The 71,003-nt window shown below is 51.3% G+C and overlaps 2 protein-coding genes across 3 annotated transcripts; both read left to right on the top strand.

Moving 5' to 3' along the window:
- The first annotated feature begins 13,059 nt into the window (after positions 1-13,059).
- SPINK4 (serine peptidase inhibitor Kazal type 4) lies at positions 13,060-27,606 on the top strand. Its single transcript, XM_054031605.1, has 4 exons — positions 13,060-13,160; positions 25,129-25,163; positions 25,700-25,812; positions 27,422-27,606. The coding sequence occupies exons 1-4, from the start codon at positions 13,079-13,081 to the stop codon at positions 27,465-27,467; spliced, it is 276 nt and encodes a 91-aa protein (XP_053887580.1). The 5' UTR covers positions 13,060-13,078; the 3' UTR covers positions 27,468-27,606.
- A 15,198-nt stretch (positions 27,607-42,804) lies between these two features.
- Positions 42,805-51,010, top strand: HEMGN (hemogen). 2 transcript variants are annotated; one of them, XM_054033153.1, is made up of 4 exons: positions 42,805-43,090; positions 46,901-46,991; positions 49,336-49,589; positions 50,798-51,010. In XM_054033153.1, exons 1-4 carry the CDS (start codon positions 43,009-43,011, stop codon positions 50,905-50,907), a joined length of 537 nt encoding a protein of 178 aa, XP_053889128.1. In that variant the 5' UTR covers positions 42,805-43,008; the 3' UTR covers positions 50,908-51,010. The 2 variants fall into 2 exon arrangements, with proteins under 2 accessions (XP_053889128.1, XP_053889129.1); XM_054033154.1 differs by having other exon boundaries at positions 42,808-43,090; positions 46,901-46,979.
- The last annotated feature ends 19,993 nt before the right edge of the window (positions 51,011-71,003 follow it).

Genomic DNA, 71,003 nt, shown 5'->3' with positions numbered 1-71,003 from the left:
CAATCTTCTTTCTGAGCCCTGGTCTACACTATGAGTTTAGGTCAAATTTACCAGCGTTAGATCAATTTAACCCTGCACCCGTCCACACAACGAAGCCATTTTTGTCGACTTAAAGGGCTCTTAAAATCGATTTCTGTACTCCTCCCCGACAAGGGGATTAGCGCTGAAATCGACATTGCCGAGTCAAATTTGGGGTAGCGCAGACGCAATTTGATGGTATTGGCCTCTGGGAGCTATCCCAGAGTGCTCCATTGTGACCGCTCTGGGCAGCACTTTCAACTCCGATGCACTAGCCAGGTACACAGCAAAAGCCCCAGGAATTTTTGAATTTAATTTCCTGTTTGGCCAGCCTGGCGAGCTCATCAGCACAGGTGACCATGCAGTCCCAGAATAGCAAAAAAGCTCCAGCATGGACTGAATGGGAGGTATTGGATCTGATCGCTGTTTGGGGAGACGAATCCAGGCTATCAGAACTCTGTTCCAAAAGACAAAATGTCAAAATATTTGAAAAAATCTCCAAGGACATGATGGACAGAGGCCACAACAGGGACCCGCAGCAGTGCCGTGTGAAACTTAAGGAGCTCAGGAAAGCCTACTGAGAAACAAAAGAGGCAAACGGCCGCTCTGGGTCAGAGCCCCAGACATGCCGCTTCTATGATGAGCTGCATGCAATTCTAGGGGGGGTGCCTACCGCTACCCCACCCCTATCTGTGGACACCTACAAGGGGGGAGTCTCATGCAACAGGGATGAGGATTTTGGGGACGAGGAAGAGGAGGAGGAGGAGGAGCAGGAGGAGGATAGCGCACAGCATGCAAGCAGAGAAACCATTCTCCCTGACAGCCAGGAACTGTTTATCACCCTGGAGTCAATACCCTACCAAGGCAGGCTCCATGAAGCCGGAGAAGGCACCTCTGGTGAGCGTACCTTTGTAAATATAATGCATGCTTTAAAAACAAGCATGTTTAATGATTAATTTGCCCTGAAGACTTGGGATGCATTCATGGCCAGTACAGCCCCTCCTTTTAAATGGCCAACCCAACAGTGCTTGGTATGGGAAAGGAGGGCGCTGCTGTTTGAAACCATTCCCACATGTTATGAAGGTTGAAGAAGCCAAAAGACTGTGGCTTACCATGGCTACCTGCAAGCCGAATGCTGTTGCCCGGCCCGGAGTGTGTGATCTCTCACATCAAACCAGCAGGCCCTCAAAATAAGAGGCAAAATGAGACCTTGTATCGAAAGCGCACATGCTATGTAATGTTAACAGCTTGGTTCACTGTGAAAGAGTCTAACCGTTGTTCTCTAAAATGTGTCTTTTTAAATACTACTCTTCCTTTTTTTCCTCCCACAGCTGCAAATGTTTCAACGCTCCCCCTATCATCTCCGTCCCAGAGGCTAGTGCAGATAAGAATGTGAAAAAAATGTACTTGCGATGAAATGTTCTCTGAACTCATGGAGTCCTCCTGCACTGAAAGAGCTCAGCAGAATCCATGGAGGCAAACAATGTCAGAGTGCAGGAAAGCAAAAAATGAATGTGAGGACAGGAGGGACGAATGAGATGAGAGATGGCAGGAGCAAGAGGAGAGGTGGTGGCAGTGCAATGAGAGGAAGCAGGATGCAATGCTGAGGCTACCAGGGATCAAACTGATATGCTACGGCGTCTGGTGGAGCTGCAGGAAAGGCAGCAGGAGCACAGACCACCACTGCATCCCCTGTATAACCACCTGCCCTCCTCCCCAAGTGCCATAGCCTCCTCACCCAGATGCCCAAGAATGCCGGGGGCTCTGGGCACCCAATCACTCCACCCCAGAGGACTGCCCAAGCAACAGAAGGCTGGCATTCAATAAGTTTTGAAGTGCAGTGTGGCCTTGTCCTTCCCTCCTCCCCTCATCCATCACCCCATCCGGTGCTTCCCTCCTCTCCCACCCCTCCCAGGCTACTTTGGCAGTTATCCCCCTATTTGTGTGATTGAATTAATAAAGAATGCATGATTTTGAAACAGTAATGACTTTATTACCTCTGCAAGTGGTGATCGAAGGGGGGAGGGCAGTTGGCTTACAGGGAAGTAGTGAACCAAGGGGGCGGGTTTTCATCAAGGAGAAACAAACAGAACTGTCACACCATAGCCTGGCCAGTCATGAAACTGGTTTTCAAAGCTTCTCTGATGCGCAGCGCTTCCTGGTGTGCTCTTCTAATCACCCTGATGTCTGGCTGCATGTGGGAATGGTTTCAAACAGCAGCGCCCTCCTTTCCCATACCAATGGGAATATTGGTTTGGCTGAGGTCTGAGCGAGTCAGTAATGTGCACCAGTGACCCTTTAAACGTCCAAATGCACATTCTACCACCATTCTGCACGTGCTCAGCCTATAGTTGAACAGCTCCTTACTACTGTCCAGGGTGCCTGTGTATGGCTTCGTGAGCCATGGCATTAAGGGGTAGGCTGGGTCCCCAAGGATAACTATAGGCATTTCAACCTCCTCAACAGTTATTTTCTGGTCCGGGAAGTAAGTCCCTTCCTGCAGCTGTTCAAACAGACCAGAGTTCCTGAAGACCATGTACCTTTCCTGGCCAACCCACATTGATGTCAGTGAAATGTCCCTTGTGATCCACCAGTGCTTTCAGCACCATTGAAAAGTACCCCTTGCGGTTTATGTACTGGCTGCCAAAGTGGTCCAGTCCCAAGATAGGGATATGTGTTTCCGTCTATTGCCCCACCACAGTTAGGGAATCCCATTGCAGCAAAGCCATCCACTATGACCTGCACATTTCCCAGAGTCACTACCCTTCTTAGCAGAAGGGTATTGATTGCCCTGGCTACTTGGATCACAGCAGCCCCCACAGTAGATTTACCCACTCCAAATTGATGCCTGACTGACCGGTAGCTGTCTGGCATTGCAAGCGTCCAGAGGGCTATCGCCACTTGCGTCTCAATTGTGGGGGCTGCTCTCATCTTGCTATTCTTGCGCTTCAGGGCAGGGGAAAGCAACTCACAAAGTTCCATGAAAGTGCCCTTATGCATGTGAAAGTTTTGCAGCCACTGGGACTCATCCCAGACCCGCAACACTATGCGGTCCCACCAGTCTGTGCTTGTTTCCCGGGCCCAGAATCAGCGTTCCATGGCATGAACCTGCCCCATTACCACCATGATGTCCAAATTGCCAGGGCTCATGCTTTGAGAGAAGTCTGTGTCCATGTCCTCATCACTATTGTGATCACGCTGTCGTCACCTCCTCACCTGCTTTTGCAGGTTCTGGTTCCGCACATACTGCAGGATAATGCGCAAGGTATTTACAATGCTCACAACAGCAGTGGTGAGCTGAGCGGGCTCCATGCTTGCCATAGTATGGTGTCTGCAGGAGAGCAGAGTTGCAGCGGAAGCGGAGGATGACGACGGATGCCACGAGAATAGATATTTATACCGAACGACGAGAGGACCTGTGAGGTGGATTCATGGCACCAGGAGAGCAGAGTTGCAGTGGAGGATGATGGTTAGCACAGCGCATATTTCCTGAGGAAGAACACACATTCCTGGGAGCCCAACATGGACAGACAACATGGAGAAATTCGCTATTGAAACACGAGCAGGAGAGCAGAGGTGCATGAAGCGGTGGATGATGACGGGATGCCACGAGAATAGATATTTATACCGAACAATGAGAGGACCTGCGAGGTGGATTCATGGCACCAGGAGAGCAGAGTTGTTTCGTGGTTGGATGACGATGGTTACCAGTCCTACTGCACTGTCTGCTGAAAGCAGTATGGCGTCTGCCTGGAAAAAAGGCATGAAACGATTGTCTGCCGTTGCTTTCACAGAGGGAGAGGCGACTGACAACATGTACCCAAAACCACCCGCGACAATGTTTTTGCCCCATCAGGCATTGGGAGCTCAATCCAGAATTCCAATTGGCAGCGGAGACTGCAGGAACTGTGGGATAGCTACCCACAGTGCACTGCTCCAAAAGTCGATGCTAGCCATGGTACTGTGGACACACTCCGCCGACTTAATGCACTTAGTGGGGACGCACACAATCGACTGTATAAAATCACTTCCTAAAAATCGACTTCTATAAATTCAACTTAATTTCGTAGTATAAACATACCCTGACAAACTAAACAGACTGAACTCTTTAAGCCTGTCCCTGTGAGCCACTTTCCATAATCCTTGAATCAATTTTGTCTCTCTTCTGTGCCCTCTCCAATTTAGAATGCGGACACCAGAACTGCACACAGTATTCTAGTATTTGTCTCACCAATGCCATCTATAGAAGCAGAATCACCTCCCTTTTCCTACTCCTAGTTCCCTCCACTTACACATCCAAGGATTACATTAGCCCTTTTGCCACAGCATCACACTGGGAACTCAAATTCAGCTGCTTGCCCACTGTGACCGCCCCCCGATCCTGTTCAGTCACTGCTTTGTAGGATCCAGCCCCCCCTTCGGTAGGTCTGGCCTGCATTGTTTCTAGATGCATGTCCCTGCATTTTATTTAATCCCCCACCCCAAAGGGAAAAAAAGTCAAACCAGAAAGTGAAGGAATAGGAAGGGAGGGAAAGGAAAAGAAGGCAGGGAAGGGAAAGGAGAATATCTTGCTTTCCATCCACTAGGAGTTTAACGAAAAGTTTCTAAAATGTTCAACCAAATATTTTCAGATTTGTCTGTGGTCCCTCTTCTCAGAAATGTTACCTGCTCTTTAGCGGCCAAGACCTTGCATTTTAAAAATCAGGCTCCCAGCTTGGTGTGTCTGTTTTAACCAATGAAATATAATACTGCTATAAGAAGAGCTGCTGGCTTGTTGCACGTTTCAGGGTATGTCTGCATTGCAATGGAGGTGTGATTGCAGCTGGGAGAGACGTACCCATGAGAGCTTTAATCTAGTCAGTGCAGCTATCCAAAGTAGTGTAGGCATGGTGGCATGGGCTGCACATGCCTTCCCAGAACTCTGGGTCTGTACTTATGTTCGTAGCGTGTGCTGGGTTCTGTGCTATCACATCTTCACTGCTATTTTTAGACATGCTAGCTAGGTCAAAGCTATTATGGGTAAGCCTACCCAAGCTGCAGTCACACCACGGACTGCAGTTTAGACGTACCCTTGGATTGCAGGTTAAATGCTGCTGGACACATTTTTAAGATACTTATTTGTTTTTCTGCATATGAACAGCAGGCAGGTTTGAATTGTTCCATTATAATAGATTGCATTACAATAGCATTTAGCAGTCCCACCGGAGACAGGCATTGTCCGTACTCATTGTTAGAGACAGAATGTGCAAATCTGAATGGAGAAGTCAAACAAAGGAAGAATTATTTCCCCCGTTTACAGATTGGAAACTGAAGCACAGAGATAACTGAGCTGCTCATGAGTCTGGTGCAGCAGGGACTAGAGCTCCTTCATGCCAGTCCAAGGCTGCCACCACACAGCCTTCCTCCATGGTGCCCTGCTCCTATTTCTGGAAAACTGGTAACACGTATTTAACCGTATGAATTGAAAAAAAATACAACTCCAATCTTAGTAAATAGCAATAGTGAGCAATGTATAACACCAAGGATCTGTGGCTTTGTAAGGCTGCAGAAAGTCTCTGTCCCCCCCACATCTGAGTAACTATCTACTTGTTTGGACTGGAATCAGGTGAGCAGGGTGGTCCCATAATGCTTTCAAAGCCCGGAAAACAGTGCTTTTTATCTTGACAATACATCTTAGTCTTTGTAGACTTTGTGAAGGAGGAGTACAAAGTGTGAATGGCCCTTCTCTTCCAGAGCAGGACTTTGCTTCTTCTCAGAGCTGTCTCTATATTCAGGAGACAGAGTTTGGGACATGTCATGACTTAGGACCAGATTCACTGGTTTGCTGTGGTTGCTTTGGGCTGCTTCAGACCCATGAAGCAGTCACAGCACTGGCCTAAGTGGCTGGCTAAACTGGGTTTTCAGCTGGTTTGTGTCATGAGAATGGCTAAGAACACAGCATCACAATGGCGAATCTGGCCCTTGTTGGGATCCTGACACAGAACGACAGTTGAATGTGCTTTCATTAGATCGAAGGGACACTGGCGTTGTTGACTCAACAGATTGGATCTCAGTGAGAAAAACATCCCAATGGTTAGAACTGCCTGCTGTGCCCTGCATAATATCTATGGGGCAAAGCAGGAATTCACCGGGGTGGAGGGCAGAGGTGGAGCAGCTGTCTGCTGAGGTTGAACAGCCAGCCACAAGCTATTAGAAGTGCTCAGGATGGAGCTATGTAGCTGAGGGAGGTCCCTTGAAAGATCATTTTAACAGTGAGTCACAGCAATGTGGTGTGGGCTGGGCTCTGCCTGGTCCTGCAGTTTTGAGGGCTATTAGGAATTGTGTGGTGCTTGGTGCAAGCACATCTATGAATATAACTGTGTCTGTCAATATACCTATTAATGTTGTGATGCTTCCTGTACATTTATAATTCTTGCATTGTGTTGGTCACTGTTCTCCGAGTTCTCTTGCCCTGCACAGTAACAAGTAGAGGGTACTTTCAGTAGCACTAGGCACTCTGCAGCACATGTTGTGAAGTCATAAAGATTATTTTCATTTTAAATTATTTCCCCCAAAATAGATTTTTATTGCATACTTAAACCAGTGCACAAAACCAATGTGCAATTAAAAAACAAATAACATAAAAACTCCTGATATAAATTAATGGAACTGAACTTTACCAGGGGAAAGAACATTTGTGTCCATTTCAGTTCATTTTGGCTACACATACACTGACCTGTGAGAGCCACGGCTGCTGTACGTGAAGCTGTGATTGTGCATGGGGTGGAGTGATCGGGGTAGGGATGCTGCCATGATGCTATGTGAAACCATGGGGCCCATGCCCAGGGGCCTCGGCCAATTTGGGGACCCCTGCAGGAGTGCTGGAACTCTGGCCCTGCCCCCTCCTCCTCCTCTTTCCCCATAGGCCCTAGCCAGGCTGGAAGACAGAGCCTGTGGTAGTGTGAGCATATTCCCCCTGCCCTCCCCTGTGCAGAGCTGGCCAAGTTGCTCGCCAGAGCCCCCTCTCTCTTCCCCCCTGACCCATGTGCAGAGCTGGTCCAAGTCCCTCTCCCTTTCCCCACCCCCCGCAGCATGGAGCTATCCCACACCCCTCTCCCTCCCCCCCCCAATATGCGGAGCTGGCCCGAATCACTTGCCCAAGCCCCCCTCCTCCCCCATGCAGGGCTGGCCCCAGCCCCATTGCTCACACCCCCGAGCCCCTTTTTAGCAAAACTGGGCATTTGTCCTGTTTGCTTTTACCAACTGGATCTTGTTGGCAAGAGCAAATGGGACAAATGCCCAGTTATGCCAGAAAAGTTGGGATGTCCAGGACCAAAGTGAGACATATGGTTACCCTAGACCAGGGGGCCCCAAACCTTTTTTTGGGTCACACCACTCCTTATCTGGTCCACCCCACACACACACCCAGGATCCGGGCCAGGAGCTGGGCCTGTGATGGGGCTGGAAGTGGGGCTGTGGCCGGGAGTGAGGCTGGAGCTGGGGCTGGGGCCGTGGCCAGAAGCAGGGGGCAGGGCTGTGTCAGGGCCAGAGTGGAGTAGGGCTGGGTGGTGCTGACCTGGGCCCTGCTGCACTCCCCTTCCCCCACTCCCCGAAGGTTCCTCTGTGCTCCCCTAGGGGGATGCACCCCAGAGTTTGGGGACCACTGCCCTAGGCCAGGGCCGTAGCAACAAAGAACGTGGCCCCCTCCAAACATATGTCCGGGCGGGGCCCCTTACAATGCAGAAACTGGAATGCGGTATTTATTTTATACAATCTACAGAGTTCATATTATGTATACCTAGGCCTACAGTGTACATGTATTCCGTATTTACGGAAAGCGCTTCTTTCGAGCCTTGTTCTCCGCAAATTGGTTAATCAATGCATCATAGTCCAGAGATCTGGCAATCTTGTTTTCGACTGAGATAACTGCAAGTGCAGAAAGCCTGTCATCTGTCATGGTTGAGCGCAGGATATTCTTGATCAGTTTCATTCTGCTGAAGCTCCTTTCAGCACCAGCGACAGTAACTGTTGGGAATTGGTCCTGCTTTGAGCAGGGGGTTGGACTAGATGATCTCCTGAGGTCCCTTCCAACCCCGATATTCTATGATTCTATGATTCTATGAACTGGTGTGGTCAGAAGAATTCTGATGCAAATGCAAAGATTCGGATATATCTCCTGAAGGCTGTTCTTGTATATGTACGTTAAAAAATTGTTTGCCGTGACAAGTCCTCTCTCTTTCTCGATGACATAAATAAAACGATTCAATTCCATTATGAGTTCATTGGCATCAATGTCTCCCATTTTTCTTTCAAAATTTTTGCTGTGATTCTCCAGTTCATTTTCTCTGTGACACTGCTTCAGGCTGTTAGCGTTGTACAGAAATCCAAACAACTTATACCACTCCATGAGTTGGTCAAATCGCAACAAAACAGAAGATATGGCCTGATCAGTGAGAACAAGAAAGAACTGCGATTTGAATTTTTCTTCAGCAGAAAGACGACTCGAATCATCAGCACATTCGTAATCAAACATTCTCTTCTTACGTCGCTCCCTGGTTTCTGGAAACACCTGCTCAATACCCATATGCTCTGCTATTTCACGTGCATTTGTGACCACAGAGATATATCCTGTATTTCAATAGTCTTCCAAAAACATCCTTGTAGCACCGACTTCTGCCTGCAGTATGTCAATTGACACATCTAGTGACTGAATTAATTTGCTGGTTTTATTGATGTGAAATAGTATATCGTACCACGTGTACACAGTCAGAACAAAAGGCCACGTACTAACATGGTCTAAAAGCACACCGGCTTCTGTTGCTGTATTGCCATCTTTCTTTTTGAGCACATATTCTCGCAAAGATGACAAAGCATTGCACAATTCTTCAAGGTGATAACGCAATGGCTTCACAGCATCAATTCTCGACTCCCAACGAGTGTCCGATAACCCTTTGACAGATATTGGCATATGTTCTTGAAGTATATCCCAACATGAAGGTGAAGAAGAAAAGATAACGTATATTCTGTTAATCAGACCAAAAAAGTCAACGGCATATTTCGAAGACTTTGCCGCGTCTGAGATCACAAGATTCCAAGTGTGAGCTCCACATGGTACATACAAGGCACGGTCATTTATTTCTAGCATGCGGGCTTGAACTCCTTTATTCTTTCTTCTCATATTTGCGCCGTTATCATAAGCTTGGCCTCTCATGTCAGCAATGTCTATTCCTAAGTTGTTTGCCTTTTCAAGAAATGCTTCCAATAAGCCCTCGCCAGTTGTATCATGAACATTAAGAAAACCAACAAACGCTTCACGAATATTGACACTATCTTCACCGTTGCATTCAACAAAGCGTAACACCACAGACATCTGTTCTTCATGTGACACATCGGGAGTACAGTCCAAAATAACTGAATAATAGTTTGCTTTTTTAAGCTGCGCTATGTTGGCCTCTTGAATGTTACTGGCAACAAGTTGAATCAGCTCGTTTTGGATCTGTGGACTGAGGTACTGAACATGTGTCCCTGCCTTCTTAATCCTCTGTAAAAGTTCGCTGAGGACAGTATCATACTTTGCAAGCAATTCAAACAGTCCCAAAAAGTTGCCATTCGAAGGATCGCCGAGCTTTTCATTACTTCCTCGAAATGCCAAGTTTCTTTCGGACAAGAAAATAACGACATCAACCATGCGTTTGACAACATTTCTCCAGAAATTTCTTTCTTTCAGAAAAGCCTGCAATTCGAGTTGGTCAATAGATGTACAGTTTACTATGACTGACCGAAGGTCAAACCATTTCACCATACAGTCTTGATGACCTTTGCCTGTTTCATGCTGCTGAAGTCTTTTTGACAGTGCTTTCCAAGCAGATGTTCCACAACGTAGTGGTATGTCGCCAGTGCCAAATAATTTACAACAAAAACAAAAAATGGCATCTTTCTGAACTGAATACATTAACCATGAACGTCTTATTTTCTCACCATTTGCCATGGTTCGATAGAAATGAGTACTTGTGAACCTCTGTCTTTCCTCGTTAAATGGAAATTCGTAACTTTCATTCTGCTGTGGTGGGCCACGTGCAACAATGTCACACACTTGCCTGTCCGATATTATAGACGGCCAATCTCCTGGATCATCAGTCAGTGGTTCAGATTCAGATACTTCTTTCCCGGCAGCAGCTGGAATATCTGTCACAGTTTGTTTGGTAGAACAACTGGATTCACCTTCGATCTCACTTGAAGCACTTCTGGATACTTCTGGATACGATTCGTCGCTGCTAGCGCTGTCCGTTTCATGTGCCTGTACCTGTACGTTGGATTGCAGCGCAAAATACGTTGACAACTTTGCTCAGGAGGGAGGAGTTTCCCAGACCAGCTCCTCTGGGGGGCTGGATGCTCCAGACTCAAGGTTCTCAGTTTACAGGGTGGGCACAGGGCTGTCCCTGTGGAGCAAGTCTCTTGTTCCCCTGGAGGTGGATGGGAGGAAGGTCAATGGATACTGGGACATGGGCGCGGAGGTGACAGTGGCCCCACCCGAGGTGGTGGCCCCAGATTGGGTGGTGCCCGATACCTACCTAACTCTGATGGGTGTGGGTGGGACCCCATTCAAGGTGCCCATGGTGAGGGTACATCTGAAATGGGAGCCAAGGAGGGCCCCAAGGACATGGGGGTGCACTATCATTTGCCCACAGAGGTGTTGGGGGAGACCTAGAGGATTGGCAAAGCAACCCCCAGAATGCCCTACTCATGACCCTGAGCCGGCGAGGGGCACTATGGCCTGACATTGGGGAGGGTATCTCACCGCAGCCGCAGAACCCTACCCTAGTGGGGAGGGAGTGCCCAGGGACAAGGCTCAGAGGGGCGGTGGCTTCAGACCCAGCTGGCAACCAGGAACAGGTCCCCATCCCTTCCCCAGCGGCTGAGTTCCAGGCCGAGTTGTAGAAAGATCCCTCCTTGCAGAAGCTAAGGGACCTGGCCGACCTCAGTGCGGCACAGACCATGGGGAGAGGCTGCCAGGAGAGGTTCCTGTGGGAGAAGGGATTCCTGTACCGAGAATGGGCTCCTCCAGAGGAAATGGAGTCATGGGGGATCTGGAGGCAGCTGGTGGTCCCCCAGAAGTATCGCCGCAAGCTACTGTACCTGGCCCATGACATCCCTCTCTCAGGACACCAGGGAATCCGGCGTACCCGGCAGATGCTGCTACAGAACTTTTACTGGCCTGGAGTCTTTAGTACTGTCCAACAGTATTGCAGATCCTGTGACCCCTGTCAAAGGGTGGGGAGGCCCAGGACAAGGGGAAAGCAGCTTTGAGACCTTTGCCCATCATAGAGGAGCCTTTCCAGAAGGTGGCTGTGGACATAGTGGGGTCTCTCAGCAAGACAACCCAGTCGACAATATTACCCCAGGGCAGTGGCCTCGTCTTCTATCAAAGCAGACACAGTGGCAGATGCACTGCTGACCATTTTCAGCTGAGTGGGGTTCCCCAAGGAAGTCTTGACAGACCAAGGATCCAACTTCATGTCAGCCCTGCTCCAGTGCTTGTGGGAGAAATGTGGGGTCTGGCACATCTGGGCCTCAGCATATCACCCCCAGTCCAACGGGCTGGTGGAGAGGTTCAACGGAACTCTAAAGATGATGCTGAAAACCTTTATGAACCAGCACCTGCAGGATTGGGACAAGTACTTCACCTGCTGTTCACGTACAGGGAAGTGCCCCAGGAATCTACCGGGTTTTCACCTTTTGAACTGTTATATGGAAGAAGGATAAGGGGGCCCTGGACCTGATGAGAGATGAATGGGAGGGGAAGGCTACTCCCAATGGAGAATCAGTGGTGAGTATGTCTTGACCTTCCGAGAGACTTGCTTGGCCAAGGAGAATCTGGCCAGAGCCCAGAGGAAACAGAAGGTCTGGTATGACCGCAGGGCGGTGGGCCTGCGCCTACGCCACCGGGGACCAGGTGATGGTTTTCATCCCCGTGAGATAAAACAAACTACAAGCTCCCTGGGAAGGACCTTTCAAGGTTGTCAAGCAACTAAATGAGGTAAACTATGTGGCGGAGCTGTCTAACCTGGCACACCACCACCGGGTGTACCATGTCAATATGATGAAGCCATATAATGATGGGGGGGAATGTGGTATTGGCTGTATGTGGACATTGGGAGGAGCAGGGAGATGACCCTTTAGTAGATCTATTCCCTGGGACAAGAGCTGGCTCCTCCCTGGAAACAGTTCCCCTCTCTGATCAGCTGACCCCGGCCCAGCAAGCTGAGATCGGGGTGCTGCCTCTGTACTGACAGCTGTTTTCCAACCAACCTGGACTCACTAATCTGACTGTCCACCGGGTACAGACAGGATCACATCCTCCTGTAAGATGCTCCCACTTCTGAGTCACAGGGAAAACTGCTCAGGACCTGGAAAGAGAGGTCAGTGACATGCCGGCTTTGGGGGTGATCCAGCTGTCTTCCAGCCCTTGGGCCTCGCCGGTGGTGCTGGTCCCCAAAAAGGACGGGTCGAGCTGGTTCTGTGTGGACTGCCCTGTGTAACCTGAGCTCAGGAGGGGGTTGCGGCCAGGTGACACCTTCTGCCTGGGAAACTGGACAAAGCCTGGAGGAGGGACCAGGGATGTGGCTGGGGGAGGCAGCAGGAAGGGGTTTCAGTTTGGAGCTGGCTGGGGAAAGTGGGGGGCGGGGGCAGAACCTGGGTCTGGGCTCCCCACCGCCCAAGATGGACCTAACTGAGGGGTCCTGTTTTCTGTACTTACAAGCTCTGTTTTAGACTCTGTTTCTGTCATCTAATAAACCTTCTGTTTTACTGTCTGGCTGAGAGTCACAGTGAGGGGTACAGGGTGCTGATTCCCCCACACTCCGTGCCAGTAGGTACTCCACCTTCCTGAGAGGCAGTAGCTGTGTCAACTACCACGACTCTTGGTAAATAGTTCCAGTGGTTGATTACTCGCTGTTAAAAATGGGCACAGCTGAGGAATCAGCCCTACGTTTAAATAAACACTGAACACATTGCTTTTCCCAGCTCCCAAGAGATAAGCACAAGGCCTTCCCTATAAAAGGAGCTGTAAGTAGATCAGCGTATGCACAGCTGTGCTGGAATCACCATGACTGTCCGAATGCTGGGGGCCCTTACAGCTTTGTTCCTTCTCCTTGCTCAGTGTGGTAAGTCTGCTCCTGGAACCTATGGGGGTGGAGCGTGGGCAGGGTCTCGGGGGGAGGAGGCTGAGTTGGGGTGAGCCTTGAAGTGGAATAGGAGGCAGGGCCACAGTCGAGGCACTGGTGCTGCCCCTCTCTTCTCCCCCCCCTGCCCCAGAGCTTCTGGCACTCATGCCCAGCCTCCACAAATACAGGAATCACGTGCCCATGTGGAACGTCCTGAAAGATTTGCATGTGGACAAGGCTGGTCATTATGAATGGGCTAAGGGGGACGTACCATGCACAAGGGCCAGGCGGACAGTCTCGGGGGGGTCATACTGTGCACAGGGGGGCCCTCTGGAGGGTCTGAGGAGGATGTACTAGCTTGGAAAAGAGACGACTAAAGGGGATATGATGGAGGTCTATAAAATCATGACTGGTGTGGAGAAAGTAAATAAGGAAGTGTTATTTACTCCTTCTTGTAACATAAGAACTAGGGGTCACCCAATGAAATTAATAGCCAGCAGGTTTAAAACAAACAAAAAGAAGTATTTCTTCACACAACACACAGTCAACCTGTGGAACTCCTTGCCAGAGGATGTCGTGAAGGCCAAGACCATAACAGGGTACAAAAAAGAACTAGATAAGTTCATGGAGGACAGGTCCATCAATGGCTATTAGCGAGGCTGGGCAGGGATGATGTCCCTCGCCTCTGTTTGCCAGAAGCTGGGAATGGGCGACAGGGGATGGAGCACTTTGATGATTCCCTGTTCTGCTCATTCCCTCTGGGGCACCTGGCATTGGCCACTGGCGGCAGACAGGATACTGAGCTAGATAGATCTTTGGTCTGACCCAGTGTGGGTCATGTTCTTATCCTGCACAGGGGCCATGCGGATGGGCCGAGGGGGACATACCATGCGCAGGGGCTGTGCGGATGGGCTCCGTGGGATGTACTGTGCCCCATGGCAATGAGAGATGCCTAGGGGGGCACACTGCGCACAGGGGCCCTGTTAGTGCTCGGGGGCTGTCATGTACTTGTGCACTGTAGGTTGCAGGGTTGCTCCTAGCAGGTCAGGCTTCTGTATCAGACGTAGGCAGAGTGTACTTCTCAGAGAGATACACACCCCGTGTGTGCACTGTAAGGTCCTTTAACGTACTGAGGGTAGCTTAAATAAGGTCTTGTACACAGCGCCACCTAGTGGTTAAAGAGTATCATACCGATTAGCATTCCATTACTTCTCCCCTTTAAGTTCTACTTTTCTACCAACTTCAGTATTTACACTATCTCCGCTATCTTTGTAGATCAGTAGGTAGCAGTCTAAGTGTCTCTGGATTGTACTGTTTTTTTAAATTACATAATCCAAATGCATAACAACTTGGTCATTTGGCTGTCCATTTGTTGCATGTAGTCAGTCTAGAATCCTTAAGTCGTTGTCCTTCTCTTGTTCTGCATCCACCTGTAGAGTTCGCTCTGATTGTTCTTTCTGAGGAACAAACTATCGATGTCAACAGTTTCTGTTGACCTCTATTGTTGGTTTTAATCACATACTGAATTATTTTTCTTCACGACAGCTCGAGTTCTCCATCCTTTTTCTCCACCATATAAATTTGACACAAATTCGGTCACCAGGTTCTAGACCCAGCAGCTCTTTTGCTGAGTGACGTCTGTTATAAAAATGTTCATAAGTTCTATTAGCCTTTTTATCCAGTATGACTACTGTCTTCATGGTTGGCCACTTTGGAGATACAGTTCCAGCTTTGGACAAGAATCTATTTCTGAGTTGTATTCTCATCCGGAGTTGTGCTGGACTATATCCAGTAGCTGCTATTGGTGTTGATCTTCAACTCAGAAGAGCAAGGAATAGATCTTCCTGCTGTAGGATTTCCTTGGCTGTCTATACAGCTCTCTCAGCCTCTCCAGTCACTTGTGGGTAATGTGGGCTGCTAGTAATATGATCAAAATCGTATTTCATTCAGAAGGACTTAAATTCTGCTGCAGTGAATTGTGGTCCATTGTCTGTCACTAATTGTTCTGGAATACTGCCATGAGTAAAAGTGCACTTCACACAGGCACTGACTTTTGGTTTTGCTGGTGGGTGCTTTTGAAGAGGTGTGTGTGTGTTTGGGGGGAGGCTATTTTCAGCATATTTATACACTTCTTTCATATTCTAGTTATTGAATGTGTCTATCATTGGCATCTTAACAATGTAATCATTATTAAAATAGTAATGAACTGCATAATTACATTATAATGAATTACAGTATATTAAAATCATTGCACTCACCTACAAGCTGTCTTCACTAACGTCCCAGTTTAAAGCCATTACGTCTCACGGAGGCTTTCTGGATGAAATTGTCAGCAACACTTTGGCTCGGGGTGCTCAGTACCAGGTTTACAATGGCACCAATAGTGCTGTGGGGCCAGGCCCACTCCCAGAAGGTTCCCCAGTGCCTGCCTGCTGCTCCACCCCCAAGGCCCTGCCCGCGGCTCACTCCTCTCCGCCCTCTCTCCCCTCTTTCCCCACCCCATGTGAGCAGCAGGCGGGGCCTTGGGGGGGAAGAGGCCAAGCGGGGGACAGGGCCTCAGTATGCAGCATGGGCGGGGCCTCGGGGGAGAATCCAAGTGGGGCGGGGCCTCGGGAGTGGAGCGCTGGGTGGGGCCTTAGGGGGAAGAGGCTGAGCAGGGGCGGGGCCTTGAGGTGGAGCAGGGGTGGGTTCATGGTCCGGGAGCTGGAGCCCACAAAAGACTAATCTGGCCCTGTGGGTGCTAAGCACTCCCTATTTTTTTTCAGTGGGTGTTTGAGCCCCAGAGCACCCACAGAGTCAACGCCTATGGCACTTCAGTTTCTCAATAACACTGTGCATGTTCTATCTTTCGAGTACGCTATTTCTATATACCTGGACAAATATTCCCCAATAAGCAGACAATGATGTCCTCTGAATTCACAGAAGTCTGCAGCTAGTCTCTTCCAAGGTCTGTCTGGTAGGGGTATTTGTATACTGTCTGGTTCAGAATTGTCCCTTAACTTGATTTGTACTGGATCTCTTTTCAATAGTCAATGACATCAAATCCCTGGTTGAATTCTTCCACTTTTCTCACTAGGTCTATCATGGCTCCCACGCTGCGACTGAGAAGGTTGTTGATCTTTGATCCTTTGATCACAGGCAATCTGAATGCCCAGCTTGTGGCTTTGTGAGTTGTTTCTGTGGTGAATTGGCCCCTGCCGTTCAGAACAGCGCAGGGCTATTCAGAGCTGTGTGAGGTGACCCCAGCTCTGGGAGGGGTTGCAGGTGATTGTAAATCACTTCTGAGAGGACTGTGACCTCTGCTCCTGAGTCAGTTTTAAAGTCAATAGTCTTGCCATGAATACTCAACTTCACTGTCCAGACAAATGATAGATCCCAGAAACAATGAATCTCTATTGTCCATAACTCCCTGAGTGCGTTGGTGCCGCAAAGAACTGCAAAATGTCCATATTTTATGCATGTATCTCACTGTGTGCCTCTGGCTGCACATGCACCATCTCCTCAGATATGACTTTTCCCCACCTTGTGCATGTGGGCTGGGATTTGTCCCTCCAAGCCTGGGAGTTTTCTCTCCTGGCCTCAGGGTATTGTGATAATGACTTTTAACATCCAAGTGGCTATTTACGGCTTCTAAACTAGTTTCAGGATATCGCAGTCCGGGGTGCAATCCAGACTAGTGAGGAGTTGTCACCACCTGCCCTGTCAACGTGGGTGTCTCACAATGCTTTGCTGCTGTAGCTCCCAACCTGGCTACTCACAAACACCCTGCAGGTCACACCTGAGTGTCTGTGTGTAGCTGCAGCCTGCCAGCCACACGTCAGTCACCCTCTGGCTTCCACCAGCTTTGGTTACTGCCTGCAGGGTGACCCCAACACACTCCCAGTCCCAGACTTTCTCCCAAAACGTGAGTTCTGCTCTGTCTGGCCCTCTCCTAGACAGTTCAAATATTAGAGGCCCGTTGGCCTTGGAAGGGGTCAACGTACAATGGCTTGCTACTTTAATTGGAGTTACCAAACCATTCAGTTTAACTACAACACTGTTTTAAGTTTTGATTAAGACTAAAACAAGTTAATTTAACTACTAAAAGATTTTAAGTGAATATAAGTATAGGGCATTAAAGTCAGGAATGAGAAATAAAGATAAAATGCTTCTAGTGCTAAAACGTAACAAACTAGACTTGGTTCAAAGTAAAATTCTTACCACAGGTTCCCAGCAACAGGGCTGGCCAAATTCTCAAGTGAGGATTTGCCCCCAAAGGACTGGTTCCTTTGTCATCTTAGGTGAGAGAGAGACCCCGCGTGCACGAGAGCGACCCCCTGAGGTGTTTTTGCCCATCCCTTTTATAGTCCAGTCACCCTTTGAAATGCTTTTCCTGAGGGTCACCCCTAGATCAAGTTCCTTCCTGCTGTGAGCATGGAGACAAGGAGTCTCATGGTAAAAGAGGTTCCATTTTGTTTGCTAAAATGCAGATCAATCAGTTCCTACTCCCCTTAACTGCCAAAGAATGGCCACGGGACTGGGGATGGCCCATCAATTTGACACCTGGCCAGAGGTGTCAGCTTGTCCTTTGTCTTTGAGAAACTGGTTTGTTTATCCCCTCCCCAGACTTGTCTGGTAAACACACTTCAGTCATGATTTCAGCTTATGTTCATAACTTTACACATAAGGTTGCTGCACACATTTCATCATGGTATTATTGATCAGTGAGTTGTTAAGCTTATTGTGTACAAAGATTATTACAGTGGTGTGTAGCCTGTGAATACAGGGTTGCAGTCGGTCACACAGGTTTTTCTGCCCTTTATTTTGCTGTATGACTAGCTCAGACTGCTTTGCTATCTGTATAGCTGTGGCTAGGGTTAAATCTGTCGTCAGTTGTAGCTGCTAACCCAATAACCAGCCTGTCTCTGATATTTTCACATTTTGCAGTTCCAAAATAAGTTTTCAGTCAATGCATGCAGAGCTCTTATAAAACATTCAACATATTTTCCCCTTGTTCTTGAATTCTCTGGTGGAAAAATGTGGAAACCACATTTGAGATATAATGTATGCATCAAAGATAGCCAGAACCCTTTCATAGTCATCTGTGTGACTATCCTCAGTAAAGTCAAAGGATTTATAGGACATGCTCTGCCTGCGGGGCCGTCCTTACCCATATGCAAAGTACGCAGCTGCGTAGGGCACCAGGAAATTTTGGGCACCAATTTTCCTGGTGCCCTAAGCAGCTGTGTGCTGCTCTAGCCCCTGCTCTGCCTCTTCCCCATGGCCCCCACCCCTGCTCCGCCCCCGCCCCACCTCTTCCTGCCCCTGCTCCACCCCAGCCCCACTCCCACTGCACTCCTTCCCTTGAGGACTGCAGCAGGGGTTAGGCGCCCTGCACTCACCGGGCAGCGGGAAGTGGAGCAACCTGGCCCCAGCCCACTCTGCGTCTCCGGCTCCCAGCCATGCTACCAGTAAGTGCTGGGGCCAGGGGTGGTTCCCACCTGCCCCCCAAGGCTGGGAGCCAGGGGAGCAGAGCAGAGCAGGCTGGGGCCAGGTCACTCCACTTATTGCCGCCCCATGAGTGCAGGGTGGGCTCGACCCCGCACTCACCAGGCAGCAGGAAGTAGAGCGACCCGGCCCCAACCAGCTCTGCCGGCTCATGCTGGGGGGTGGTTCCCCCCAAGCCAGCCCCCCTGCGGAGGCCTGGGGCCAGCCCCCTTCCCCCCGCAGAAGCCTGGGGCCACACACACCCCGCGAGGGGCAGGGGCTGCGTAGGGCACCAAAATGGCTAGGGACGGCCCTGTCCACCTGCTTCTCAATAGCATACATTTAAAGAAGATACCTGAATATCCCCAGTTTCCTGACCTTATAGCAATTTCAAATCTTGCAAATTATTGCTTCCAATCTGTCCAGCTTTGAGAAACCTTCACAGTGAAGTTCTCTGAGGCATTGAAGAGTGCTATGTTGGTGAGGGCCTGCAACTTTTCTTGCTTTATTGCTTTTGTTTGTTCTCTGGCACTAGTTTTCTTCTGACCTCATGTCATGTACTTCTTGTACACTGTAGATTGCAGGGCTGCTACTAGCAGGTCAGGCATCTGTATCTATTGACTGACTGCAGCATTTACTTCTCAGAAAGATGCACACCAGATATGTTCACTATAAGATCCTTTAATGCTCTTCCAGGTATGGCTAACGTTAGCTTAAATAAGGTATTTTACATATAGTGCCACCTAGTGACTGAACAGTATAATACAGTTTAACATTCCATGCAGGTGGGCTCAGGAGGTGGTAATGTGCACAGGCGCTATGTGGATAGGCTGAGGGTGATGTGCTGTACACAGGGGCCATGTGGATGGGTTCACGGGGATGTACTGTGCACAGGGGCCAGGCGGATGGGTTCACGGGGATGTACCGTGCACAGGGGCCAGGCGGATGGGTTCACGGGGATGTACCGTGCACAGGGGCCAGGCGGATGGGTTCACGGGGATGTACTGTGCACAGGGGCTAGGCGGATGGGTTCACGGGGATGTACCGTGCACAGGGGGCTGGCGGATGGGTTCACGGGGATGTACCGTGCACAGGGGGCTGGCGGATGGGTTCACGGGGATGTACTGTGCACAGGGGCCAGGCGGATGGGTTCACGGGGATGTACCGTGCACAGGGGCCAGGCGGATGGGTTCACGGGGATGTACCGTGCACAGGGGCCAGGCGGATGGGTTCACGGGGATGTACCGTGCACAGGGGCCAGGCGGATGGGTTCACGGGGATGTACCGTGCACAGGGGCCAGGCGGATGGGTTCACGGGGATGTACCGTGCACAGGGGCCAGGCGGATGGGTTCACGGGGATGTACCGTGCACAGGGGCCAGGCGGATGGGTTCACGGGGATGTACTGTGCACAGGGGCCAGGCGGATGGGTTCACGGGGATGTACTGTGCACAGGGGCCAGGCGGATGGGTTCACGGGGATGTACTGTGCACAGGGGCCAGGCGGATGGGTTCACGGGGATGTACTGTGCACAGGGGCCAGGCGGATGGGTTCACGGGGATGTACCGTGCACAGGGGCCAGGCGGATGGGTTCACGGGGATGTACCGTGCACAGGGGCCAGGCGGATGGGTTCACGGGGATGTACCGTGCACAGGGGCCAGGCGGATGGGTTCACGGGGATGTACCGTGCACAGGGGGCTGGCGGATGGGTTCACGGGGATGTACCGTGCACAGGGGGCTGGCGGATGGGTTCACGGGGATGTACCGTGCACAGGGGCCAGGCGGATGGGTTCACGGGGATGTACCGTGCACAGGGGCCAGGCGGACGATCTGACGGGGATGTACCGTGCACAGGGGGCTGGCGGACGATCTGACGGGGATGTACAGTGCACAGGGGGCTGGCGGACGGGCTACGGGGATGTACCATGAACAGGGCTGTGTGGAATTAGGCTTAGAAGCAGATGATGAGTGGCTGGCTCATGGTGGTTGAGGTGACAATGTCAGAGGAGCAGAGGGGTCAGGGCAACTTGGCACTTGATACAGAGGAATAGGCGGGGAGGGGGACAAGGAGCATCACACCGGTGTGGCAGCAGAGGGTGCTGTGGAGGCATTTGGATTTCTCCTGGAGCTAAAGTTTGTAAAACTGCTATTAGCAGAGAGGGAGAGGAAGGGCCAGAGAGTGGGCCCTGAAACTTGTCCACTGAATTGTCTGCTGAAACTTGTGATTTGCAGGGCCTGCTGTAGGAAGTATGCTAGGTCTCGAGCCCCATATGCAAGGGGAGGTTGAGCCTTCTATGCCACTTGCCATGTGTACACAACAGGATTGCAGGAGTGTGAGGTGGGTGTCCTGCCACTGAACTCAGCAGTAACTCAGTGTAGAACTAGGGTAATGTGGGGGATCAGGCCTGGAATGCTGTTTGTCAGCTCATAGTTGGGCTGTTCCTGTTGCTTAAGAACATAAGATACTGGGTCCATCTAGGTCCTATATTCTGACAGTGGCCAATGCCCGGTGCTTCAGAGGGAATTAATACAGTGATCCATCCCCTGTCGTCCAGTCCCAGCTTCTGGCAGTCAGAGCATGAGTTTGTGTCCCTGCCCGTCCTGGCTAATAGCCATTGATGGACCTATTTTCTATGAACTTATCTTATTCATTTTTGAACCCAGCTATGCTTTTGGCCTTCACAACATCCCCTGGCAACATGTTCCACAGGTTGACTGTGCGTTGTGTGAAGAAGTACTTCCTTTTGTTTAAACCTGATGCCTATTAATTTTATCTGGTGATTCCTATTTCTTATGTTATGTGAAGGGGTAAATAACACTTCCCTATTCCCTTTCTCCACACCAGTCATTATTCTATTGACTGTTATCATATCCCCCCTCAGCCCCACCCCCGCCCCAAGTCATCTCTTTTCTAAGCTGAACAGTCCCAGTCTTTTTAACCTTTCCTCCTACGGAAGCTGTTCTATACCCTTAATAATTTTTGTTGCCATTCGCTGTACTTTTTTCAATTCTAATACATCTTTTTTGAGGTGGGCTGACCAGACCTGCACACAGTATTCAAGATGTAGGTGTACCAGGGATTTATAAAGTAGCATTGTGATATTTACTGTCTCATTATCTATCCCTTTCCTAATAGTTCCCCACGTTGTTAGCTGTTCTGACTGCCGCTGCACACTGCGCAGATGTTGTCAGAGAATGTAGCATCCATGCGGTGCTGTGAAGGTGCCCAGCACCCTTGAGACCAGGGAGGGAGACCCAGCACCAGCCTCAAGTCACTGGGCTCGCAGTCTAGCACAGAAGAGCACAGCAGCTGAGGAGCAATTGCTGATGGGGAGGGTTCTGCTGAGAGCGGGTTTAAAGGAGAGCTCTAATGGCGAAGGGAGAGTGGGCCCAGGAATGGAAGTCCTTGCCTTTGTTTACTGGCTAGTTAGAACAAAGGTTAAAAAATGCAAGTGGCTATGTCTGCCCTTGGCCCTGTAGCTGTGCGGCTATTACTTGGCTCTGTGATGGCCACTATTGTGTTAATCTAAGGAGTGATTTGTGTATTATTTGAATCATAGACTCATAGACTTTAAGATCAGAAGGGACCATTATGATCTAGTCTGACCTCCTGCACAACGCAGGCCATAGAATCTCACCCACCCACTCCTGTATCAAACCCGTAACCAGCGTCTGAGCTACTGAAGTCCTCAAATCGTGGTTTAAAGACTTCAGGGTGCAGAGAATCCTCCAGCAAGTGACCTGTGCCCCTCGCTGCAGAGGAAGGTGAACCCCCCCCGGGCCTCTGCCAATCTGTCCTGGAGGAAAATTCCTTCCCAACCCCAAATATGGTGATCAGCTAAACCCTGAGCATGTGGGCAAGACTCACCAGCCAGACACCCAGGAAAGAATTCTCTGTAGTAACTCCGATCCCATCCCATCACAGGCTATTGGGCATATTTACTGCTAATAGTCAAAGATCAATTAATTGCCAAAATGAGGCTATCCATCATACCATCCCCTCCATAAACGTATCAAGCTTAGTCTTGAAGCCAGATATGTCTTTTGCCCCCACTGCTCCCCTTGGAAGGCTGTTCCAGAACTTCACTCCTCTGATGGTTAGAAACCTTCGTCTAATTTCAAATCTGAACTTCCTGATGGCCAGTTTATATCCCATGATGCCCAGTGGTGCCCATGATGTGCATGGCACTTTCCAACCCCACTGGCTCTGAGGAGCTCACAGTCTATGGGCAGGCAGGCAGGCCGGCCAAGGTTACAGGACAGGGAACAGCAATCGGCAGTGGAGGTACAAGCCTGCTGCACCCTCTTGGGAGCGCCAGCAGGAAGGCTGGAGTCTGAGCCATGAGCTGAACCAGAACCGAACTGGAACCGGAGAATCAGTCCAAACCAGTATTTTTTTACATGATCTGCACCCGAACCTGACCCATACCTTTGTCCTGCCTCCTGAACTGGAATGGAACTGAAACAAATTAGGGTTACTGGTTAAAACAAAGGTTCAGCATTTTTTAGGCTCAATATTTTTAAAAACTACAGTGATGTTATTCGCCTCATAAAACCAGCCAACAGAATAACAAATGGGCCTGGGATTGCTACCAGACAGGCCTAGCCCGGCCTGGTGAGACAAGCATGAGGACGGGGGAGGCCAGCTTAGAAGAGTAAGGGGAGAGGGGAAGTTTGGGAGCCACCTGCAGGAGGCACCACATGGGGCAGCAGGGGCCCCAGAGACAGAGGGACCCCAGAAAGAGAAGAGGTGGGCTGCTCCCTGGCCCCATCAAGCCCAAGGACAGAGATAAAGGCTGCCCAGCCCTTCTCCCTTTAGCCCCCTGCTCCTAACCCCTGGGCAGCTCCTCCCTCCAACTGGCCCACATGAGGCAGGGCCACGTTCCAAACTCACACCGCACTGGAGTGAGCTGCAGGTCCCAGTCCCAGCCCCCTCCCACCTGCCCGGTGCACTGCCTGATCCCCACCCCACCCAGAGCAGTTTTCTCTTCCCCCACCTGGCTCGCGGTGGCAGGCTCAGATTAGAGCAAAGCTCAATGGATAGTGATCAATGGCTCGATGTCTAGTTGGCAGCCAGTTTCAAGTGGAGTGCCCCAGGGGTCGGTCCTGGGGCTGGTTTTGTTCAACATCTTTACTGATGATCTGGATGATGGGATGAATTGCGCCCTCAGCAAGTTCGTGGATGACACTAAGCTGTGGGGAGAGGTAGATACACTGGAGGGTAGGGATAGGGGACAGAGTGACCTAAACAAATTGGAGGATTGGGCCAAAAGAAACCTGACGAGGTTCGACAAGGACAAGTGCAGAGTCCTGCACTTGGGAAGGAAGAATCCCATGCACTGCTACAGGCTTGGCACTGACTGATTAAGTGGCAATTCTGCAGAAAAGGACCTAGGAATTACAGTGGATGAGAAGCTGGATATGAGTCAGCAGTGTGCCCTTGTTGCCAAGAAGGCTAATGGCATATTAGGCTGCATTAGTAGGAGCATTGCCAGCAGATTGAGGGAAGTGATTATTGCCCTCTATTTGGCATTGGTGAGGCCACATATGGAGTATTATGTCCAGTTTTGGGCCTCCCACTACAGAAAGGATGTGGAAAAATTGTAAAGAGTCCAGCGGAGGGCAACAAAAATGATTAGGGGGCTGGAGCACATGACTTATGAGGAGAGGCTGAGGGAACTGGGATTGTTTAGTCTGCAGAAGAGAAGAGTGAGGGGGCATTTGATAGCAGCCTTCAACTACCTGAAGGGGGGTTCCAAAGAGGATGGAGCTCAGCTGTTCTCAGTGGTGGCAGATGACCGAACAAGGAGTAATGGTCTCAAGTTGCAGTGGGGGCGGTCTAGGTTGGATATTAGGAAACACTATTTCACTAGGAGGGTGGTGAAGCACTGGAATGGGTTACCTAGGGAGGTGGTGGAATCTCTTTCCTTAGAGGTTTTTAAGGTCAGGCTTGACAAAGCCCTGGTTGGGATGATTTAGTTGGGGTTGGTCCTGCTTTGAGCAGGGGGTTGGACTAGATGACCTCCTGAGGTCCCTTCCAACCCTGATATTCTATGATTCTGTCTGGGAGGCAGCGGTATATTCTTCTGCTGCAGTGACAGCTCTCCACCACTGGGGGCGCTGCTGCCCTGCCCTATGGTCTCAGTGAGCAGCGCACTGCGCAGCAAAGAAAGAATGGGGCAGGGGGAGGGAGCGGGAATGAATTTACTTCTCCTAAGATTGAAAGTTGATTGGACCCAGTTGGAACCAGTGACTGAAGGGTTAATTTTTGTGTGTGGCTTGGAGCAGAACTGAACCCGAACCCACGGCATGCGGCTGAGGCGGGTGGACTCGCTGGTCGGAGCTCACACCCAGCTCCGAGGCGTGGCTCACTTTCCCCTCAGCGGGGCTATCTCCCCGGGGCCTGGCCTGGCCCCTGCTCTCTGTGAGCGAGACCGGCCTGTCCATTACACTGCTCCTCCGCGTCCTGCTCTTGGGTTTCATGGGGTCCTTTCCCTTTCAGGGGCGGGGCCTCAGGAAGGAGGGATCCCAAGAGTGGTAAGTAGAATCCTGCTGTTCTTGTCTGCCTTGCTCACATACAGGCCAAGTCTAGCCAACGCGCTGGGCAGGGCAGTGGGGGGAGTGCACACAGGGGCCCTCTGTAACAGGCTGTGGGGAGAACAAGAGCTGCTAGCGCTGCCAGCCCTACGTGTGGAGAGAGGACCCTCCTCGCCACTGTGGGCAGAGCTGAAAGCACAAGAAGACACAAGCGAGGGGGTTCGGGGAGGGTGGAGGGCTCCCTGTCCAGGCTGCCCCATCAATTCAGTTCATACAGCCCCTGCCCTGCCACCACCATTCACTTTTCCCACTGCAGACACAGTTCATGCTGCCCACCCCCCAATTAGTTCCAGCTATCTGTTGATGCAGGACCCCTTGCCAGAGCTCAGGCACTCGGCCATCCCAGGGAATCCCCCGGCGATCGAGAATAATTCTATGCCACATCCCTGGCACAGTGGAAGTTGTCACCGGCACAGGGGCTCCGTGATCGCTGCAACACTATCACTGCAGGAATTACATCACTGTTGTCTTTCCAGCCGGCATGTGAGCACGCTGCCCTGGCACCAGCATGCCCCTTGAATTACAGGCCTGTCTGCGGGACTGATGGGAACACCTACAGCAATGAGTGCGCGCTCTGCGAGAGGCGAAGGTAAGGGCATGCCCTGGCTATTGCTCACGCACAGCTGATTCCATGTTGGTGCTGAGCGCTCTGCCTAGGATGACAGCGCAGAGCAGGGTGGGGAAGGAGGCAGGGTTCCCAGGCTGTCCCAGCCCAACCTAAAGGCAAATGGTGATGTTCTCGAGTGGCTTCTGAGTCAGGGCCTCTCTAGCACATGGGCCGTTTCATCTCTTGGCGGTAGATTGTGACTCAGGTAAGAACCCCCCTTTGTACCCTGTCCAGGCTGCCGGGTCCAGCCACATAGAAGCCAGTGGGGCTACACCCTCCCTCTCTCTCCCCCGGGGGTGGGTGGGCTCCAGCCATCTCTCACTTGCCCAAGTAGCTGAGCTAGGCCAGCAGTGAGGGGGTAATCACTTTCTGCTGGTAACGGGCGCATCAGTGGGGAGTCTGGGTCCCAGCATCTCCTGGGGCAGTGCAGCTGGCATGCTGCCCCTCACTCTGGGCCATGCCCAGAATCATTCTAGCCCCTTTTGGGTACAGTAGTTTTCTAGCCCATTGCAGTGACACACCAAGAGCTGATGTAATGCTGTGTATGTGAGGAAACAACAACACAACACACTGACTCTGTGACAGGTTTCAGGGTAGCAGCCGTGTTAGTCTGTATCCTCAAAAAGAACAGGAGTACTTGTGGCACCTTAGAGACTAACAAATTTATTAGAGCATAAGCTTTCGTGGGCTACATCCCACTTCTTCGGATGCATATAGAGTGAAACATATATTGAGGAGATATATATACACACATACAGAGAGCATGAACAGGTGGGAGTTGTCTTACCAACTGTGAGAGGCCAATTAAGTAAGAGAAAAAAACTTTTGAAGTGATAATCAAGATAGCCCAGTACAGACAGTTTGATAAGAAGTGTGAGAATACTTACAAGGGGAGATAGATTCAATGTTTGTAATGGCTCAGCCATTCCCAGTCCTTATTCAATCCTGAGTTGATTGTGTCTAGTTTGCATATCAATTCCAGCTCTGCAGTCTCTCCTTGGAGTCTGTTTTTGAAGTTTTTCTGTTGTAAGATAGCCACCCGCAGGTCTGTCACTGAATGACCAGACAGGTTAAAGTGTTCCCCCACTGGTTTTTGAGTATTATGATTCCTGATGTCAGATTTGTGTCCATTAATTCTTTTGCGTAGAGACTGTCCGGTTTGGCCAATGTACATGGCAGAGGGACATTGCTGGCACATGATGGCATATATCACATTGGTAGATGTGCATGTGAACGAGCCCCTGATGGTATGGCTGATGTGATTAGGCCATACCATCATCATAGGGCCTAATCAGCCATATGCATCCGAAGAAGTGGGCTGTAGTCCACGAAAGCTTATGCTCTAATAAATTTGTTAGTCTCTAAGGTGCCACAAGTACTCCTGTTCTTTTAACCTTTTAACCAATCATGCATCGTAACTGGCTACTATGCTAATTCTGTATTCAGTTTAGATGTGTAATAATGCACACATTTTGAATGGAAAATTGAACACCGTTTTTAGAAAATCAACCCTTTTTCTATTTGGCTAGACAAAAATCCTAAATGTCATCTAAGGAATATTTTCTAAAACTCTTCTTTTCTGGTATTCTAGAATAACCAAGCAAGATATCCAGATTGTGAAGAATGAAATGTGTTAATATTTGGAGCCCTCCAGGACACATTATGAACCACAAGAAAGCTCTGTAATTGATGCTCTGCTCTCTAAGTTGATTCAAAACTACAAATAATGATCATTTCAGCTTGTTATTCTGAATAATAAAATTAGTATAGGAAGCATTCACAAGAAGCATTTTTATTTGAAACATTTAATTTTATGTACTGGGAAGACACACATGATCTCCGCAAGAATAGGGTGACCAGATAGCAAGTGTGAAAAATTGGGACGGGGATGGGGGGTAATAGGAGCCCATATTTTAAAAAGCCCAAAATATCGGGACTGTCCCTATAAAATCGGGACATCTAGTCACCCAACCCAAGAAGAACAATTAAAGTAAGTTCTTGTCTCAGATCCATGGTATGGATCTCTTACCCATCATATGAATTGTTTTCTTCCCATGCTCTGTTGCTAAGAGGGCCACGCGTGGAACTAGCCCAGAATATAGACAGCTTTGAGATCCAAGTATGGAAGGCACTATAGAAATGCCAGTTATTGTTCCGTGCAATGCAGAATAGTTCTGCAGTGTGTCGAAGGGTATGTCTACACTACGAGAGTAGTTCGATTTTACTTAAAGCGAATTTGTGGAACCGATATTACAAAGTCGAACGTGTGTATCCACACTAAGGACAGTAATTCGACTTTGTGAGTCCACACTAACGGGGCAAGCGTCAACATTGGAAGCAGTGCACTGTGGGCAGCTATCCCACAGTTCCCGCAGTCCCCACTGCCCATTGGAATTCTGGGTCGAGTCCCCAATGCCTGCTGGGGCAAAAAATGTGTCGAGGGTGGTTTTGGGTAACTGTCGTCATTCAACCCTCACTCCATGAAAGCGCCGGCGGGCAATCAGTTCACGCACTTTTCTGGTGATTGACAGCGCGAACATCACAGCACTGCGAGCATGGATCCTGCTGCGATCATCGCTGCAGTTATGGCCGTTGTCAACACCTCGCACTTTATCATCCACCTTTTTCAGAGGCAGATGCTGAGAAATCGGGTGAGGAGGCTACGGCAGCGCGGTGAGGACATTAAGTCTGAGAGGGGCACAGACCTCTCACAAAGCACGGGACCCCGCGCCGTGAACATCATGGTGGCAATGGGTCATGTTGATGCTGTGGAATGGCGATTCTGGGCCCGGGAAACAAGCACAGACTGGTGGGACCGCATAGTGCTGCAGGTCTGGGATGAATCACAGTGGCTGCGAAACTTTCGGATGCGTAAGGGAACTTTCCTGGAACTTTGTGAGTTGCTGTCCCATGCCCTGAAGCGCAAGGACACCCAGATGCGAGCAGCCCTGACTGTCCAGAAGCGAGTGGCCATAGCCCTCTGGAAGCTTGCAACGCCAGACAGCTACCAGTCAGTCGCAAACCAATTTGGAGTGGGCAAATCTACCGTGGGGGTTGCTGTGATGCAAGTAGCCAACGCAATCGTTGAGCTACTGCTCTCAAAGGTAGTGACCCTGGGAAACGTGCAGGTGATCATAGATGGCTTCGCTGTGATGGGATTCCCAAACTGCGGTGAGGCTGTAGATGGAACTCACATCCCTATCCTGGGACCGGACCACCAGGCCAGCCAGTACATTAACCGAAAGGGCTACTTTTCAATGGTGCTGCAAGCACTGGTGGACCATAGGGGACGTTTTACCAACATCAACGTTGGATGGCCGGGCAAGGTTCATGACGCTCGCGTTTTCAGGAACTCTGGTCTGTTTAGACGGCTGCAGGAAGGTATGTACTTCCCGGACCACAAAATAACTGTTGGGGATGTGGAGATGCCTATAGTGATCCTCGGGGACCCAGCCTACCCGCTAATGCCCTGGCTCATGAAGCCCTATACAGGCGCCCTGGACACTGAAAAAGAACTCTTCAACTACCGGCTGAGCAAGTGCAGAATGGTGGAGGAGTGTGCTTTTGGCCGTCTCAAGGGGAGATGGAGAAGCTTACTGACTCGCTGTGATCTCAGCGAAACCAATATCCCCATTGTTATTACAGCTTGCTGTGTGCTCCACAATCTCTGTGAGAGCAAGGGGGAGACGTATATGGCGGGGTGGGAGGTTGAGGAAAATAGCCTGGCTGCTGATTACGCCCAACCAGACAGCCGGGCGATTAGAAGAGAACAGCGGGACACGCTGTGCATCCGGGAAGCTTTGAAAGCAAAGTTCCTGAGTGAGCAGGGTAACCTGTGACTATTAAGTTTGTTTAAACAGAAGCTGAACCTGCCCCCGTTTCTTTACCCAGTTAATGTTGACTATCCTCTCCAGTTACCAACCCTCTTCCCCCCCTTCCAACATATCTTTAAAAATAAAATAAATGAAACTTTGTTCATTAACACCGTTTTCTTTATTAAGGATTTCATGGTAAAGTGTTGAAACTGGGATGCAGACTGGTGGGGAGCGGGTGTAGTGATGGAAAGGACACTTCTAAACTCAAGGAATGACAGGCTCCTGCTCCTAGAGCGGTCCGCAGTGGTGGACTGGTTATTTCAACGGAGCCTGCCACCCCTCCTTTTCGGGACTCTGTGTGTGGGGGCTATGTGACTTCGTGGCGGGGGAGGACGGTTACAGATCCCCTGCTGCGTGGCTCTGTCATCCAGGCAAAGGACCGCTGCGTAAGATCTGTAACCGCCCTCCCCCGCCACAAACTCACATAGCCCCCCCCCACAGAACATGAAAACCACCTCCCAGACTGACCAGGGTGCCTAGTGACTGCAATGTGTGTGTGACCTGCTGCTGAACCTGCCCCCGTGTCTGTACCCTGGTAAAGGTGACTGTCCTCTCCAATTACCAACCCCCTTCCCCCCTTCAAACACACTCTCCTCTAAAAGAACATGATGGAAACAGTAATTAACAGAAACTTATTTTTTATTAACAACTACACAGTTAGGGGATGACATTGGGATGGGGGCTTGGGTGAGGTGCTTTTGGAGTGAAGGAAAGGACTTATCAAATCTTTGGGAATGAGAGCCTTCTGCTACTTGAGCAGTCTGCAGGGGTGGAGTGACTGTTTTCACGGCCCCTGCCGCCCCTCCTTCTTGGGACTTTGGGTGAGGGGGGGATGGGAGATTGTGGCAGGGGAGGGCGGTTAGAGATAGACTGCAGCGGGGCTCTGTCCTCCTGCCTCCAGTCCTGCAGAACATCTACAAGGTGCTGGAGCATATCCGTTTGCTCCCTCATTAGTCCAAGCAGTGTTTGAGTCGCCTGCTGGTCTTCCTGCTGCCACTTGTCCTCCCATTCGCTGTGTGATCGCTGGTATTGCGACATGTTCTCCCTCCACTGGGTCTGCTGTGCCGCCTCGGCTTGGGAGCAGCCCATAAGTTCTGAGAACATCTCGTCCCGTGTCCTTCTCTTTCGTCGCCTGATCTGCGCCAGCCTCTGGGAGGGGGATGCCGGGGTAGCTCGGGAGACACTCGCAGCTGTGGGATGGGAAAAAGGGAGTGAATTCTTCACAAAGATACAGTTTTGCGAACAATGAATATAGTCTTTCTCTGTGAACAAGACCATGCACATTACCTATCACATGCACACTCAGTACAAGGTTGAATTTTCGGCCTTCCCATTGAGTGCCTGGGGTCTTGCTGTACAGATCACACAAGCGGGGCCGGACAATGGAATTCAGCTAGCAGGCGGACATGGTAAGCCGTAGACTTATGGCTGCTTAAAGCTTAATTTATAGCAGTGCCCTCCTTTCACGTTCCAAGCAATGCTCCTAGCGTTGGCCAGTTCCTGCTGCCGGCAATCCGGCCAGCATGAACTCTGCCCCTGTCCCACCCCCCTCGCTACTGTCCCTGGGAAAGATCCCTGCATGCTGCCCCTGTCCCGGCTCCACCACGTGGCTGTAAACCGCCGGTTACAGTTATGTAAAGGAACAGGCAGTCAGTCCCAATACTAACATTCCCTAATTCAAAGCAGGTCACCATGAGTGATATCACTCTGATGAGGATTTTGGAGACAGAGAAAGACCACATGCTGCGTGAATGCCAGCAAACACCAGAGCCGTATGCCGCCATGCTTTGCGAGGCAATGATCCCGGAGTACTTGCTGCTAGCCTGGCGCAGAAAAGTTTCCTACCGTGGAGGACGCAATAAGGCCGCTCTCCCCAGGAACCTCATGCAAAGGCTTTCACAATATCTCCAGGAGAGCTTCGTGGAGATGTCCCAGGAGGATTTCTGCTCTATCCCCGGACATATTGACAGAATTTTCCAGTAGCTGCACTGGCAAGGACTAAAAACTAAAGCGCCTAGGGCAAACTAATCATGAAAAACCGGACATGTTGACAAACTTTTCCAGTAGCTGCACTGGCAAGGACTAAAAACTAAAGCGCCTAGAGCAAACTAATCATGAAAAACCCATTGTTAAGATACCATTCCTATTCTGTTCAAAATAAATGTTTAAAACACTTACCTACTGATCCTTCCCCTGATTCACGGTCCGGGTTACGGCCTTGGGAGGGTTGGTAGGGGATCTCCGTGAGGGTGATGAAGAGATCCTGGCTGTCGGGGAAATCAGCGTTGTGAGCGCTGTCGACTGCCTCGTCCTCCTCATCTCCTTCCTCATCTTCCCCATCTGCAAACAGCTCCAAGGAAGCGGCCGTCGACAATACCCCATTGTCAGAGTCCACAGACAGTGGTGGGGTAGTGGTGGCGGCCGCATCTAGAATGGAATGCAGTGCCTCGTAGAAACGGGATGTCTGGGGCTGGGATCCGGAGTGTCCGTTTGACTCTCTGGTCTTCTGGTACCCTTGTCTCAACTCCTTGATTTTCACGTGGCACTGCGTTGCATCCCGGCTGTATTCTCTCTCCGTCATGGCTTTTGAGATCTTCTCGTAGATCTTCGCATTCCATTTTTTTGATCGCAGCTCCGAAAGCACGGACTCATCGCCCCACACAGCGATCAGATCCAAGACTTCTCGATCAGTCCATGCTGGGGCCCTCTTTCTATTCTGCGATTGCATGGTCACCTCTGCTGGAGAGCTCTGCATCGTTGCCAGTGCAGCTGAGCTCGCCATGATGTCCAAACAGGAAATGAGATTCAAACTGGCCAGACAGGAAAAGGAATTCAAATTTTCCCGGGGCTTTTCCTGTGTGGCTGGTCAGAGCATCCGAGCTCGGACTGCTGTCCAGAGCGTCAACAGAGTGGTGCATTGTGGGATAGCTCCCGGAGCTATTAGCGTCGAATTCCATCCACACCTACCCTAATTCGACATGACCATGTCGAATTTAGCGCTACTCCCCTCGTCGGGGAGGAGTACAGAAATCGATTTAAAGAGACCTCTATGTCGAAATAAATAGCTTCATTGTGTGGACGGGTGCAGGGTTAATTCGAGTTAACGCTGCTAAATTTGACATAACCTCCTAGTGTAGACCAGGCCAAAGATAGAGGAATGCTAGTAAGGGTGTGAAAGGAGAATTTGGCCTTAAGTGGTCTTTTTTCCTTTTGCCAGGGGCCACCCCCCATTGGTTCAAATTATACATAGTAACAATACTTTGTAGGTAATTAAGCACCTTTCAGCCAAGGCTATCAAACTGCTTTACAAACATCAGTCGACCCATATGACACCCCAAGAGGTAGGTATCACCATTTGACAGCTGGTGACAAGGAGAGGGCGATTGACAAGCACCAAATAGCACATCAAGTCAGAGGGAGAGCCAGGAACAAAGGCCATAACCCCCTGATTCCCTGTCCTCTGCTCAAAGCACGAGGGAACACAGCATTCCCAAAGTGAAACCACTCCCCCCCCCAGCAGCTTGTGCACGGAAGTGTTCCTGTAATCGCTTCTCACTTGCTGCTGAGAGGTTGCAGAATAAAATGATACATTTATAATAGAGATGGGCCCAAGCATCAAATTTCACCTTGAGTCAGCATTGAGATTTGAATGCTCCTGGGTGTAGGGGGGTTGAATTTGGGGCGTTGGCTCTGGCTTGTCTTTAACTGAACACCACTCAGAATGAAAACACACACACTCTCCCTCCTGTACCTACTGGCGTCACTCCGCTTTCTGCATCACTTTCCCCTCTCCCTCCCAACTGCTGGCACTGGGCCCTCAGTCTGTACACAGAGCAAAATAAACCCATATCACAAGGCTGCGCTGTTATTCTAAACTGCTATGTGGCTGTCACTGCGCCAGAGGCTGGCCCAGAGCTCCCTGAAACCAATGGAAAGGCTCACATTGCCCTCCATGGGGTTTGCACCAGGGGAAAGGTCAGAAGGCAGCCGTAGGGCAGTGGTATGTTATTTATTGTCTATATTACCTGAGTGCCTAGGAACCCCACTCCCGGAGCAGCGCAGAGCAATGTGCCAGGTGCTGTGCAAAGAGCTGACAGTGTATGAATGAGACGAGCCAATGGATGCCTACAGCCAGCCCAAGGGGAGCACAAGGAATGAAGGAGACAGTAGTGGCCGGTATGATGGGCTGTGGTCTCAGCACAGCTGCAAGCAGCCTCGGACTGCTAAGGCTATAGCTAGGCCCTAACGTGTGCTGCCCCATCAAAGGCTCCCTGGTGTGAACTGGGATCAAAGCCTTCGCCCTACCTACGGCACAGCTCCCGAGGCAGACCCAGAAAGGCTGGCTTGATGGCTGTAGGGATGCGGTCGGACAGGCTGGAGGATTTTCTTTCAGGGGATGCTATTACAGCTTTGAGAGCACAAGAGGTGATGCCAACCCCTCAGTTAGCTCCTGACCTGCAAGGGACTGTGTCAGCCCAAAGCAAATGGGGCAGCAGAGAGGGGGGAGGAGGAGGGGTGATGAGTCCTCTTGGAGACTGCCAGAAAGACCCCATGTTGCATCTGCTGACAAATCCCTAAGACTAGGGGAGTGGGGCCTACAGTCAGGGAGAAGGGGGAACTTTTTCCCACAGGCTCTGCTGGGCGAAGGCGGAACGGGAATTCCTCTCACCTTGACTCTGTGTGTGGGGAACAACCGCTGCCCCAGTGGGGTGGGGGGTCAAGACACTGGCCCCTGGCTCTAGAGAAGCTGAGGTTAGGCCACCAGAGTCCCCAGGCCCTGATCTCTGGAGTGGCGGGGCGGAGAAAAGAATTTGGCTATGGGGGAGGTTTGAAGAAGCGCCCTGGCCTGACCCCTTTGCTGTTGAAAGCCGTGCACGGCTGAGCACTGCTTCACAGGGAGGGAGCCCTGCCTTAGTTCTCCCTTTGGGCTAAAGGCTGGCTGCTGGTAATACACAGTCCCAGGGCGTGGGGCAGCCAACCCTGGGGTGAGGAGAGGGACACCACACACACCCTAGAACTAGATGGGAGTGGGAGGATCAGGTCTCAAGTTTACACCCAAAAGTTCTGGGGTACCAAGGGGCAGGTGAGAGCATAACGCCGACAGACCCCGGTCATTGGCAGGTGGGATTGAACCTGGGATCTCTGCAGCATGAGCTAAAAGCCTGGCTGCTAGCTAAGGCTGTAGCAGACTCATTAATTGCTCTCTCACTGGGCTCGGTGCCACTGGCTGGGACAGAACCCCACATCCCGGAGCTGTGTTGTGTGGGTTACAAGAGCACCAGCCCCTCAGCTCTAAAGAGAGAAATGACAGGGATGGTTGTCAAGTGATGCTGTATGGCTGGAGACTGCATGCTGGCTTGCTAGCAGAGTGCTTGTTTTACACACAGGTGAAATATGAGCTAATGGCAGAAATGCCATTCAGGGACTAACCCTAGCTAGGCAATAGGGCCATGGGGTGCCTAAGGGTGCCTGCCCAGCACCTAGTTACACCGATTTCTGTGTGCCAGACATGGCAGTTTGCTGCACTAGCCAGGACAAACCTTACTGAATTCAGGTCAAACTGATTGAATTACATTTAAGTAGCTTAGGCATTCAGCATAGTCAAAATGTGAATGGTTGTGTGCTGGTGTGGGATCATATGGAACGTTTGGGGGGGAGGTGGGGCCAACGTAACCCTTGGGAAGTGCTATGAGCCGCAAGGACCAGCTGAACAACTGTGAAGGGTTAAAGTTCAGTGAGCGTCCCAGGATGTGGCTAGGGGGAAGTGTGTGCAAATGTAACTCCTCCAGGTATCCAAGAACGCAGCCTTCTGCCGCTTCGCCCCGAGGACGGGCCCTTTTGTCTGCTGATCACCTGTTCCATGAGGACAGAGCAGTGGCCCTGGTGGTATAAAGAAGTGATTCAGATTCATGGGGTATGTGTTCTGAGCCAAGGTGGTTATGAACTTGTAACCACAGGCCCTACTCCACACCTAGTCCTAGTGCAGAGAAAGTAGATAAGGAAGTGTTATTTACTCATTCTCATAAACACAAGAACTAGGGGTCACCCAATGAAATTAATAGGCATCAGGTTTAAAACAAACAAAAGGAAGTATTTCTTCACACAACACACAGTCAACCTGTGGAACTTCTTGCCAGAGGATGTTGTGAAGGCCAAGACCATAACAGGGTTCACAAAAGAACTAGATAAGTTCATGGAGGATAGGTCCATCAATGGCTATTAGCCAAGATGGGCAGGGATGGTGTCCCTAGTCTCTGTTTGCCAGAAGCTGGAATGGGCGACAGGGAATGGAGCACTTGATGATTCCCTGTTCTGTACACTCTCTCTGGGGCACCTGGCACTGGCCACTGTCAGTAGACAGGATACTGGACTAGATGGATCTTTGGTCTGACCCAGTATGGCCGTTCTTATGTCCTATCTCCACATCCTCCTTCATGTGAGGGTGTCATTCCCACCCAGAGAGACAGAGGCAGTGGCACGGGGCCTCCTTCTCACTCCAGAGTGGCAGCAGGGCTGCCCCAGTAGTTACCCTACCAATGAGGATGCAGCTGCTTAAGTGAGCGGGTGGGTGGGTGGGTGAGGGGACGCTGCTGCAGTCATCCTCTCCTGCCTCACAGCGACTCGTGTTGGGTGGCTGAGCCCCCAAGTCGGTGGGGCTGGCATTGACATTCCAGGAGGGGTGTGCCATTGGACTCTTGCAGCTAGTCAAAGGCTCAGGGGTGGGAAGGTTTTATCGCCTCGGTTTGCAATGTCATCCGGTAACATGTTGCAGCGCCAAGGCTTGTTTATCATGCTTCAACAGGCTGCAGGAGAACGAGCACATCTCCCCCAGTGCATGAAAAGGAAGCCCCGCCAGACCCTAATATGAGCGTCTCAGGTTACTCAGCAGTTTTGCAACACACAGACTATTCCAGAGCCTTCAGTCAAACCTCAGCTGCCGGCCAACACAGCCAGCCCCGCAAAATGTTTCACACGATTATTCTGACAAGAATCCACAGATACTATTTCTCCTTTCTAAGTGGAGTGTACAGTCCTGTACGTGGGGCCCCGAGGCACAGCTACGTTTTCAGCAGGGCCTGCTTTAGACTAGAATACCACCACTGCCGGTATCGAGCCACCTAACGCCCATTGAAATAAATAGGAGTTGGGCACCTCAGCACCCGTCAGGATTGGGGTCGGGGGCATGCATAGCGCTACAGAGCTAACGCTGGCCCAGGACCCCACTGCAAGGAAGGGGCATGAGCCTGCAACCATTGCAGCCAATGTTTACTAACGTCGGGGGCTTTGGACCAGGCCCTCGTGACTAGGGCAAGGGCCAGGAAGCATCCTGCTTGTCTCAGTGTTAGGGGAACAGAGAAATCCCTTGTGTGCTCTCCCTGTCTGTCACTTGGGACCCCCATCAGGCCCACGTGCCATTTGGGATGGGTCTCCTTGGGTGCATGCCGCACACACCTGCCCTTCTGTTCCGACTGTGCCAGCCGGTTCCTAGGCAGCTCCGTGACAGGCCTCATCAGGTGCTCGCAGTGCCCAGGGTGCCCCTTTCCTTCTATGCACCCCCCGGAGCAACGCAACGGGACCAGATGTGAGGCACTGGGGAATCCCTGGTGCACAGTCATCCTCTTGAAACACCTGGGGATGATTCCTGCCCCCTTTTCCAGATCACCATAAAACCAGATACATACCCTATGAACCAAGCCCCACCCCTCACCCCCACGTCCCTCCAGCCACTACCTTCATAACTGGAACCAGGCACTGGATGTAGGACTAGGCCAACCCTCCAGCCCCCAGGCAGGCTGCCCCAGCCCAGCTTGGCCCATCACTGCTGCAGGACATGGCCTAGAGGAAGCAGACACTTCACACAATTAGGGGATGGTTTTCTAATTTCAGCTGAAGCTTCGTCTCATCTCAGGCAGTAGCTGCCTGTGATTTAGGATGGTGTCCTGGGTTGCAGTCTGTGGCCCTTATCCTGCAAACACTCACATGATTTTATGTGCAGGTCTGTTTAACAAGAATGGCTTACTAGGGGGTTGCCTCAGGGGCGCTGGAACAACTTGTATAGTGGGGGTGCTGAGAGCCATTGAACCAAACTGTAAACCCTGCATATGATGGAAACCACTTCAAGCCAGGGGGTGCAGCAGCATCCCCCACTCCCATAGTTCCAGCACCTATGGGTTGCCTGGAAGGCTGCTGGGCCCAGATCCAAGGCTCACAAGCATGACAAGAAATTTGCACAGAAGGCCGGACTTGCCGATACCGTACCCCTTCCAGAGCGGCACCACTGACATCAAGGGCACTCTCAGTTCTAAGGGAGTCCTCTGTTCCAGCTCCACTTCAGACTGTAGAGCACGTACCATTGAGTGTGGGGAGGCTGCGGTCGGCCCCTGAGCCTCATGAACTCTGCCATGGAGCTGTGAGGTCTCCATGGCTTCAGGGGCAGTCACTACCTAAGGGGTATGCGCTCCTAGTTTGGACTCACCTCCCACGTTCCAGCGGCACCACTGTTTGAACCAGGCTCTGACTTCTCAGCATCGGAGGACTGGAAGGGGCACAGGGTCTGTCCCGCCCATCCCATCGATATGACTCTCCAAAGGTTCTGCCGACTCAGTGGCAGTGCCCTCCTTTTCCCTAGCAAAGGAGTTGTTGGTACCCCACTCCCTGGGGCCCTTCGCAGCAAACGTCGGATCCACCTTGTTTGCTGTACGGGAGTCCTGGCCCCAGTATCCACCATCAGAACCTTCCTGCTCAGCTTAGGAGGAGTCCCCCAACCTGCCTCTTCAACTGTCATAGAATAGGCATTCAAAACCGGTATTGGAGGAAGAACCACATAAGCCCGACTCCAACAACACTGCCGGTACCAGAGCAGTTCCCTTCCTTGTCACCAGACATCTCAGTGTCTTTGGCTCCCTCCTTGCCCCTGGATGACTGCTATCAGTTCCAGGACCTACTATACAGGGTGATGAGCACCTCCACCTCCCACTGGAGGAGGTACAGGACAAACAGCACCAGCTGCTTGATGTCTTGCAAGCCTCAATACCGTCCAGAGTGGCTCTACCGATTAACACCACCATTCTTCAACCAGCTCGGACTGTCTGGCACACTTTGGCCACTTGCGCATAGGCGCGGGAAGTAGGGGTGCTGCAGGAGCCCCAGCTTTTATGCAGAGCCGCTGGCCCCGCACCTGGGGCTCCACTCCCTGGCTCAGGTCCCAGAGGCTGGCCCCGCGCCCCACTCCACCTGGGGCCCTGCTCCCAGCCCTCCGCTCCCCAACCCCACACCTGGGGCTTGGGTCCCGGCTGCTGGCCCCGTGCCTGGGGCCACCCACTGCTCCCAGGCCTCTGCTCCCGGGGCCCCACGCCCAGCCCCCCCGCTCCCAGGGCTCCACTCCCAGGGCCCTGCTCCCGGCCCCACAGCTGGGGCTCTGCTCCTGGCCCTGCACATGGGGTCCCGGCTGCCAGCCCCTGCCCAGGGCTCCGCTCCTGGCCTCACCCCCAGCGGTGGCCACAGCCTGAGCCCCTTGACCCCTGTCTGGGTCCCCTCATCCCGGAAACACATCCCTACTCCCAGCCTCAGCTCGGGGGCAGGGGGCGCGGACAGGGGTAAGGGGGCTAGCTTTCAGCACACCTACTACTAAAAATGTTCCAGTGCCACTGCACTTGCACCCCCACCTCAAGGGGGTGGGAGAAGAGGTACGCTGTACCTGCAAGGGGGGTCTGAGTTTCTGTTCTCTCGCACCCCCCACTCAATTTCCTCATCCTACAGGTGGCCAGGGAGTGAAACTGACAAGACCATGCACACTCCACGTCGGTGGAAAAAGAAGTCAAACAACTGGAGTTTTCTCGCCCACCATTAATGCAATGATTCAGCACTCCTCAATTCTTCCATCAGCGGCCCTCTGAGCCGCCTCACAAATGACAGAAGACCCAACGGCCCCGTTCCAGGTTCATCTCCACAGCCTTTGGCAGCTCATATGCAAGTCTTCGCAGAAGTGATATTTCTGAATGCATCTAGAGAGCCGGCAACCACCTTGCCTCATGCCACACACCCACCCCACCCCCTTCAGGGGGCATCTAGCACTCTTCTTACCAGCTTGGAGTGCAGTAACAGGCAAGTGGGTCCTGGATGTCATTCAACATGGCATACGATTGAGTTCACAATGCTACCTCCCTCACGTCCCCCAGCCACACCTCAGGGACCACTCTCAGGGCAGTGTCCTTGTGATGTTGCACTCCATATGATTTTATGAAAATATGCTAATGCGTGTGAATATAATGTAACTGGAATATGCTTCATGCAAAAGGTCTCTTGTAAGGTATCATTACAAAGCTTATAATCTACTGAGTGTGGTCATCCTATTTGTATGAATGTAACATTCTTGTATCTGAAACTAGAAATATGAAATATAACTCTGAGGTCCTATTGTAACTATGCAAAGTGTGGGCCATTAATGGTGGTTTTGGAATCTTGATGGCTCCCATTAACCAGGACAATTGACTGTAGATGGCTCTGTTTACTTGCAAGCCTTCCTGTGAGTCAGGCCAGGAAGAATGAAAGCTTGGGGGTCTCACAGGACATGTGACCATGTCACCTGGTACTGTCTGGAACCCATCTTAAACCTGGTGTTTTTCCATTTAGAAGGAGGAGTGGGGATCTAGAGAGAAAAAAGATTCCTGCCTTGTGCCAAAGCTATAAAAGGGGGTGGAACAGAACAAAGGGGGCTGCAGTCATGAGAAACCCCCTAAGCTAACAAGAACTGTACCAGGGGAAAGGATTGGGCCCAGACTAGGAAGGAGTCTAGTCTGTGAAAAAAATTAATGGAGATATCTTATTTCCTAGAATTGGAAGGGACCTTGAAAGTCCAGCCCCCTGCCTTCACTAGCAGGACCAAGTATTGATTTTGCCCCAGATCCTTCAGTGGCCCCCTCAAGGATTGAACTCATAACTGGGTTTAGCAGGCCAGTGCTCAAACCACTGAGCTATCCCTCCCTCCTCGTTGAAACATATTATTGAAACATCTCTGAGGGTAAGAGTTTATCTGGATTCAGTTTTCTACTGTATTAGGCTTAGACTTGTGTGTTTTGGTTTTATTTTGCTTGGTAACTTACTTTGTTCTGTCTGTTATTACTTGGAACCACTTAAATCCTACCTTTTATATTTAATAAAATCACTTTTTATTTATTAATTAACCCAGAGTAAATGATTAATATCTGGGGGAGAAAACAACTGTGCATATCTCTCTATCAGTGTTATAGAGGGCAGACAATTTATGAGTTTACCCTGTATAAGCTTTTTTATACAGAGTAAAATGGATTTATTTGGGATTTGGATCCCACTGGGAGCTGGGGAGCTGGGTGCTAGATATAGGAGCACTTCTTAAGCTGTTTCCAGTTAAGTCTGCAGCTTTGGAGGACATGGTTCAGACCCTGAGTCTGTGTTTGCAGCAGGCTAGCATGTCTGGCACAACCAGGCAGGGCACTGAAGTCCCAAGCTGCCAGGGAAAACGGGCTCAGAGGTAGTCTCAGCACATCAGGTGACAGTCCAAAGGGGGTTTCTGTGACCCAACCTGTCACAGTTTTCACCTTACAAGTGGACTCCCTGCTGCAAAGCTGAGTGATAGAACCTGTTCCTACAACCTATCCGGGTCCAGGGTTCTACTCCATCTAGTTCCCAAGAAGACGGATAGGTGGAGACTGATCTTAGACCTCAGTCGTCTCAACCACTTCATATGCAGGCCAAAGTTTAGTATGGTCACCTTAGCAACCGTCATAACTTTGCTAGAAAAAGGCATGTGGTTTACAGCTCTCGATATACAGGACGCTTACTTTCACATGGATATCCATACTATCCACAGGCATTTGAGCTTCATGGCAGAAACTCAATATGTCCAATACATGGTTCTACCTTGCGGATTCACCACTGCTCCACGGGTCCTCACCAAAGTTCCCTCGGTAGTGGTGGCCCATCTTCAGCATCAGAAGGTCCTTATATTCCCTTATCTCAACAACTGGCTGATAGCAGCGTGATCCAAAAAGAAGGCTCAAGCCTCAATCTCCATGCTACTCACACTCCTCTCCTCCTTAGGGATGAGCATAAACCTCAGAAAATCGACTTTGGATCCCAAACAATCCCTAGAATTCATTGGGGCCCACATCAATGCGGTCTTCGCATGCGCCTGTCTACCGGAGGTCAGGTTCCAGAGACCCCACAAGAACGGATGGTCTCCACCGCCAGTTCTTCTGTTCCAGCCAGGGCTTACCTTTCCCTTCTTGGCCACATGGTGGCCTGCCCGCATGTTACCGCCTTCATTCATCTTCACTTTCACTGCCTGCAACTGTGGCTCCAGAGGGCCTATTCTCCCATGCACCATACCACGGACTTCCTACTGACAGTTCCCTCCGAAAGTTCTCTCCTCCCGCCAATGGCAGAGGGCCCCAGGTCAGGTCTGCACTGGGATTCCCTTCCTCCCGTCCTCTGCACATACCTAAGTGTTTTGCTGGGTTGGGGCCTTGATATTGCGAGTACGAGGATGGACACTGTCTGATTAAGGGCGAGACTGGGAAGGACTGCTTAAAATGCAGCACCGAGGGCACAAAATGGTGCTGAGCGGGTGTCACCAACATTCTCACAAAGTGGGCCGCGGACTGGGAGAGACGCCATGCACAGGCTTGTGGAGAACTGACAGCTCAGAAAGCAGGAGCTGCATGGGAGGCCGTGCCCAGCCACAAAAGTCTTTCCCTTTGGGCCAAGCTGGTTGTCTTTAAGCGCTCTACCCCAGGGATTTGAGATGCACAAGTGTCCTTGAAAAGTGAAATTCACCTCTGTGCTGAAGGCCTTTGGCTACTTATGTCCCACATAAGACCTCAAATGAGAGCCCACTGCCTGGGGCACTGCCTCCTTTGTGTTGGGCTTGCTGCCCTTTGATGCGAGAGGCAGGAGGGCAAGTAGAAGGGGCTGCTTAGCTCACTCCCCCACCCCTTATTAAACACCAGGGTCTCTACACTCGACAGCATCAGCCGCTCTTAACTGCCTATTTGAGGAGCAGCAGTCGTGAAGAAGCACACTAATATTCCTTTGCAGCAAGACGGCAGGACGTGAGCCCAGGCTCCTCCAGCTTGGTGACATGATAAGGAGAACAGCAGTACCAGACCGTGGCCAGGCCAGATAAGCCATGCGGAGTGGGCGGGCTGTTTTTCTCAAGCTACTCCTTTTGTAGTATGTAGCCCAACTAACTCCTGAGGCCCTTACTGCGCAGCTACGCTGCTTTTTAGTTAAAACCCAGAACCCCAGCAACAAACTGCAAAGAAAAATGGAGGGCTTAGAAAAGGACCATCCTTACTCGGGATCTTCCCAGCAGCCTCCACCAGCCAGAGAGGAATACACTGTGCCAGGTAACATTACAAAGTTAAGTATCAGCCGTGTTAGTCTGTATCTACAAAAACAACAAGGAGTCTGGTGGCACCTTAAAGACTAACAGATTTATTTGGGCATGAGCTTTCGTGAGTAAAAACCTCACTTCTTCGGTGAGGTTTTTACTCACGAAAGCTCATGCCCAAATAAATCTGTTAGTCTTTAAGGTGCCACCAGACTCCTTGTTGTTTTTATTACAAAGTTAATGTCATGACGGGTAGAACGGGAGCTTGTTATAGTCTAATGCATCACTAGACGTCTTAGTAGAAAAGAGATACAATTGCAACTCACCAATAGCGTGCAAAAAAAGAGTTAAATGATTGAAACTATGTACGTAAGCTACGGTAGATGCTTGGTATACAGAGTATGGAAGAAACAGATGATTGCCCTGCACAAACTAACAGTCAGGTTATTTTTCTCATTGTCGCAAAGGATACAAGCATTTGGAAATGCTTCCACAAGTACTCCTGTTCTTTATGCAAACCCTAGTCAGTCTGCTTCTCAGCCTTTCGGTACTCTCTCACAATAATGAAAGACATGGACTGGAGGTCTCGGATTGATCAGTCAAAAAGAATTTGCTTAGGCTGGTGTGTAAAGGTGGCACAGGTTTTATTACACTTAGCCTAGAATATTTTTCTCAGAGTTAATTAGTTTGTTTCTCAGCAAGTTTTGACAGTCTCTTAGCTCACAAAAAGAAATAAGGAGTTGATCTCTGTTACACATGCAAAGTACAACATGCATCAGTATCTAAATGCATCCTGGTTTAATAACCACCAGTGAATTCATCCCATCGGTCCTGTGAGTGTCCTTCTACCATTTGACATAGCCAGTCTTCTCAGCAAATGTCCTGCTGCTTTACTATTTGACAGACAACAGGTTATCCACTGATCACTGTAAGCCTTGGCAGGTCACTAAAATAATTCCTTCGGAGGGGGCATTGTTATTAGGGATTGTCAATATGGCATTTTTATACCTTTAGAACGTGATATTTCACAACATTCCTGTGCTGAGAATTAAGGGCAGCCTCTGCCATTGTATAGGACTATGGCACACACCCCTTACTACATATTGTCCACTTTCTATTACACATTTTGAATCACATTGTAATCTCCCAACCTTTCCCTGTCTTGTCTGTTTAGATTGTGAGCTTCTCATGGATGGGGACTGTCTCTTACTGGGTCTCTATAGCGCCCAGCATGGGGAGGCATTACTGTAATAATAATAATTCTGTAGCCTGGTGCTCAGCTCAGGGTGGGATTCAAAGCACGTGAAAGAAGCATTCCCAGAGTTAATTTCCCATCATTGCCTCCTGTTCAGGGTTACAGATCCAGAGAAGGCTATTCTTGGCTTAGCACACCAGATGGGCAGTCAGGAGATACTGGTTCTATTCCCAGAACAGTCAGATTCCTTGTGACCAAGTCACTTTGCCTGTCTGTGCCTCAGTTTCTCCATTTGGTGATAACCCTTCCTGGTGCTCCCAGGGCTTGTTTGGGAAGCTTAATGCATTAACGTGCTTTGTGGCTGTTGGCTGGAAGGTGTAATTATTTCGAACAGTTGTCTGTGTTTAGTTTAGTGTATGTTGTGCAGGTCTGTTTGAGATTATGAAAGTCACAACTCATTTATTCTTTTAATGTATCAGTTACATGCCACATTCCTCACTCCCGACTCCACACCATCCCTCACTAGAGCTGGTGCAGAGATGTGTTATATTCTGCCTGCACGGCACCTCTGCGGCCATGAGTCTCAGCCAAGGAGTCTGCTAGCAGCTCTGCCCTGAGCCTTGTTCACGATGCACTGAGGCGCAGGGAGGGAGAAACAGGGCATGTACATACAGACCAAGTTACCGCAACTCGGTGCTCCTAGTGGGCAGGTGTCCGTAGCACAGGGATAACTTTGGGGCTGGGCCTCAGAAGATCGGGGTGGAAATCATGGCCTCAGTGAAGTCAATAGGAGCTTTGTCATTGACAGCAGCCCTGAGTTCTGTCCCCAGCTCCACCATTGGACAGCAAGTCACTGAGCCAAAACCACCAGCCCACAGAGGCAGTGAGGGCTAATTCATGAATGGGTGATGTGCCAGCCCTGTGCCACTGGAGCTTTTCACACAGGGTTAATGGGGGTCTTGTGCTGGGCCCTGCGCTGCAGAGAATTGTGTCTCCTTTCTGCAAACAGCCGTCAGCACAGGGAGTCACGCTGGGTGCATCTGCTCTGCAATTAGGCGCCTGCAGCTGGCCTGTGCCAGCTGACTCAGGCTCGCTTGGGCTGCGTTGTAGATGTTCAGGCTCAGGCTGCAGCCCAAGCTCTGGGACGGTCCCATCTTGCAGGGTCCTAGAGCCCAGACTCCAGACCGAGCCTGAACATCACAATGAAACGGCCCCTTTGCTTGAGCCAGCTGGCCGCAGGTGTCTAATTGCAGTGCAGACAGACCCTGTGACTGTCATTATTCCCGGCAGTGAGTGCTTGGCCTGTCAGACAGGAATGTTCCTGGTCCCTGACTGGCTGAAACCCATTAGGCCTCAGTCCTGCCAGGTGCCAAGTACTCCGACCCCACTCCAACAGAGCCCGGGAACTCATTCCTGATGGAGCCTCTCCCTGCTCTCCTCAGGACTGCTTGCCCCCGGAGCATCCGAGTGCCTTCCCGTACTGTCAGAGCCGGGCCAGGGTGCGTCGCCTCTCGCAGGATCTGGCCCTTCCACAGGAGAGGAGCTGATGAGAAGAGCCACGCGTGAGCACCTACTGCAGATTGGCAGATAGTGATCCCTGGCTCTTCTCACTAGTAGATTTCAAAGCACTTTGTAGAGGAGGTCAGTGTCATTACCCCCGTATTACAGATGGGAAGTAAGAACAGCCACACTGGGTCAGACCAAAGGTCCATCTAGCCCAGTATCCTGTGTGCCGACAGTGGCCAATGCCAGGTGCCCCAGAGGGAATGAACAGAACAGGGAATCAGCGAGTGATCCATCCCCTGTTGCCCACTCCTAGCTTTGGCAGCCAGAGGCTAGGGACACCCAGAGCATGGGTTTACATCCCTGACCACCTTGCTAATAGCCCTCCATGAACTTCTCATTCTTTTTTAATGCAGTTCAAGAGACTTCCCCAGGGTCACCCAGCAGCCAGTTGCAGAGTTGGGATTAGAATGCAGGTCTGAGGAGTCCCAGGCCAGTGTGTATCCACTAGGCCACAATGAATACTCAGTGTAGGGAAAACTGGATAAACCTTGGGATTCATGAATACCTGGCAGCTCTCCAAGTACAGATGAGCAATGAATACATGAGCCTTCAAATAGCAGCAAATTCAGCTCAGAGGGAGGTAAAGCCACATGTCCAGGCCCACTCAGAGCCGAGGAAGCCAAGCGTGGGACTAACTAACAGACAAGAGATGGGAGAGACAGAATGACACCCTGCCAATCCAAAAGGCTTTGGGTTAACAGCCTGCAGGCTTTCCAAGTAGCTGCTATGCAAAGATTTAATGGGAGACAATGTTCTGGATGCAGCACCCACTGCCCTGTGGGAACTATTGTCCAAGAAGCTGGGCATGTCCAGTCCATGCCCAAAGCCCGTCTGCTTTCATTAAAGTGTTATCTGCAGCATGAAGGATGTGATCACTTGCCCCTTATCTGCGGCCTCTAGGGCACTGCTGTCCCATGATAGCTGGCTGTCTGGCTGAGGTGACTCCCTTCCACTAGCAGGCCCCACCCCAGGGTGCTCCCGCTCAACTCACCTGCTGTGTCCCTGTCATTGCCAGGGCTAGTCTTCAGTCATGACACCACATTGACAATTGGTCTGTTCTTGTAGGGGCCATCACGCACCGCCTGCGAGACCGAGAGCTGCTGAGGAAAAGGAAAGCAGAAGCACAGGAGAAAGATACTGTCCAGTGGGTTCTGGGGTAAATTATACTTACACCCAGGGGAATTTGATCTTAGCGACAGGGAAGCACCCCTTGTACACAGGGAACGGCCACGTGCTGCACTGTGACTCGGACTATGTGCTCACATGGGGGGGTGGAAGAACCCCTTTGCACTGTTATGGTGCGTCCCCTCTGGCAGAGCGGGAAGTAGGCAGAGCCGGGGTGAGCTGGTGCTGGGTGGGAGAGAGACGAGCCCCTGCTGGGAGCCGCGGGGCTGTAACTCTGCCTCCAAGGGCTACTTGTGGGATGATGCTGCCTACACACCACCCCGGCTCAGGGCGGGGCCCAATGGCCAAGTCTAGCCCTGTCCCTTTGAACACGTGCAGTGGTAAGTGCAATGAACGCCACTATGCTACTGCCCAGGGGAGGAGCACAAGTAAAGAAAGGACCCACGGATCCAAATCTTCTGCTGGTCAAACATTCACAAACGTCCTGGTGAGCTCAGGGATCACTGACAGAGCACGTGGGGGAAACCAATCCGCTGCCCAAGGCAGCCATGAGGTTTTACCCAGCATGCCGCACGCAATGGGCTATTCTGCAGTGGGTGGCCGGGCTGGTGGACAGAAAGTAAAGGGGCTCAATACTAGCCCCAGGCTCCCTCATGCAGACACATCCCCCCGCCAGACCCCAGAGACAGCCCCAGTCTCCTGCCAGCCCCCAGCTAGGACTTAATACACATTAGCCTTCTCATCTACCCTCTAGTTCCCACTGACCCAGACATCCCAGCACCATCCCCACCTCCTCTGGTGCCCCAGACACCCTCCAGCCTCCCCTCCCCTCTGCCTGCCCCAGCCTAGGAGCTGCCAAGTGGTGTGCAGCTCCATGTCCTATCTCTCACCGCTGCTCCAGGCAGCGTGTATTGACCATAAGCTGGCATTTATTGTGATACACAGATTGTGTGGGTGCAAAGTAGCTCATTAAATAATTTGCATAAACTGTCAGACATGGAGCCACACAAAACTTGGCAGCTGTGGGAGACCTTGGGCAGGGAGAAGGAATGGTGATTCAGGGTTGGTGTGAGTCACGCTGCCTCTCAGGGCTGCTCCTGCTCCCTTGCTCTGGACTGGGCCATCTAGCCCTTCCTCCGGTGACCAAACCATCACAGCTCAGGGCACCTGCACCCACTGTAGGCTCCCAGATTCCCAGCCATCTTTCTCCCTCCTGACCAGACTGCACACCTCCCTGCCTACACTGGGAGATCCCCAGCAGTCTGGCTGCCTACGCAGCCTGCTTGACTTTTCTCCTCAGAGACAGCAAACAGGGTAATTGACACAGCTAAGTTACCACACGGCTCTGCCTAAGCAAGCACATTTATTCTTAAGATGAAAGCATTCCAGAGAAAACAGGAAAACAGTAACAGAATCCAGTGAGCTCACCAGAGATCACCCTGACTCCAGCAAGTCCTTCAAACCCCACGGAGTGGTTTTCCTGCAGTCACAACTTCACCTCAGCTTCAACTCAGAACAAGCCCTCTCAGTCTTATGCTGTCTCAGTAGGCTAAATTCCTTCCAACTCTTCCCTAAGGATTGGGGGCCCCCTGGGACCTGTTTGCTGGCTCAGGAAGAAGGCCCTGAGTCAGTTTAAACTCTGGATATTTAATCAGAAGTTCTTTCTTTGGCTGCTGGTCCCTGGAGAAGCCAGCTTGGACCAGTATATGTGAGCCTCTCTCCAGGTGGTGGTACCTCTCTGGAGGCTTTGCCCACTCACCCTGCTGGCAAGACACTTGGCTTTAGGCATGAGCCCCTATTGCCCAGGCAAGCTCAGAATTCACCAGCTGTGTGCATCAATCCATAGGAAAGCCTATGTTGGCCATGGTGCATTATCTTCCCAGGCAGTGATTTCTCTCCCAGAATAGCAAGTTTGCCCACATCTATGTTACAAAGGGGAGAGGCACTAATGCCCAGGCCAGGTCTAACTACAGACTTTTGCCAGCGTCGCTCTATGTGTGACCTGTGACGGATGTAGCTGTGCCAGCCAAAGCCCCTAGTGCAGCCAGCTATAGCAGCAGAACGATACTTTTGCCAGGAGCGTTTAGTTTGCTTGGGCTGGGCTGGGCTGGGCTGGGGGAGAAGAGGAGTGGCTGGACTAAGCTACACCAGCAATAATGCTGAGCTTCACTGGCCTAGTTGTGTCCACAGGAGGAGCTCTTGGCCAGTAGAGCACAGCACCACAGCTACACTGACAAAGCGCTCTTTGCGTAGGGGAATCCAACACCCAACTCACATTGAAAGTGCCTGGCAGCTGGGGGCTTCCCTCTCCTTGGTGCCTGGGGGGTTGTCCCCTGGTTCACGGTGCTGGGTGAGATGCTGTAATGTTCCGACAGAGAGCGGGGTAAGAGCGCAGGGCCCAAGAGGGGCCGAGGAGCTGGGAGAAGAAGAGGCCGACAGCAGGGTACAGAGCCAGAGCCTCAGCCTGACGTGCAAGAGGAGGTGGAGAAGGAGCCCCCAGAGAAAGCACAGGCATCTCCAGGGCACCATGAGGAGGAACCCGCCCTGTCTGTGGCTCAAGGGCTGTCTGGTGGGACTCAGCAGGAGGCGGTAGAGGGCCCCCCTGCTCAGGATATTCTGCATCCAGCAGGTAAGCGGTTAGAGACCCTCGGGGATCAGAGCATATTCCCAGAGAACTCTCCCCTAGGTGCATCCTTGGGGAGGAGAGGAACTGCCCAGGCAGGCAATGGAGCAGTGACTGGCTAGCTGCAGAGCCTTTCCTCGCTCAGGCCTCCTTTGTACACAGCGGCGACAAAGCTGCAGCAACCTCCTGGCACCCCGCTTGCTGAGCCAGTCTGTTCCAAACGGCAACCCCTGGGAAGGCCCCGCTTCCCTTGCCACAAGTGCCACAAGGCGGGAGTGGAGTGGATAGCTCTGTCTAGGCCTTCGGGGAGGTCCTCGCAGCAGGGATGTCCCAGACAGTCAGTGCAGAGGGGGCAGAGCCGAGCAGGGAACAAAAAGGGGATCCCGCCAAGTCCAGTCCCAAGAGGAACCCATTCATCACCAGTGCAGCCTGGAAATGGCAGGTGTGGAGAGTCTGGGGCCCAAGGCTTCTCCCCATAGGTATCCCATGGGACAGCTACAAAGGTGACAGGGTCCCTGTATTACCTTGGCCTCTTCCTGGCTCACAAGGAACTCACTGGGACTTAGCGCTGTTGACATCAGGCCGTTCATGTTTATTCCACAGGGGGCAACCTGGAGATTGGGCTGAGATTCCTAGAACTGGCTATGGGATTTGGGTGCCCATTTCCCATTGACATTGATGGAAATGGAACATCCACCTCCCCTAGGGGCTTTGAAACCATCCCCTCAGACCAGACCCTGTTGCTCTTTTCCTGAACACCCTCCTACCTCTGAGCTCGACCTTCTGGTTCCCCCACTTCTGGGTTTGCCAGTCCGAACCCCCTCCTCCCAGGCAGTAACTGCAGACAACACTCCGCAGCCCCAAACACACACACTGCTCCCAGGACAGGACTGCAGACTAATTTCCCCACAGCCCCCTTTCTGCTGCCAACTTCCTGGCTTTATCAACTGGCCCAGCTCCTCCCCCAGCAGGACTTTGTCAGCAATTAGGCTTTAGCAATCCCTGGCTTTCCTCCAGGGGCAAGTTAATTGGCCTAATTTACCCCTTCTGGCTCTGTGTGTGGAGGACACCCCCTCACAAAGGGATAGGAACCTTTCCTTTTTTTTTAAATAAAAGCTAAGATTCTCAAGTGATCACGATTCCAGCAGCTGGGGAGTTAAGGAAAATACCGTGACACTCAACATGGAAATGGCTTTTCTCGTTCTCTTTTACAGAGCTAGGGGAAGCACCAAAGTCAGAAGAAGCAGGAATATCAGAGGCTTTGAATATCCCTCTGGAAAATGACCATACAGATAATGGATACTACCCCTCAGTTTTATTTTGATCTTTTTTTCCTTCCCATTGCTTTGGTCAAAGTCCAGCCACCGTAGAATGATTTAGATCTGCTATTCCTGTGTGAGCAATAAAAACTAAACACTTGCACCATCGTCTCCCATCACTGGTATTTTGCCTACCTAGGAATAGTGGGGAAATATTATCCCTCTAAAATTCAGCAGCTGTGTGCTCAGGACTATATCACAGACCTTGGGCATTCTCTTCCAACCCCCTCCCCTCACCCGATTCCCTCTGCTGCTCCTCCCAGCAGCCCCTACTCCCGCTGAAGTCCGGAGGGTTCCATGGCAGAGCCCATGTCTGGATTGGGCCTTGCAACATGGACTTGGATCTCAGGCAGCACTGAAGAGCCAGCTCTTTATCCAGCTTTCCAGTCGCTCTGGACACGTAACTACAGCGTAGCTTCACGTGACTCTCCCAGACAGACCCAGGGAGGTGGGCGGGCCGGAGTTTAATTGACTGTCCCGGCAGCTGTGGACACAGCTCTCTAGCGGTGACGAATCTTAGGCCTTTCCAAAGTCTCTTCGCTTTGATCTACATTTTGTACTTTTCCTTCGTGGCATCTGCTCCCCACAGCCCCTTCACGGACCATGAGGGAGGGAAGCTGTGTTGCGCTTTCACCTTTCACTTGTCAAACTCACTCAGACACTCTTTAGCTGCTTTGCATAAACCTTGCACCTTGGACATGGCTTCCTGTGTCGACAGCGCCAGGAGCACACAGGTAAGGCCAGGAAAAGGATAAAGAATGCATTGAAGGTGTCCCAAAGTCTTTCAGAGAGACAGTGCTGTGTTTCTAGCATCCAAAACCATAACATTGCCCTTTAAGCAGTGTCTGGATCACAGGGAGGATGTGGCTTACCCCCCGAACATTGAGCTGGGCACATATCTCCACATCCCATGGCTAAAGACAGCCATAGATTCCATGCTTACTGCTATGCTGAAGAAGGCTAGAGGCTGGCAATTTCTTATTCCATGCCTACATGTTATAATGGGGATAAAGGGTCGTCCAGGCAAGGTGCTCAGTGCCTTGCAGGACTGAGCCCAGAATGGCCTCAACTAAGTGGATGCTGCAGAATGTCCTAGCAGAATGGGCCCCATTCTCAGGGGTGCTGAGCTCCAGGGCTCACGTTGACTTAAACAGGAGTTGTAGGTTCTCAGCACCTCTGAAATCAGGCACTGTGGCCAAAATCTTCATACTTGGGTGCCCAGAGGTAGCCAGTTGAGGCCTCCTCCAGTTCCCACTGAACTCAACGAAAGTCTTCTCCTGAGCTCAGTGGATACTGGCCTAATTTTCAGAGATGGGAGCCTCTGCAGCCGTATTGCTTTGCTCAGGAACTGTGGGGTTTCAGTGTGTCTGGAACCGGGCTGGGCTTATAGAGGCACCTACCTGTAAGTATCCTTGGTTAAAAATGTCAGCCTGTCAGTGCCTTAGTGACACTGCAGCCCAGTAGCCAAATGATGTGTTCAGAAGAAGGTCAAGGAGATTTTGGCTAAAATACATGGTTTCTAGTCAACTCTGGATACTGTCACCAACTCATTTGCACCAGACTCTGGTGTGAGCGAGCAGGAGTGAGTGGCCAGTTAACAGTGCATTACAAGGGCAGGTTACAGTGTGCTGTGTGCCCCGGGCTAGCCCCACCAATCTCTCCTGCCCCTCTCCTGAGGTCAAGCACAAGCCTCCCTTCTGGTCCCTGCCAATTCTAGGGCTCTGTGGATGCCTAGGACTCCTGACTTGACCATATGGACCCCATAGCCCCTGCCACTCCAGTGTGCCGGCCCCTGGCTCCCCATGGCAGGTGGAGCCATGTAGGGTTGGTCCAAGATCCCTCTACCCTGGCAGTACAAAGAGATCTTAGTGGGCCCAGAGGATCGATCATACACCCGGCAGCCTAGTGATTAGCAGGGATCAGGCCCTTGCATTCAGCTTAGCAGAACTATGGCCTGCTTCCATTGGGCCTGGATCTTTTACTAAATTAATCAAAACATTTGCTGTGTGAAGAGACCTAGTCGTGTAAATGTTTCCCTCTCTTCTTCTATTTCCCTCTCTGTCCTATCGCACTGCCAGCAACTACTTTACATCCCCTGGCTACTGACCGCCAATGTGACAATATTGCCCCAGGTGCTAGGGTGGAGTCGACAAGAAGTTTGAAAGCAGAAGCTGTGGCCGTTCCTGATAATTTCCAACGGAAAGCTCCCACTTTGCCCTTACAGCACTGACTAGCCCCAGACCGCGGTTAGAAAGGAGCCCACTTTCCCCTTGGCACACTGCCTTATTCATGCAGTCGCCTGATGAGATAACTCTGGTACAATCCTCGCTTATCTGTAAGAGTCAGATGCGTCAGGTTTCTTTCCACCTAGCCTAGGACAATATTTTCGCCTTGAAATGTGTGCCCAATTCTGATGGGAGCTAGGATGTGCAATGCAGGACACGGTCTCTTGCATTCGCCATATCAGGGGATCATTTTTTGTAAATCTTCAGTTGAAAATGCCAAGAAGCCATTACCTAGCACAGCCTTGACATCAGACATCCCCTGAGTGCTTTCTGACATCCCTGCAGATTGCAGAGGAATGCACTTCTCCTCTAGAGTGATTCAAATGAGAGCGCTACAGAGAGAGAGAGACATCACTAAAAACAACAGGCCCAGTCCTACTGTGCCGTTTAGGTCCCACGGTGCCATGTAAGAGTTTAGCTGGCCTGGGCTGCATGGCTCTGGGGGTTGTACCAGGCTGGCACTGGAACTGTGACCCTTAATCATTGGTTCTCTCCCAGCCCAGGTCTGTGGTGGCAGAGATATGCTGCTAGCGGATGGCTGTTTGGCAGCTTGTGTGACGTGCGTTAGTGGTGTGGTGCTATGTTGCTTGTAGACAGATGGCTCCGTGGAGCAGAGGCCCAAGGCAGGATCACAAGGCTGCTGAGCTCCCCGCAAGAGGGGCTCCCTTCATCTCACACTGGGTGCCAAGCACGGGGCAATGCACTGGCCATGCTGTACCTGTGCAGAGCTGGAGAGACCCGGAGCAGTAGTGACACTGAATCTGCTATCAGCAAAATCTTGCTTGGAACAGGTGCTTTAGTACCCAGGCCAAGCCTGGGTTGCTTTGAGCAGTGCGTTCCCAGGCACGAGCTAAGGTTACTAGGGGAGGAAAATCCATGTCACTAGGGAGCAGCGGCAGCAGCAGGGCAGAGAGAGGAGCCGCCAGCTTCCTGCAGAGGATCAGACCTTCACAGTTGTCTCCTTCCAGCCCCAAATCTCTCCTCTCTGGCCTTGCTAGTAACAGCCAGCTCTGGACACAGAGGGAGAGCTCCTCCGTGGCTGCCAGCAGAGCACGGGCTGCTGTTACAGACCCGCTGGACTCCTCAGTATGTGTCCCGGAGAGGCACCCCCCGCACCCGCAGGGAGAAAGGATCCCCTCTGCCTCAGCCCGTGCCTGAGGCTGGGGAGGAGCAGAGGCAGGCAAGACTGTGTGGGTGCAACTCTTCACTGCATTTGGCTGTGTGGAGCCCTTTGTATTTTAGCCCGCACAGACATGGCTTCTGGGACACCCTGAGGCTCCTTGCTGAGCTGGCCTGTGGTTCTGGCACTGGGCTGGGACCCTGGAGACCGGCAGTCAGGCTCTCGCTCTGCCGCTGGCATTCTCTCTCTGTGCCTCAGCGTCCGAGCTGTGACAGAGGGATGATGGTATTTGACCTCAATGGGAGTTAGGTGCCCCATCTGCCTAGCCACCTAGTGGGGTCTTTAGAAGCACCTCTCTGCATCTTCAGTGCCTACATCCCTTTGGACGTCTGGCCCGTAGCTCAGTGGGACAAGGGCTGTATCCAGTGCCATGGGGCTGGAGTCTGGCTGGGTGGGACTGTACTACAGAGCATCCCTGCCAGGCTGGCTCACCCCTCAGTACTGAAATCCTCAGCCATTGGCTTGGTACAGGAGGCTGCAGTGCAAACCAGCCCCCATAAGAGCAGCACCTGCACCTGAATGGGGCCGGAGCCCTCTGCAATGAGCAGCGAGGCTGTGTGCACAGCAGTGTAGTCATCCAGGAGCTCCCCAGTGCAGCAGCCTGGCCTGTCTCAACCTCCCACAGGCTTTCCTGGGCTCTGGGATCAGCACAGAACAACAGGGGCTTCCAGCTGAGCGCTCACATCTTGCCCTCCCCCCAGGTTAGTTGCCAGTGAGCCAAAGCCAGGAAGAGGCTCTTCAGAGGCCCAGTGCCCAGCAAGCACTGCAGGCTCATGGCATGGCAGGGAAAGGAACAGAAGACACAGACAGCTCAAGGCTGCCTTAGCAGATCCCCACTGGCTGCCCACAGCATGATGCTCTCACACAGAGGCCCTGTCCCACAGCCCTTCTCCTCCTGACACAGGGGCAGCTGAGCCCCCCTTCTGCACAGAGGCCCCGGTCCTGTGCTCCTGGAGGACAGGGGTGAGGCCAGGGGAACACTCCCGCCCCTAGACATCAGGCTCCTTTCCTCTGGAGAAAACGTGCCAAGGGGGGCCAATATAAACCATAACATGTAGCAGTCCCTCGGCCCAGCTTCCTCACTGGGGTAACACCAAGGATCCATTTCCCCTCCTACCGCACCGGTAGCTGGAGGCAGGACTGCCCTACAAATCAACACTCTGTCTTATCACCTGGCAAACAGGTGACGGATTAAACCCTCTTATCAGTGCTGCTTGTCACAAAGGGCTGATTCACGGTCAGAATCTCCTCCTGAAGGAGCACATAGAAGCCATAAGAACTCTGTTTCGTAAGCATTTCACTGTGTGTCAGCCAGAGCCAAGAAACACCGGCGCCCATGCGGCATCTGCCCCTCCCAGCTAGACCTGCCCATGAATCAGCCACTGGCAAGCTGAAGGCAGGCTCATTACTGTATGGGTGTGAGGAGAGCTGCTATTCTCACAGCCCTGCACACCAAACTGCTGGGTCCTGTCCCTTCCACATGCTGGACCCCCACGGCAGCATGGCTTTTTTCTTGGGCCCCTGTTCCATGAGCCCCCCCGGCTCCCCCGCTCCCATAATCCGAGCCGGCTGCGCGCTTTGCAGCCGGTCCGGTTTCGAACCGCGCCTAGGGACTATCTGTACACGCTCGTGCTTCACACGTTGCATCACCTCACCCTCGTGTCCCGCCCCAACACCAAGTGGAGGGACTATCTGTTACCTGTGGAGGGTGAGGAGCCCCGGTGGGCCAGCCTTTATTCCACCTTAGTTCCAAGGCCCGCCGGGGACATTGGTTGGCGGCTCCTTCATGGGGCCGTGAGCACGGGCGTGTACTTGGCGCGGTTCACCCCTATTCCTGAGGCCTGCCCATTTTGTGGCATTAGGGAGACCCTGGCGCACGCTTACCTTGAGTGCGCCAGGCTGCAGCCCCTTTTCCGGCTTCTCCAGAACCTCTTGTTGAGGTTCTGGCTACACTTTTCCCCGCACTTGTTTATTTATGCACACCCTGTTCGTGGCCCCACTAAGTCGTGAGACCTCCTCATCAACCTCTTCCTGGCCCTGGCCAAACTCACCATCTATAATACCAGGGAGAAGATGTTGGACGAGGGGGTGCTTTGCGACTGTGGGGCCTACTTTCATACCTCTTTGGTCTCACGTCTCCGTGCGGAGTTCCACTGGGCAGCGTCCGCTGGCTCCCTTGCCACCTTCAAGGAGCAGTGGGCGCTGTCCGGGGTTCTCTGCTCGGTGTCCCCATCTGGTTCCCTGATTTTGAACCTCTGACCGTCACCTCGCTCCCTGTTTTTTTATTAGTTGTCCCACGTAATCATTTGGTACTGGGTCCAGTGGTCCCTCCCGCTAGGCTGGGGGAGGGACCTTTAGTAGTGGGCGGCTAAGCCCGCCCACTTCCCGGTTTGCCAATACGGCCTGGCCTTTATCAGCAGACGTTAATGAAGCCCTGATGAAAGGTGACTTTAACCTTCTGAAAGAGCTGGTGGAGTCTGGAGCTGATGTGAACAGGTGGGATAGAGAGGGACGCACCCCACTGATGAACTGCTGCCTCCATGATGGGGAAGGCTGGGTCCTCGGAGCCGCCCGATTGCTGCTGAGCTTTGGGGCCAGGGTTGGGGATTGGGACCGGCACCGATGCAATGCTCTGATCCACACTGTGCAAAAGGGCTTGGTGGGACTGTGCCTGGGTGCCCTGGACTGCGATCTGAACCACACAGACCAGGCCGGGTGCATGGTGCTATGGCACGCAGCAGCCATAGGCCACGTGGGGATTACCACAATGATCATCCTCTCACTGAAGCGATACGGCCTGGAGATCAACAAGGCCAACAAGGATGGACTCACCCCGCTGATGCAGGCTCATCGCCAGGGCCACACGATCTGTGCCAACATGCTTCGGGATACTGGGACGACCCGAGCAGGGGAGGGTTCAAGTCCGCGCCAGGACGGCTAAGGGCTGGGAAGCCCAAGCCACAACAAGCAGATCGACAGGTTGCTCTGCTCGGTACCTCTTCCCCTGCAAACCCTTGCCCAAAAGCCTGTGGGAGAACAGAAGGAAACTGCGCAGGAGTCCAGAGCCAATCAAGCCGTGTGGGGAAACCAGAGACACTGGAGGCAAAGGGAATCCTATCCGAACAGGAAAGCAAAATCCCACTGCTGGCACTGTGAGACATCCTCCGACCCAGAAAGCTGTGCAGCCCCAAGCCGCTCCCAGGGGTGAGAGAGTGAAAGCAGGTCAGTCCCTTGGCTCCCACGGAAAGACGGGAGACAGGATTTGGAAAAGCTCACAGAGCTCCTTCAAACCCAGCTCACGCCAGCTTTTCGCTGGAAAGCCACCCCCATGCCGGCCCAGAACACTCGCCGTCCCCAAGGTACAGGCAGCCCGGCTGAGCTGGAGGCCCTGCTGCTGAGGAGGAGGACCCGGAAGTTGTCCTTTGATGCCAGAAAGGACGTGTTAAAGAAGAGCAGCTCCAGGAGGCAGCGCAGTGTAGCAGCCATTCCACTCATCCCCCTCCAGGGCCAGAGGAGAGCTGTGCAAGGAGGAGGAGTGCAAGGGAAAGCGAGTGTGAGAATGTCACCCAAAGCCCAGGGAAAGAACACAGCTTAGTACTTGCAGCTAAACGGGTTCAATTATTGGCAGCAATGGCCCACGCTGAACGTCTCTGGGAGACTCCAGCCTGAGCCCTGAAGAGCTGCTCTCAGGGCGTAACCCAGCAAAGGGGAGTGAAGAAAGAGCTCTGAGTGAAGAAATACATCTGTATCTCCCCATGGCAGCTGCACTGGCACATGGAGACAGCACAGAGCTAAAGGACACTCTTTGTTTTACAGGGCAGTGTAGGATAGACATTATTGGCTTCATCCTGGGACTTGCTCTCAGCAGTTTTAGGCAAAGTGCTGATGGTCTTTTAATGTAGTTTTGTGTGGATAACATTCCTTCAATGTTGTCTCTTAGCTCAGTGATCTTAACTATTCCTAAGAGGTAACTAGTCTTGATGAAAGGATGCATGTGCCAGCCCATGAGCCTTCAGTAACTTTTAGTCCATAGACCTTCTCCTTTAGGGCCGACCCAAAGCTCTATGAAGACAATGGGTGGGAGTTGTTCCATTGGCTTCAGTGGCTTAGGGCCAGATCCGCAAAGATATTCAGGTGCCTAAAGAGCTAGTCAGATTTAGGTGATTTCAATGGAAATTAGACACCAGCTGGGCCCACATGTTCTACAGTTACCTACAGATTACACACTGGTAATAAATCAATGTTACTATGGGAAACAAATGCTTGTGTAAAGCACTGTGTGCTCTCTAATAGAGTACAGAGCAATTTCAAATGGACTTTTCTGCTATGCCATAGTTACCATTTTTAGTGTACTGCACTAGAATTCGCCTAGGCACAAGCAACATAAAACTATCAATTATTTTTTAACTCATGAAATCATTGTCTAAATCATAAGTACTTTCACAGAGCTGTTCCTTAGCCACCATGTGCCTTGTTAATAATGGAGACGAGGATTTTCAGAGCGAGGCTCCTAAATCCATAGTCAGGTACGAGTGCTGAGCACCCCTTAGCTGCGGTGAATACCGATGACGTGCGACACTTTCGACAATCAAGTCTCTTACTTAGGTCTGAATACGGACTTGGAAGACAAACTACCAGGCGTTAGGTGCTAAATACATTTGAGGATCTGGGCCCAACATTGCAGATCTTGGCCATACTCAAAGTCATTCACTTAAGAGGGAAATGAGTCAAAACTATTAATTTAAATCTTTTTACACTCCATATGTTTTAGGTCCCCTTCCAGCAGTGAGACCTGTGCCTACATGGATATCATTGCAGGATAGAGGCCTTCATGGCTGTAATTAAATTATGTACTAGTTCCATACCAGACAGTTTTAGGAAGTGACAGAACACATATTGTCCTTTGATTATCTGTCATGAGGAAGCCTTTTCTCTTAACTGTTATATTAATTATTAACAATGATTTACAATCTGGCTCTAAAATGTTCACCTCCTATGTAGGTTGTGTAGACAATTGCTTCCATCTAGTCAGTAAACAGGATTATCTTGCTTAGGCTTGTTCTGACATGTCATTACAAAATGTTTGTTGATTTTCTGTTCAGAGAATCCTCATTAATCTAGCTGTAAAAGCTGGGTCAAACAAAGAGTGATTGGGCTATAAGCAAACACAAAGAAAACAATGGCAAAGGCAAAGAGACTGGAGTTTGTCATTTGATACAGTTCAAAATTTCCTCCCTCCTTAAAAGTCCCTTGTGAAAGCCAGCAGCATGTCCAGGATCAGACATCAGGAATTCATCTTCCCCATTACTTTAGAATCATAGAATCATAGAATATCAGGGTTGGAAGGGACCTCAAGAGGTCATCTAGTCCAACCCCCTGCTCAAAGCAGGACCAATTCCCAACTAAATCATCCCAGCCAGGGCTTTGTCAAGCCGGGCCTTAAAAACCTCCAAGGAAGGAGACTCCACCACCTCCCTAGGTAACGCATTCCAGTGCTTGACCACCCTCCTAGTGAAATAGTGTTTCCTAATATCCAACCTGGACCTCCCCCACTGCAACTTGAGACCATTGCTCCTTGTTCTGTCATCTGCCACCACTGAGAACAGCCGAGCTCCACCTCTTTGGAACCCCCCTTCAGGTAGTTGAAGGCTGCTATCAAATCCCCCCTCATTCTTCTCTTCTGGAGACTAAACAATCCCAGTTCCCTCAGCCTCTCCTCATAAGTCATGTGCTCCAGACCCCTAATCATTTTTGTTGCCCTCCGCTGGACTCTTTCCAATTTTTCCACATCCTTCTTGTAGTGTGGGGCCCAAAACTGGACACAGTATTCCAGATGAGGCCTCACCAATGTTGAATAAAGGGGAACGATCACGTTCCTCGATCTGCTGGCAATGCTCCTACTTATACAGCCCAAAATGCCATTAGCCTTCTTGGCAACAAGAGCACACTGTTGACTCATATCCAGCTTCTCGTCCACTGTGACCCCTAGGTCCTTTTCTGCAGAACTGCTACCTAAGCATTCGGTCCCTAGTCTGTAGCAGTGCATGGGATTCTTCCATCCTAAGTGCAGAACTCTGCACTTGTCCTTGTTGAACCTCATCAGGTTTTTTTTGGCCCAATCCTCTAATTTGTCTAGGTCCCTCTGTATCCGATCCCTACCCTCTAGTGTATCTACCACGCCTCCTAGTTTAGTGTCATCTGCAAACTTGCTGAGAGTGCAGTCCACACCATCCTCCAGATCATTAATAAAGATATTGAACAAAACCGGCCCCAGGACCGACCCTTGGGGCACTCCGCTTGAAACCGGCTGCCAACTAGACATGGGGCCATTGATCACTACCCATTGAGCCTGACAATCTAGCCAGCTTTCTATCCACCTTACAGTCCATTCATCCAGACCATACTTCCTTAACTTGGCAGCAAGAATACTGTGGGAGACCGTATCAAAAGCTTTGCTAAAGTCAAAGAATAACACATCCACTGCTTTCCCCTCATCCACAGAGCCAGTTATCTCATCATAGAAGGCAATTAGGTTAGTCAGGCACGACTTCCCCTTGGTGAATCCATGCTGACTTTTCCTGATCACTTTCCTCTCCTCTAAGTGTTTCATAATTGATTCCTTGAGGACCTGGTCCATGATTTTTCCAGGGACTGAGGTGAGGCTGACTGGCCTCTAGTTCCCCGGATCCTCCTTCTTCCCTTTTTTAAAGATGGGCACTACATTAGCCTTTTTCCAGTCATCTGGGACCTCCCCCGATCACCATGAGTTTTCAAAAATAATGGCTAATTGCTCTGCAATCTCATCTGCCAACTCCTTTAGCACCCTCGGATGCAGCGCATCCGGTCCCATGGACTTGTGCACATCCAGTTTTTCTAAATAGTCCCGAACCACTTCTTTCTCCACAGAGGGCTGGTCACCTTCTCCCCATATTGTGCTGCCCAGTGCAGCAGTCTGGGAGCTGACCTTGTTTGTGAAGACAGAGGCAAAAAAAGCATTGAGTACATTAGCTTTTTCCACATCCTCGGTCACTAGGTTGCCTCCCTCATTCAGTAAGGGGCCCACACTTTCCTTGACTTTCTTCTTGTTGCTAACATACCTGAAGAAACCCTTCTGGTTACTCTTAACATCTCTTGCTAGCTGCAACTCCAAGTGTGATTTGGCCTTCCTGATTTCACTCCTGCATGCCTGAGCAATATTTTTATACTCCTCCCTGGTCATTTGTCCAATCTTCCACTTCTTGTAAGCTTCTTTTCTGCGTTTAAGATCAGCAAGGATTTCACTGTTTAGCCAAGCTGGTCGCCTGCCATATTTACTATTCTTCCTACACATCGGGATGGTTTGTTCCTGCAACTGCAATAAGGATTCTTTAAAATACAGCCAGCTCTCCTGGACCCCTTTGCCCTTCATGTTATTCTCCCAGGGGATCCTGCCCATCTGTTCCCTGAGGGAGTCAAAGTCTGCTTTTCTGAAGTCCAGAGTCCATATTCTGCTGCTCTCCTTTCTTCCTTGTGTCAGGATCCTGAACTCGACCATCTCATGGTCACTGCCTCCCAGGTTCCCATCCACTTTTGCTTCCCCTACTAATTCTTCCCTGTTTGTGGGCAGCAGGTCAAGAAAAGCTCTGCCCCTAGTTGGGTCCTCCAGCACTTGCACCAGGAAATTGTCCCCTACACTTTCCAAAAACTTCCTGGATTGTCTGTGCACCGCTGTATTGCTCTCCCAGCAGATATCAGGGTGATTAAAGTCTCCCATGAGAACCAGGGCCTGCGATCTAGCAACTTCTGCTAGTTGCCAGAAGAAAGCCTCGTCCACCTCGTCCCCCTGGTCTGGTGGTCTATAGCAGACTCCAACCACGACATCACCCTTGTTGCTCACACTTCTCAACTTTATCCAGAGTCTCTCAGGTTTTTCTGCAGTTTCATACCGGAGCTCTGAGCAGTCATACTCCTCTCTTACATACAACGCAACTCCCCCACCTTTTCTGCCCTGCCTGTCCTTCCTGAACAGTTTATATCCATCCATGATAGTACTCCAGTCATGTGAGTTATCCCACCAAGTCTCTGTATGCTCCACAGCGGGTCAGTGAGTGACACAAGCCATCAAAACTGTCGACAAGTGACCAAGAGTGGAATACCTTCCTTTTACTCAAATAGTATTTTGAATGATAAATGATAAAACCTGTCTTGCAGGATGTTCACTAACTGTGTAAATTAAATAAGCCATTTTAAAAGAAAGCCAACAGGGGACAATGCCATCACATGCAACTATTAGCCCCTCTTCAGGCATCAGCAGGGTTTAGACCTTCAGATCCTAGCACAGACCTCGGTGACTTGAGCGGAAGGAGCCACTTGTTTCTAATCTGGGTCACTCCCTAGAGGGGGAGTGCGTACACTTTGCCAGTGGAGTACATACCCGATTGCTGGACAGAGGTAGTATGGAGGAGCTCAGGAATCCTGAGGAGTGTGACCTAGATGTTAGAACAGTGGTGGGTTAGAGAAGGGGCAGCCCAGCACATAGATTTGGCACAACCTTTCTGCAAGGTTGAGTGGGTGAGTCTTGCATGTATCCCAGTGGAGACCTTTGTTCTGCTACCAAGGAGCCTTGGTTAACATCTCAGGTACCTCATTTGTTATCCCAGGGATGAGGGGAGAGAGGGGAGATATTTAACTGTGTGCTGAGTGCTGGTGTGAAGCCTTGCTCACTAATAAGGGCTCTGAAGCACACAGCAGTCAGCAGAGGTGAGACCTGAAATGGTCTCCAGGCCTGAGGGTATTTGGATGGGATGTTGGCAGAGTGCTAATGGACTCAGTAGTGCAGACTGATTCTATTGATACGAGGCATGTCCCACAGAATCTGAGATGTCTGAGAGCTCTGAATAAACACACAATACCTGTTGCAGATTTTTAAGCTGATAAAATACCACAACATGTTCATGTCATTAGTCAAGATGTTCCATCGTCGTAATTTAAAATTTTATATGTTTTAGGAACTGCAAGAAAAATATCTGTAGCAGCTAGTTCAAACGCCTTTCCCAACAAGTTGTTTGTAAAGGTGTATGTTATTTTGTAGAAAAATTGTATTTTTGTTAATAACTAACAACTGCAGTGTTGCCAGTTGTGATTTCAGTATGAGAATAGTGAGATTGGATGTTCTTCGTCAAGCACCAGCTCCTTAAGTCATTTTATTTTCTGAAAATCACATTCTTGTTTTTTTAAAGTAAGTTTCTAGCCCTACGGTTGTAGAGAAAAGCTTGAACCCATGATCCCAATGTGCGTTACAGCTTCCAAAACCAGACGGCAAATAGCAAGAACCCAGATTTCTTTATTTTTAATCTCATGATTTTCATCCAGTCTCCTGATTTTCAGCACTTGAGTTTGGCACAGTTTCTGCTAGCACAGTGCCATTCAGCAACCAGGGCTGTGGGGTACGTTCACCACAGCACAGGTTCCACACCACACGCTGCACGGGCCCTAACACGGTTTAAATGCAAATGAAACAGCACATAATCGTTCTACATGGGCACCTCTGCATGGGGTGAGTGCCGGTCTCTGAATGGGGAAGGTCAATGGGCTGGGAGCAGCTGCCTCTAGTGGCCATTGGGGGAACTGCAGCCACATACCTGAAATTCCTGCACTAAGAGTGTCTGCTAAAAATGGCAGGAAATCTTGGACTTGGGAACAATTCCCCGCTCTGGCGTTATGCTGATGGCAGGAGGGGGGTGTGGGGTGGGCACAGAGGCGGCAGAGTGCTCAGGGCCATGATACATTGTACCTGGGGGTTCTGATAGATGTGGGTGGTAGAGGGGATAGACTGGCGCACACGCCATTGCCTGGTGCCTTCACCAGCCTGCTCCTGGAGCAGGGCTAAGTGTGTGCACGCACAGAGCCGCCAGAGACCGATGGGTGGAGCGAGGAGCCAGTGGGAGGGGCAGATTTGCACCAGGTCACTGGGGGCCTCATCATCTCTCTCCCAGCTCCAGATCCCCAAAGCCCCAGGATAAGCCCAGGGCAGGAGATGGTGATGGCACGTGCGGGCTCCTGCATGTAGCTGTCTCTAGAGGACAGTGAGCGGGAGAAGTGCCACATCACAGCCCTGGCCAGAATCCAAAGTGCAGGCAGCCCCCCAGAACCTGATCCCCTGCCTCCCGTCCCACCGAGCATGCAACCCCCTGTCCCCACTGCGTAACCCACAGGCCCCTCCTCCTGCCCCCAGTGTCTCTGCGCTCCAGCACAAGCAGCTACCAGCATAGACTCCTCCGCCCAGCCCAACGCCTCCCCTCGGAGAGCCCACGGGCTGGAACCAGCTGGAGGGCAGCAGAGAAGCCCCATCTCCTGAGACTGTAGCCCGTGGGGTGCAGAGAAGGACACAGCCCAGGGATGGACTCGTACTCTGCTGCCCTGCCCGAGGGGTGTGCAGCCTGGTTACAGCCGAAGGGTGGGACAGGGCACAGTGAAGCTCAGCAGCAGCAGCTGGAAGTGGGAGTGGAATGCACGTGGGTGTGCACACACACACACACACACACCCACACGCACACTCACACACACACTCACATGCACACGCACACTCACACGCGCACACGCGTGCACACACACACACTCACACGCGCACTCACACGCGCACATGTGTGCACACACGCACACACACGTGTGCACACACATGCGCACATGCACACTCACGTGCGCGCACGCACATGCACACACACATGCACACGCATGCACATGCGAGCACATGCGAGCACACGCACACACCTGCGCACACATGCGCGCACACATGTGCACGCACACGCACACACGCACCCACACACATGCACATGCACACACACATGCACACACATGCTCACGCACGCGCACATGCGCACACACTCGCGCACATGCACACACACATGCGCGCACACACGTGCACGCACACACACATACATGCACACACACATGCACACACACGCACACATGTGCACGCACACGCACACACGCACACATGCACGCACACACGCTCATGCACGTGCACATGCGCACACACACACGCACACACACTTGCGCACATGCGCACACACACATGCACACACACCCACACACGTGCACGCACACACACGCACACACACGCACGTGCACGTGCACACACCCATGTGCGTGCACGCACACGCACACACACACATGCACGCACACGCTCACACCCGCGCAAACACACACACACACGTGCACACGCACACACACGTGCATCCCCCCGGCAAAGATTTTCAAAAGTGACCAGTGGTTTGGGATGCCACTTCCTGACAGTCAGTTGCCTGAGAGGCTTTGGTCTCCCCAGGGCTGAAACGAAGTCTCGCTCTTCCCAGTGGAAGGAGGCTGGGGTTTGGAATTGGGCTACTGCTGCCAGCCAGCTCGCTAAGGTGGGTACATATAGACAGGGATTTGCCATGCCCCCACCCCCCTTCCTAGCACCTTTCATGGTACAGCCCTGCTGAGAACACAGCCTCCATAATCCTAATGCAGGAACGGCCCGCTCAAGTCTCGCTGCCCAATTCCCTGCCACACAAGGGCTTGGCCCTTCCTGGGGCAAACAAGGGCAGCTCAAGGACTGGGCTGAGAGAGATCGTTTGAGGACATGCAGACAGCCTTTGCCGCAGTAAAATCCCACAACAGAAATACCTCCCGACAGAACACTTTCCATAGCATCCGGCTGGACACACTGGCTGCTCCAGAACCGCCTGGCTCCCTTCTGGACACCCTGCTGAGGGGGGCGTGCCTGCAGCCTGTGCGCAGTCTGGAGGTGCTTTGGTACGACTCATGTCACATGGCACGCAAGGAAGGAAGTGTCTGTCTCTTGCAGTATTGCATATTACTGGTCAGCGCTACGAGGGACATCCAGTCCAGCGCCATGCTCTGAATTACTGAATGCATTTGGCACCCGTGCCAGCAGTGACACCTAGTGGTAACATCAATAACTGTGATCGTAAGTCCGCAAGTTTGAGTTCATATAACTAAAACACCGTGTTTGCCAACCACCTTGCAGTAGCTATTGGCACGTCGCAGCCATCCCTTAAAGACCTACTCAGAGCACAGCTTGCCATAGTATTTGACATGGTGAGAGATCTGGGCAATGTGACTGTTCCTAGTATTCTGTGGTTTTAGCTAGCTGTGCCTGTATTTTGAGGCGGGGTAGGGGGAAGAGGTTATGGGGCATTTGCTCATACTTAAGGGTGGTTTCACCAATATACTTGGTCCATGTGCTGCTTTTTAGGCCAGCTTGGTTCTGCGCCTGGTATGGCACATTGAGTCTTCGCAGGAAACTCTAGTGAACTGCAAAAAGAACAGGAGTACTTGTGGCACCTTAGAGACTAACAAATTTATTAGAGCATAAGCTTTCGTGGTCTACAGCCCACTTCTTCGGATGCATAGAATGGAACATATATTGAGGAGATATGTATACACACATACAGAGAGCATGAGCTCCCATGAAAGCTTATGCCCAAATAAATCTGTTAGTCTTTAAGGTGCCACTGGACTCCTCGTTGTTTTTGTGGATACAGACTAACACAGCTACCCCGATACCTGAGCGACACGAACGGGCCTGAGTGGCTGTGTACGTAGGCGGCGAGTGACATGGACCCGTGGTGCCTGGGCTCCACCAATGTTCAGGCCGGGCCTCTCCCCGGCCCCGCCCCCGTGTGCTTTCCCCAGAGCAGCCCTGCGCAGCGGCTGGCTGCTGCCCCCCATGCTGCGCTCCCTCGCCGGCTGCTGGCTGGCTCCTTTCACGCTGCTCCACCACTCTGGCTACAAGGGAGCGGGGCGGGCTGAGGCGGCTGCTGCTGCGGTCAATGGCGGGAGGAGGCACATGTGATGTGAGAGCAGCCCTCCCCCAGGCCGTGACCCTTCACCAGTCAGGGCACATCCTCTGCACCCCCCCACCCCCCCTGTGGGCAGCATGCACACAGCGCCGCGGGGGCTGGGGGAGAGGGGCCCTACATGCACATGCAGTGTGCTGCCGGCAGCATTGCCAACAGCAATTCTGGGCCCCAGGGCAGATCAATCAAGGGGCCCCTTGCCCCCCTCCCTTCATCAGGGCCCCAGAACCTGCATGGGGCATATCAAAGCATCTTTGAATCAAGAGACGCTTTTCCCCAGAACAGGCAGAGCTACCACAGTAGCAGCCGGGGCCCCCGGGCCCTTTTAAATAACCTGGGCCCCTGGGCAATTGCCCCCTCTACCCCCCACCCTATTGGCAGGCCTGGCCGGCAGAGAAAAGGGGACCCCTTCCCCAGAGCTCACTCCTGCCGGCGGGGAGAAGGCTGGTGGGGGAGTCCTCCTCTGGCCCCAGCCCCAAGGCAGCCTGCCTGCACCCCAAACTCCTCACTCCCCCCTCACATTGTGCAATATAGGGAAACTGTTAAACGCTTACTGTTTCCAGTCCATTTTTACATTATTTTCAATAAAATATATATAGGCAGGTGTGGGCGGGGGGCGGGATTTGGACATGTTCTGGGCAACACCAAAAATTATACAAACCTGCCGCCCATGGCTGTGTAAAGGAGGCAGGTCACTAACCTCTCGGGTGCCTCCAAGCGGCAGGGTGCAGGACCACAGTCCTTTCTCACCCTGGTGCCCCATGAAGACTGCTAGCCGACCTTGGCTGGTATTCAGCAGCTTAGCCCTCTGGCTGAGTGAACCTCCCAGGGCACTACAGAGTCCAATAGAGAAACAGTCCATTTGCCATCGCTAGCATCATCCGGCCTTTAAATTCAGCTCTTTGTTCAGGCGCCCGAATAAGCCCTGTCCCACTCTTGGGTCGACACCACTTTGGCTGTGGCTGGTAGGGAACCTGGGCCCACTCACTACTCTGAGCGCCAGCCGCCATGCACTGCTAGCTCCATCCCTTTGCTACTGTATCCCTGGGCCTCTTCCTGCCAGTTATCTCCAGACCAGCATCCCCAGCTCCTTCTCTCTCTGCACGCCCAGCCACGTAAGTGCAGCCAGCCGGCCGCCAGCGAGCGAGCGCTCCCCCCTTCCTAGAGAGCAGTGCCCTTGGCATGCCGCTGGTCCCAGCTGGGAACTGACCTGTTCTGGCCAGGCAGATCCTCCTATCTGGGCCAGCAGGGCCCTGATTGGCTGTTGCTAGTCCCTCTAGCCTTGGAAGACCAGATCTCTCTGATTCCCAAAATGGCTGCTCTGGAGAGTCCGCTCTAGGCAAGCTTGGAGGACCCACCTTCACTGCTCTTTTCCTCTCTGCTTGCTGCTTCTTGGGGTTGAATGTAATAGGCCCGCAGGAATGTCATGACCCACAGGCCTCGAACCCGGGTCCACAGGAGCAGCCATGCTGCAACCCTCCACTTGGCCACCTGCTGACCCAGGACCCATGAATCCCAACCCCAGTTTGAGGCTCCACCTCCGACACCCCATTGCCAGAACCCCAGAGCAGTTGATTGGCCTGCTGGCCCTTCTTAAGCCAGCAACAGGAACAGGAACAACTGGGACAGGAACAACTGTCTGAACAACTGGGATCCACTCTGTTCTGCACTGTAGACCTTATGTCTCCTGTTCCTGGCTGCACAGACATGCTGACAGACAGTGTGGATTGGAATAACACCTATAGCCCGGGAAGCTCTGAGGGCTCAAATGCCTCCACCTTCCTGCTCTCAGCATCCCATGGGTATCGCTATGGAGTGCTGCTGGGCTCTATTTCTCTGTCCTCACAAAGAGATCTCTATGGACCCTCAGGACAACCACATTCCATCTCCTTATTGCACTGCCCCAGCAGAAACTCAGGCAAGGGGTGGTACAAAAACTCCTTCGGGGTGACGGTGCATGCTGAGGGACAGGAGGAGGCTGTACATGTCCTAGGCCCTTGCACAAGATGTGCTGACTGTAGGAAAGCTCCTTGTGCCCTCCTGTCCTGCACATGTGGGCCAGGGGCAGAGACATTCTGACCATAGTGTCTGGAGTTTTCTAAACTCTTTGACTCAGTGCATGGGATCTCAGCCTTACCAGTCAGCACAGGTGGGGAGAGGCGCAAAGCTGGCTCCAAGCCACTTTTGGAGCTTCCCAGTCATGAGGCCATTTTGTGCTGCACAAGTAGAGCAGCCTCGGGGCTGCTCTGCATTATAGTACTTGCCAGTGGCTGCAGTATGCCGGGCCTTGGGAGGTAGTGTAGGATTTGCTACAGCAGCTTTATGCCACCTGGGGATTTCCCCATGCCCAGGGAATCCTCAGCCTCAGCTGTCTGTTTAGGTCAGGTCTGTGTCATGTGATGTAATTAGGAAATCTTTGCAGACAAACACACAAGGACTCTGTGTATTTGTACAAACAATAGGAAGTGAAGATCAGTGAGGGTCTATTGTGCTTTGCTGGCTAATTCAGTCTTCTCTTTATGCATGGCTGCATCATAGTCACCACCCTCACTGCCTTGCTGCTCCAGGCATTTGTTAATTGGAAGGTTTTCTCTTCTTAATACAAACCACAAACCAAGTCAAGATGAAGCCACTAGCTAATCATGTATTCTCTGACTTGCTATTTTAGCCCACAGCCATCAGATGGCAGTAGTAGACCACTCCACTGAGCACTAACCCTGTCTTACTAGGGTCTGGTCTACACCTAAAACTTAGGTCAACCTAGCTATGTCCTTCACCCCCTTGAGAAATGTAGTCAAGTCAACCTAAGCCCCAGTGTAGACACAATTAAGTCAATGGAGGAATTCTTACATCGACCTTGCTATTGCCTCTAAATTGGTACAAACTGTCTTCTTGCGGTTACCTATCAGCCATCTGCAACACTTCTAATGCCATCTTGTGACTTATTTTTGGATGTTTTTTTACATTTTCAAATATATTGATTTCAATTACAACAGCTCTAATAAATTTGTTAGTCTCTCAGGTGCCACAAGTACTCCTGTTCTTTTTGCGGATACAGACTAACACGGCTGCTACTCTGAAACCTGACAAAATACAAAGTGTACAGTGCTCACTATATTTATTTTTATTACAAATATTTGCACTGTAAAAAACAAAAGAAATAGTATTTTTCAATTCACCTCATACAAGTACTGTAGTGCAATCTCTTTATCATGAACGTTGAATTTACAAATGTAGAATTATGTACAAATAATAACTGCATTCAAAAATAAAACAATGTAAAACTTTAGAGCCTGAAGTCAGAGGTGAAAGTAAGCTGGTACGGTACGGTACGCAGTGCCGGACCGGACTGGCTTCCCCAGGCTGGCGATTTAAAGGGCCCAGGGCTCCCTGCACCGGCTGGAGCCCAAGGCCCTTTAAATCGCCTCCTGAGCCCTGCAATCTCTTTATTGTGAAAGTTTAACTTAAAAATCTACATTTGTAAGTTAAGCTTTCACAATAAAGAGATTGCACTACAATACTTGTATGAGGTGAATTGAATAATACTATTTCTTTTATCATTTTATAGTGCAATTGGTATTATATTGTTTAACAGTGCGATTAATCACAATTAATTTTTTTAATCGCGATTACTTTTTTTAGTTAATCATGTGAGTTAACTGCGATTAATCAAGAGCCCTAGGTAGCTGTAGTTACTTAATTAGTTAGGATAAGTGAGTAAACTGTAGTGACTATAAGTCACAAGATGGCATTAGACGTGTTGCAGACGGCTGATAGGTAACCACAAGAAGACA

The sequence above is a fragment of the Malaclemys terrapin genome, chromosome 6 (genome assembly GCF_027887155.1).
Source record: "Malaclemys terrapin pileata isolate rMalTer1 chromosome 6, rMalTer1.hap1, whole genome shotgun sequence".
In the NCBI taxonomy this organism is placed as follows: Eukaryota; Metazoa; Chordata; order Testudines; family Emydidae; genus Malaclemys; species Malaclemys terrapin.
This window is presented reverse-complemented; position numbering and strand designations above follow the sequence as displayed.

Coding starts and splice junctions, on each gene's coding strand:
- SPINK4 (XM_054031605.1), top strand. CDS start 13,079: ATGCACAGCTGTGCTGGAATCACCATGACTGTCCGAATGCTGGGGGCC. Junction 13,161..25,128: donor CCTTCTCCTTGCTCAGTGTG/GTAAGTCTGCTC, acceptor TTTCCCTTTCAG/GGGCGGGGCCTCAGGAAGGA. Junction 25,813..27,421: donor GCGCTCTGCGAGAGGCGAAG/GTAAGGGCATGC, acceptor CTGGTATTCTAG/AATAACCAAGCAAGATATCC.
- HEMGN (XM_054033153.1), top strand. CDS start 43,009: ATGGAGGGCTTAGAAAAGGACCATCCTTACTCGGGATCTTCCCAGCAG. Junction 43,091..46,900: donor AGAGGAATACACTGTGCCAG/GTAACATTACAA, acceptor CTGTTCTTGTAG/GGGCCATCACGCACCGCCTG. Junction 49,590..50,797: donor GGATATTCTGCATCCAGCAG/GTAAGCGGTTAG, acceptor TCTCTTTTACAG/AGCTAGGGGAAGCACCAAAG.